The sequence below is a fragment of the Ctenocephalides felis genome, unplaced genomic scaffold (assembly GCF_003426905.1).
Source record: "Ctenocephalides felis isolate EL2017-DRISC unplaced genomic scaffold, ASM342690v1 CF-g0.4_SCAFFOLD_00845, whole genome shotgun sequence".
In the NCBI taxonomy this organism is placed as follows: Eukaryota; Metazoa; Arthropoda; class Insecta; order Siphonaptera; family Pulicidae; genus Ctenocephalides; species Ctenocephalides felis.
Window position 1 is genome coordinate 55,326,441 of NW_020536999.1, and position 54,031 is coordinate 55,380,471.

At 29.4% G+C, this 54,031-nt stretch overlaps 6 protein-coding genes and 1 long non-coding RNA gene across 7 annotated transcripts; 5 read left to right on the top strand and 2 right to left on the bottom strand.

Annotated features, from left to right (window-relative positions):
- The first annotated feature begins 15,786 nt into the window (after positions 1-15,786).
- On the top strand, positions 15,787-22,398 carry LOC113385991 (trichohyalin-like). The gene is made up of 6 exons (XM_026623810.1): positions 15,787-15,930; positions 18,479-18,679; positions 19,149-19,427; positions 19,618-19,815; positions 21,135-21,626; positions 21,944-22,398. The coding sequence occupies exons 1-6, from the start codon at positions 15,787-15,789 to the stop codon at positions 22,106-22,108; spliced, it is 1,479 nt and encodes a 492-aa protein (XP_026479595.1). The 3' UTR covers positions 22,109-22,398.
- Positions 22,126-24,695, bottom strand: LOC113375566 (NEDD4-binding protein 1-like). Its single transcript, XM_026615502.1, has 6 exons — positions 24,235-24,695; positions 23,507-24,051; positions 23,036-23,146; positions 22,856-22,975; positions 22,400-22,507; positions 22,126-22,340 (listed from the first exon to the last, which is right to left on the bottom strand). Exons 1-6 carry the CDS (start codon positions 24,448-24,450, stop codon positions 22,244-22,246), a joined length of 1,197 nt encoding a protein of 398 aa, XP_026471287.1. The 5' UTR covers positions 24,451-24,695; the 3' UTR covers positions 22,126-22,243.
- A 1,595-nt stretch (positions 24,696-26,290) lies between these two features.
- On the top strand, positions 26,291-29,767 carry LOC113375557 (DNA polymerase delta small subunit-like). Its single transcript, XM_026615493.1, has 7 exons — positions 26,291-26,506; positions 26,571-26,843; positions 26,998-27,234; positions 27,324-27,442; positions 27,515-27,674; positions 29,192-29,428; positions 29,646-29,767. Exons 1-7 carry the CDS (start codon positions 26,338-26,340, stop codon positions 29,765-29,767), a joined length of 1,317 nt encoding a protein of 438 aa, XP_026471278.1. The 5' UTR covers positions 26,291-26,337.
- A 3,933-nt stretch (positions 29,768-33,700) lies between these two features.
- LOC113375549 (zinc finger protein 2 homolog) lies at positions 33,701-36,568 on the bottom strand. Its single transcript, XM_026615485.1, has 2 exons — positions 35,593-36,568; positions 33,701-34,601 (listed from the first exon to the last, which is right to left on the bottom strand). Exons 1-2 carry the CDS (start codon positions 36,539-36,541, stop codon positions 33,745-33,747), a joined length of 1,806 nt encoding a protein of 601 aa, XP_026471270.1. The 5' UTR covers positions 36,542-36,568; the 3' UTR covers positions 33,701-33,744.
- Positions 36,569-38,282: 1,714 nt separating this feature from the next.
- On the top strand, positions 38,283-46,037 carry LOC113386000 (spatacsin-like). Its single transcript, XM_026623818.1, has 12 exons — positions 38,283-38,636; positions 38,700-39,114; positions 39,625-40,376; positions 41,094-41,195; positions 41,434-41,589; positions 41,972-42,151; positions 42,232-43,417; positions 43,870-44,180; positions 44,311-45,210; positions 45,288-45,454; positions 45,617-45,778; positions 45,842-46,037. The coding sequence occupies exons 1-12, from the start codon at positions 38,436-38,438 to the stop codon at positions 46,035-46,037; spliced, it is 4,728 nt and encodes a 1,575-aa protein (XP_026479603.1). The 5' UTR covers positions 38,283-38,435.
- LOC113363172 lies at positions 41,033-42,138 on the top strand. Its single transcript, XR_003365866.1, has 3 exons — positions 41,033-41,195; positions 41,434-41,589; positions 41,972-42,138. It is a non-coding gene; the product is annotated as an uncharacterized LOC113363172 (long non-coding RNA).
- Positions 46,038-48,652: 2,615 nt separating the features above from the next.
- LOC113374205 (V-type proton ATPase subunit D 1) lies at positions 48,653-50,746 on the top strand. Its single transcript, XM_026614391.1, has 5 exons — positions 48,653-48,793; positions 49,001-49,118; positions 49,202-49,365; positions 49,506-49,705; positions 50,185-50,746. Exons 1-5 carry the CDS (start codon positions 48,753-48,755, stop codon positions 50,400-50,402), a joined length of 741 nt encoding a protein of 246 aa, XP_026470176.1. The 5' UTR covers positions 48,653-48,752; the 3' UTR covers positions 50,403-50,746.
- The last annotated feature ends 3,285 nt before the right edge of the window (positions 50,747-54,031 follow it).

Here is a 54,031-nt window from a genome sequence, read left to right on the forward strand (position 1 = left end):
ATGGGGCGCATTGCCATACAGAATCGGCCCCACCCTGGTATTTAAATAATTTATACGCCATTTTATAGGTCTATTTGATAAAAACCGTTATACCAATTTTCAACTTTGTACCTCATTTTATGGCCGAGATATCATTGAAAATATGCCAAAGTGGCTCCTTCTTTCAAACTCACTTTTTGGCGTAACCATAAAAGATATCAAAAACATTTTACGTGATTCTACTCACATTGACTCAGACCACATTACGTAGAACAATCGATTCCAAAAATCGTTTACTATTAGCTGAAAAAGAAAAAATAATTTTTCAATTGATTATTTCGGGTAGTGCATTTATTTGGACCACTTTCTAATTAGCGTTATTCGAAAGCCTATTGTTTTTTCTTTGAGTACTGCTAATATTGTTCAGATCAATTTAGTGGAACACATTGGAAAATTGAAAAGAACAGAGCAAGTACACCCGCGCGTAACGCTAATAGTACCCTGCAATTGCATAGAGTTCGTTCGGACGCAAAACAGTGCGCGATGCGCCGAAACGATTCGTAAGAAATTCTGAATGCGAAAATATTTATTTTATAGTTATATATGTATAAATTCACGGAGTTTGAAATTTTAGACATTATTAGTTTTACTATATTAATTAAATCACTAAAACTAGTGGTGTATCGTGCCTTAAGGCAAATTACTGGAACTTTCGAATAACGCTAATTAGAAAGTGGTCCAAATAAATGCACTACCCGAAATAATCAATTGAAAAATTATTTTGTCTTTTTCAGCTAATAGTAAACGATTTTTTGGAATCGATTGTTCTACGTAATGTGGTCTGAGTCAATGTGAGTAGAATCACGTAAAAATGTTTTTGATATCTTTTATGGTTACGCCAAAAAGTGAGTTTGAAAGAAGGGGCCACTTTGGCATATTTTCAATGATATCTCGGCCATAAGATGAGGTACAAAGTTGAAAATTGGTATAACGGTTTTTATCAAATAGACCTATAAAATGGCGTATAAATTATTTAAATACCAGGGTCGGGCCGATTCTGTATGGCAATGCGCCCATACCCTTTTTTCGAAAGGCTCGCGGGCTGTTGTCGTTATAACTAAAGGTTGCCTTGTTTTCTTACATACTTTATTTTTTTGATAATCAGGACATTTGCTTACATATGATTTAATTTGTTTTCGCATTTTTGGCCATTTGTATATGCTACGTATTCTGCTGAACGTTTTTTATGGCCCAGATGACCTCCCGTATATTGTGATCTATGAAATTGGTTTAAAATCTTACTTATCTCATCCGGTGTTAGGTTTTCAATAATTTTGTCATAATAAATTTTTAATTTTATTTCGGTGTCTCTGAAAATGTATCGTAATAAAATTCTAAAATTTTCTATTGGTATGTGGCAAAAACTTTGAAATTGTGCGGGAGCTGGAATAGCAATGGATTTAATATTTTCTTGAATTAAATGAGCTTTTAGATTTAAGAGGCAATGGAAAAATCTTCAAGTGTTGGCTGGGAATTCATGTTATTTACAATTGAGTAAAAAATTTGTTTTTGAGAGTAGTTTAAGTTGAAAAAAATCGTGTGTTCCGTAATTAGCCAAATTGTTATTAATGTTACTATGTTGGAAAAAATCGAAATATTTAGTTAATTCATCATCGGGAGTTTGGTTTTTTATCACGAATATCAATGCGGATTCTTCATGTTTTAGGGATGTGAGAAAAACTTCATTCGATTCCTCGATATTGTTATAATTATAACCGAGGTTTTAATAGTATTTAAAAAATTTTCAAAATTAATTTCGGAATTAAAATTGCATCTGCATAGAAGAGAAAACTTTGGTTTAGGATCGATAGGAATAGGTGAAGTATTTTCATTAGATGCTATTCTTGAATATCAAAAAATGAGTGAGATAAACTATCGGTATTTGTATGTAAACATTTTGAGATAGAACCGCGCCTAATGCAAAACCGCTTGCGTCCGTGCTTAATGAAAATTCTCGATCGAAGTCGGGATACTGGAGTAAAGGTGGATATATTAGTTTTTGTTTAAGTTCATTAAATGCAAGTTCACACTCTTGGGTCCAATTAAATTTGGCGTTTTTTAATAATTCGGTTAGAGGTAATGCAATTCGGAAGTAATTTTGTATAAAATTTGCGGTAGTAAGCGGACAATCCTAAAATATTTTTTATTTCTTTTTGATTGGAAGGAGTGGGAAAGTTTTTACTGAGGAAATTTTATCAGGATCAGGAGACACACCGTGTGCACCGATAATATGGCCTAAATACGTAATTTCGTGTTTCGAAAAATGACACTTATCGGGTTGCAACTTTAGATTGTATTGTCGTAATTTTTCTAGCACTTCTAGTAACTTGGTATTATGTTCTTCAAGTGTTTTCCCGTAAACTATTATGTCGTCCATATAAACTAGAGTTCTAATTCTAGTGCAGTAAACGGAGCGTTTTAGGTCTGAATTTTTTTACTGTGCTCCGAATTGAATGAAATTTTGGAATTAGGTTCATCTTACCCTCAAGTTCAAAAGTGAAAACAATTCGGGTTGCGCCATCACCCATTTTTTCAAAATAACGTCGGAAATCGATAGAAGAACTAATTATAAGAAAAAAATGTCTTTTATAGTTTTTCAAAAAAACTAATACTTTTCAAGTTACTGGCCACTTAAGATTCATATATTTTGGCGTTTTTCTTCGTTTTTTTTGCAAATATCTCCTAGAATATACATTTTAACGGAAATCGTGTTAATGAACAAAATAATGTTAATAAAAATCTTAATATATTGGTATTACATAAAGTGTTCTAGGAAAATATTAAGCAAGATTTGAAAAAGCAAAGTCGTTTTTTATTTCGTTCAAGATTTAATTGTTGTATTTAAAGACATCTAGTGTCGAGGTTTTACATTTTATGCATTTCGGTGAAATTGGGTTTTATAGTGCTCAACATAAGCTTTAAAATGAGTGCTGTTACAAGTTTCTTGCGTGTAAAATGAGTGAGCTATCATGCAAATAAGAAGCATATACGAAGTTTTTTTCTTTTAAATCATATGGTTTAATGAGCGCCATTTCCACCAGAATTAAAGTAATTCACATTCCATCTAGAATTCACTTCATTATGGACATCTTGATGGATTCTAGCAGATTCACTACTTTAGTACAAACTATTTTCAGAAAACTCACGATTTTATAAAAACTTTTTTTTTCAATTTTTTTAAAAATCGAAATTATTTTCAATATATCTCAAAAAGAATAAAAGATACGTATAAAAGCATATAGATAAAAGTCAAAGGAATCTTTCTGGCTTATCTTTGTTTTTTAACTTCCCGTAGGGCAAGTTATAGTAATCGCAAAAAAATCGAAAATGAAAATTTTTATATATCTTTACGTTTCAGAGGTTTCTGAACATTTTGGCATACCTTAAAAAAAATGGATGTATGTGTGTTGTGTGTGGTGTGTGTGTATGTGTGTGTGTGTGTGTGTGTATGTATGTATGTATGTGTGTGTATGTATGTGCGGATACAAATTTTCGTCGACGATTTCGGGAACACGGATCAACCGATTGAATAATTCAAAAAACATTCGATCCGTATTGATAAGGAGACGTGCTGATTAGTTTTTGGCAAAGGCCGGTCAAGCCGTTCCGAAGATACGGGGCAAAAAGTTCCGAAAACGGTAACTCAGTTTTTAAGAGAACGGAGCGTTCGATTTTAATAATTCAAAAAACATTTTATTTGTATTGACAAGATGAAGAATCGATACAACTTTCATGAAGGTAGGTCCAGCGGTTTCGGAGATATAGAGGAAAAAGTAAAAAAATGAGCCATTTGGCGGTCAAAATGATCATTAGACATATGCACATCAAATTATCAGACATTTATAGAGATTTTAACAATAAGTATACATTTTGTTAACATTCCTATCGGTTCCGTACCAATGCTTATGCGTTAGACGCGACGCGGCGCTTACGCGCTTTATATTTTGTCCCTATGTAGTTAAAGCAGTACGATTGCTTTGAAAAAAAAGTTCAGATCATCACACAATATGTCAAAATAAAGAAAAAAAAATTTTTTTCAAAAAAAAAAAATTTTTTTAAAAAAAAAATTTAAAAAAAATTTTTTTTTTTCAAAAAAAAACTAATTTTTTGTCCAATTTATAGTTTCTCAAAAATCTTATTTTTTCAAAGTAATTTTTTTTCAAAAATGTTAATCGTTTAAAAAAAAATAATAATTTTTGGTACGGAAGTTCCAGCAATTTGCCTTAAGGCACGATGCCCTAATTGCCTTAAGACAGAATTCCACTTACAGCTAGTTATTATTTTTTCTTCACACAAAAATTGACAGAGTTATGAATGTTTAAAAGACTGCGCGGTCGCGCAAATTGGAAAAAAAAGTTTTTATAAAATCGTGAGTTCTCTGAAAATAGTTTGTACTAAAGTAGTGAATCTGCTAGAATCCATCAAGATGTCCATAATGAAGTGAATTCTAGATGGAATGTGAATTACTTTAATTCTGGTGGAAATGGCGCTCATTAAACCATATGATTTAAAAGAAAAAAACTTCGTATATGCTTCTTATTTGCATGATAGCTCGCTCATTTTACACGCAAAAAACTTGTAACAGCACTCATTTTAAAGCTTATGTTGAGCACTATAAAACCCAATTTCACCGAAATGCATAAAATGTAAAACCTCGACACTACATGGCTTTAAATACAACTATTAAATCTTGAACGAAATAAAAACCGACTTTGCTCTTTCAAATCTTGCTTAATATTTTTCCTAGAACACTTTATGTAATACCGATTTATTAAGATTTTTATTGACATTATTTTATTCATTACATGATTTCCGTTAAAATGTATATATTTAGGAGATATTTGCAAAAAAAAAAGAAAAACGCCAAAAATATATGAATCTTAAGTGGCCAGTAACTTGAAAGTATTAGTTTTTTTTGAAAAACTATAGAAGACATTTTTTCTTATAATTAGTTCTTCTATCGATTTCCGACATTATTTTGAAAAAATGTAATTACACAATTGAGAGGGGGTGTCATCCCCCCGGGGGGTGATGGCGCAACCCGAATTGTTTTCACTTTTGAACTTGAGGGTAAGATGAACATAATTCCAAAATTCCATTCAATTCGGAGCACAGTAAAAAAATTCAGAGGTTATACCCTTTTTTCCTCTCCGTTTACTGCACTATTCCGAAAGCGTCCGATTTTGTAATTGCGTTTAATTTTCTGAAATCGACGCATATCCTCCATTTTTTATTTCCGTCAGTATCAGGTTTTTGGGGACAATAATTAAAGGAAACTTCCAGGGACTTTGCGAATTTTGAATAATATCGTCTGCTAACATCTGTGAAACTTGTCGGTGAATTTGTTTTATGAGCGTGCGGTAACCTGTAGGATTTTATGTATATGGGTTTTTCGTCATTTTCGACGGGGTTGAGTAATCGTATTTGTATATGTCAGCTTGTCGTTTTCTAAATAAAACAGATCATGAAATTTTGTACAAATATTTAAAATTGAATCTTTTTCGAAATTTGTCATGTGATTAGTTTTTATGCATTGTAAAACTTTTTGTACTCTTTGATTCTTGTCATTGTCATCAATTGTATCGTTGTAATTTACGTTATTGAACAAACATTGAAAATCGATTGATTCTTGGTTAGATTTGATAGATTTATTTATTAAGATTTTAGAGTCATCGATTATATCAAAGTTGCTAATAACTCGAAGTTTACGTCTTTTGAATTAAGGAATTGACGATCTGACGTAGGATTAATAACATTTATAAAAAAACAATTTTCAGTACATACTGCTTTTTCAGTACATACATACAGTTAGCTAATATCAATCCGTTTTCATATTGTTTTGAAAAACATACTGCTTCGTCGTTTAACGCAGTTTCGATTTTTAATGTTGTTTCGGATCGAGGAGGATTATTAATGTTTTTCGAAAATTAACTAAAGGGGTTGTAAACTCTTGGTTATTGATTTCTAGTGAAAATAATTAAATTTTGCTTTAAATTTCAATAAAAAATCTTTACGATGATTCCTGACTATTTAATTGGAAGATTTGATACAACTTGAAACGGAAATTCTGTATTTGTTCGGAAAATTTAAAGTTACTATAAGAAACGCCATGGGTTGTTAATGAATTTGATGTTATTCCAATTAGTTCAATTTTTTTATCTGTGTATACAAGAGTTTCTTTATCAATGTTATGAACTTTAATTAATGATATGTCACTACCACTGTCTATTAAAAAAAATTATGAAAAGTATTTGGTAGCTGTGTAGTTTCTAAAATGATTGATTCATAACTGTTCGGAAAATTAAATTTATATTGTTACAATTGCTATTTACATGAACGCCTGTCCCGGAAACGGACTCTGGCGAGTTTTTGAACTTGAAGAAGGTGTATTCGATTGGATTTCATTATTTTCAGCTATCGGATTAGAATTATTAATAGATAAACAACTTTCCTGTTTATTTGCGGTACCATAGAGATTTGAGTTTGTTGGAAATGTTTTTTCCGATTGGGGTGTCTACATTGATCAATCGTATGACCGAACTTTTTACAATAATTGCAAATTATCTGTAAATTTTTATGTTCGGCTTTGAAAAAACAATTACCACTGCTATGGCCTATTTTATTGCAAAAGTCGCATGTTAAAATTGAGGATGAATCGGTATCTTCGGCAATGGCAAAGTCTGTGGCGTCATTTAAATTATCGAATCTACAACATTTTACTAAATTTTTCAACGGCATTTTCAGTCCATTGAGAAAAGTTCTGAGAGCCATTTCATTATAAACATTTTGTAAATTATCCGCGACTCGTGTGTATCACAATCTTTATCATAAATTCTGTACAATAGTTTATTAAATCTTTCACTGAAAGATTTTACCGATTCATTAGGTTTTTGTTTATAATTTAGCAACTCTGCAAGAAGGATTGATACAGGAGTTTTTTCCGTATATTCTTTATATAAAAATGATTTTAATGAGTCCCAGCAAGAAATTTTGTTACGTATTATTTTTATTAGTACATGAGGTGGGAAATTACGTTTTATGGTTAAAAATAGTTTTTGTGATTCACTGGCCTTTAAGTTTTCATTCAGTGAATCACATACATCAATAAAAATACGTACATCAGTTTCGTTTTCAATAAAATTCGGTAATATAGCTAAGGCTAAATTTAAATATAATAAGTTTTCATTCAAAATTGTAGATTGGTTCTCCATCTTGAATTTGTAATAATATATGAATTTTCTTACTTGAATTCCGTTTGATTATGATAGAGGGTTTTGTTCACCTTGATCGTCGCTCCAGGGTTGTAGATTTAAGTCCTGATTTGGTCTCACGTTTTAACTTCAAAATCTTCCACTTGTTATTATTCTTTTTATTAAATCTTCCAGTTATTATTTTTTATTAGAATTATTTTGATGATTTTTATATAGATTTTGATCGATTTATTTGATAAACACTTTATTTTTGTATCACTTGATAATTTTAAGAGTTTGGTTATTTTTCACACACTTTTTGTTTTAATTTTTTTAATTTATTTTATTAGTTTGTACTCTTATCTCGGAGTTGGATTCGATTAAGCTGCCACCAAATGAAGAGACGTTAGTAATGAATTTACTAATTAATGATTAAATGTAACCAATTTTTAATAACTTCTGAGTAGATTGGAGTTTTATTTGGAATACTTAACGACGAGAATTGGAACATTTGTAGCTCTTCTGGAAGTGTGTGAAATCAAAGAATTTATTTAGATACAAAAATTTATTTAGCGCTTTAATATAATATTTTAGTTGTTAATTGTTAACTAACTTATAATTTTACATTTTTAAAGTATTTCCAATATTTCCAGTTTTATGATAGCTCGCCGAGGGTACATGAGCTATCATAAACTTTTATTAAGGGTTGTCTTGCAGATGTACAAAATATTCGCAACATTTACCGTTACTTGGGATTATACATCGTTCGAATGAATTTACTTATGACTAATATTTATAATTATAAAGAACACAATTCTCAACAATATATATATATATATATATATATATATATATATATATTTAAAGTATTGTTGACTTTGATTAAAACATCTAAGACACATAAAGAAAGCAAGAGCAGCTTGCTATATATGCATTATATATATAAATTTGCATATTTCAATAGGTGCTAATTTTATATTTTGTAATAAGCCTATTATACATATTTTTATACATATACCTACGCGTAGAATATCATATATAAAAATTTTGTTTGATATTTCATTTGTGAGCTTGAGTTTCCTGTGGAATGCATACACATTGTTTTGTCTTGATGTTTGGTCAGTTAACATATTAGTCCAGTCATTTGGTCGTTTTGCCGGTACAGTACTCCGGGAATTTTGAAAATTCGTAATCTTATAGATTTTGAGGTGCTCTTTACGAAAATCAACTTTGCCACCTAAAATTTGAACGGCAAGTTGCCGCCATATTGGAAAAATGGCGTCAAAAAACAGCTTTTTTAAAATACCTCCTTTCTGGCTTATTCTACAATAAAAGTATCTATGTACGAATTAAACTAGATAAAATTCCCTACAATTCTTTCAAACACCGTTTTTTTAGTAAAATTGATAGTTTGCGAGTACGGCCGCCTCAAAGTCTTTGCTTCTCTCGCCGTAGTATCAAATCTCTCCATATATGACAGCACTTTGAACTTGATCATATTCTTTCTAATAAATGAATATTTTCATTGGTAAATTAAGCGAATAAGATTTAGCAATGAAATAATTCAAATATTTTACTGTTTTTTTTGCTGATTTTTTAACACTTCAAGCTACTTACTTATAGCTACTTTGCCATTGAAGTGTAAAAAAATCAGCAAAAAAACAGAAAAATATTTGAATTTTTAGATCTTATTTGCTTAATTTAACATTGAAAATATTTATTTATTAGAAATAATATGGTCAAGTTCAAAGTGCTGTCATATATGGAGAAATTTGATACTACGGCGAGAGCAGCTTAGACTTTGAGGCGGCCGTACTCTCAAACTATCAATTTTACAAAAAAACGGTTTTCTAAAGAATTGTAGGAAATTTTATCAAGTTTAATTCGTACATAAATACTTTTATCGTAGAATGAGCCAGAAAAGAGATATTTTAAAAAAGCTGTTTTTTGACGCCATTTTTACAATATGGCGGCAACTTGCCGTTTAAATTTTAGGTGGCAAAGTTGATTTTCGTAAAGAGCACCTCGAAATCCATAAGATTACCAATTTTCAGAATTCCCGGAGTTACTGTACCGGCAACAGCCTTTTTGTGCACCAAATGACTGGACTATATCTGATTTCGTTAATATTATGCAGTGCGGATTTGGGCTTCCAATTCCGTATTAAAATCTGAATACCGGTATTCGATATTTGAAATTTGTAATACCGGGATCCCGGTATTGTCAATGAAAAAAATATTTTTCTAGTTTATTTTATTTATTTTAAACCTTTCGACTCGGATGCCGCACGATTATCATAAAAAAAATAATGCGCGTACATTATTAGTCGATATGAATTAGTACTTGGTATAATGTATTTAGGCTATAATCAAATCCTAATTACATATGAACAATCTCTAGAAATCTGCAACGTACGCAATAGAAGGAGGTCATCCAACTCCGAGACCAATATTATCATTGATTTATCAAAATATTTATCATTCCATGATTTGACTTAGTGAATTGTCGTTATAATAAAATAATAAATAAATACAAATGATTGAAAGGAAGACATACAATATAGAGAATTATATCGTGGCCATTGTATATTATGTTTAAAAATTGATAACAAATTATTTATGAGGACAATGCACGTGGACGAATAATAATTTTTATAATATTAATATTCATAATATAATTATCATTATAGGTAGCGATCGTATATAATATATAAACAATCGCTTTATCTTGCCAACATCGCCGCTTGTAGATATGTCATAATCGGCTGAGCCGACATACACAGTGCAAAACTTGTGTATGGGTATTGCGTAAGTTCATTTTTTTACAAAATACTGGTAATCCTGAAACACCGGTATTTTTGTATCAATACTGGTATTGAATACCGGACAAAAATCGTCCGGGATCCCGGTTTTTGGGATCACGGAATTCCGGTATTGTTAGCCCTACTGCGGATGTAGAATTGTCGACGTTTTGTCAACTTCCAATTATTGTTTTCTTCTAATAATTGCAATTTGGTATGTGAAATATTTAGTGTAAATATTAGTTGTTGTACCAACAATGAACGGAAATAGCATTTGCATTGTTTTGAATATAGATACTTCTGTTATTTATTTCAAAAACATCAGAAATATGTGTTAGTTCTAAAATCTGTTCTGATATACATTCCTGAACCCCCCAGCGCTCTTCTAAGGCAACCCACGAAACCCAATGCCCCAATTATAATCTGGGGTGAAAATCTAATATCACTATACTGATTGATATCAGGCTTTGAGAGCTGAATCGAACCACTGATTTCTGATCAATGTTCTTACCACGGTTTGATATAATGTTTTGAACACATTAATTTATAACAATTAAAAATAACAATTTGATTGGATTTTTAGGTGGTTGTAATTTGAAGTTTCGATATCTATTTTAAGATATCGAATTGAAAGAACTGAAGAAGTTATTCCTTCTGATTTTTGAATTCTCTGAACAATCGACAGTAAATATTTATGAAGTCGAAATAGTTAATAATCAATTGAATTGCTCAAACAATTTACATAAATATACGTCGAGCAATTATTAGTAATAGCCAAAAGTGCGTACTTGCTTTGTTTGAAGCGGATCGGCGGATTTATTGATTTCATATAGAAAACTTCAAAAATGATTTTCTTAAAAACATTTTCTTCTAGTAGAAGTTCCTTATTCGCGGGGTTATACTCCATATATCGAATATTTATGTGGCATATTATATAAGAAAAATAAATAAATAAAAGTCATTTTTTATATTATTTATTTTTTTGAACATTTTGATTAACTTTAAGGTAAAACAATGGTTTGAATAACTTTGTAATATTCTCTTCAAATCAAACTTAATACTCAGCAGCCGTAACAGTGATCTGTCTTTTACAAATAAGACTTCGTTCCATATATGGATCATCACATAGGAATCGCGCAGAAATTTGTCATTTTTTTAAATCTTCAGTAAGATTTTTCAAATTAAATGTCACGTTTCTATTGTTTGTTGAAGCAGTTAATGATCTACTTCAATTGACTGGGAACGTGGGTTTTATGTCGGTTTGAGTCAAATTTTACTAAAATTATTTTTTTATTGGGTAATAAATAAGGTTTATTATCATTGTGTTTATGCATTATCAAAATCATCGATAGCGGTGAATTCATTTGGCATTGGAAATGATGGCATATACAAAGAATATTGGGTTCGATATTTGTTGGAATTCGCAAATAACAAAATTTTTAGTCGCGAATATATAGGAATTGAGTCGCTTTTTTTTGTCCGTGAATTGCCAAATCGAACACGAAGGAAACGCAATTAAGGGGGTGTTCTAGTGTAGAAATTCAAAAAAATCGATTTTTTATGTCATATTTTTAAAGTTTAACTATCTAAGAATATGGGTACGGGAAGGTTTTTGAAAATTTGAATTATTTTCGGAAATATAGGCATTTTACTGACTCGGTCTTCATACTGGTTTGGCTTCACGCAAAACTTTAAATGCGTTTTTCTCAGAACTTACTTTTTCAGTACTCTTGTCACGATTTCTAGAGTTCTACTCGACTAATTTATTTGAAATTTTCAGAGAGTCTTGTTTATAGATCTATCTATAATCTGAACTAGAATCATCCCTAAATTCTTATTTTTACTATTTTTAAAAAATTCGAGAAACTCAAAAAAACAGTAAAAAAAAATTTTTTTTTTTCAAATAGTCGCCAATTTGTGAAAAATTTTTTACTCATCGCTAGTTGGCCGATTGCAACATCATTATAGATTAATAATCTTTTTATTTTTTGCATTTCCGATGGCTAGGAGGGCTGAAATCATGTCAAGACTGAGGTGCCAATTTTTTGAGACCACCGATTTCATCAGCTGCCAGTTTTTACAATTTTCAACTTTTTTATTTTTTAATTTTTGTTTTGTATTTTAATAATATTAATAAACAAGTCGTAAAAAATGGATAGTAAAAACATTCATTGCTTTCTTTTACGACACTTTAAAAATGACCTAAAATTCATCGCTCTACACTAGAATACAGGGGCGTAACGTGCCTTGGTGGGACCCCATATCAAAATTGGTTTGGGGGCGCCCCTAAAGATTTTTCATAATTTAAAGAAACATAAAAAGATTAATAAATTCATTTAATAAAATTAAAAGAACATTTATTTATCAAATTTTCAAATATACATCGAATATTATTCTTAATATTTTACAAGTAACTAAAATTAAATATTCACTCTCCTTGCCTTTTTATCCGCAAACTGATTTATTAAGTCATTTATAGCTGATGATGTTTTTAGTTTTATAATGTTTCTGCCTCTATGGACAATAGAGACAGGTCTGATAGACGTTTCTGTTTTATTGATGTTCTGAGGTAATTTTTGATTAATTTTAATTTTGAAAAACTCCTTTCAGCAGTTGCGGTTGTAACTGGAAGGGTCAAGAGTAAAATGCAAGCTGTTATTACATCCGGAAAACTGGATGCAATATACTATTAATCTACATTTAGTTAAATCGATTCCATATTGATTAAATATATTCAAAATTTCAATTTTAAGTCCTTCGGCTCTGCTGTCAGATACTGCTACAAATCCCAAAAATGATTCACAGATTTTTAATTCTTTAGGCACATTATTACCATCTGCTATCGAGATGTATCGGAAAACCAGAGAAAGTTGGTCAATCTTTGACAAATCTTGCGTTGTATCTAAAATTATTATGGAAACGGGGCCTTTTTAATTTCTGAAATAATATTGTTCCTAACTGCGGTTCCTAACAAACTTATAATTTCATTTTGGATCAAAGGGCTTAAATAATTTATTGCTCCCGTTGGTTTTAAAAGAAGTTCTTTCAAAACAGCATCATAATTCGATAGCAAACGCAAAATTGACATAAAACTTCCAGAATCGGAGTCATGGCCTTTTAAAGGTAAATTGCAAGATGCTAATGTTATTATAACATTACTTATACGATGCAATACATCTTACCAAAATGTAATTTTGCAATTAATTTCACTTGACAATTGAGTATCGATAGTATTTCCTTGCAGCCAATTATTATGAGAAAGGGGCACATTAATATGCTGCTGTGACTTTTCATGTTCAAGTAAAGTTTGTGTAAAATTGCTTCTAATAGAAACACCGTTAACCCATGCAGAGGAGTATGATTTACTACGACAATCCGCTAATAACCAACAAAAGTGACAGTATGGTTTGTTTAAAATATTAGAATAACATAACCATGGTTTTGAAATCTTTATGCCTGCTTTATTAGTATATAAATAATGATAAACAGAAAAAGAACGGTTACAAAATAATTCACAATCAACTGAAATATGTGAATAACCCCCGCTGTCTTTCAATATATAAAACCTTCGACTAACTCTGGCAATTATCATATGATTGTATTTTTTCTAACGTCTTTATTTCTGTACCAAATGTTGTACTTCTTGTCCATTTTGGGTCAGTTGTAAAAAATATTACTTATTAAAAGAAATCCCTGCTGTTCGTTCGTCGCTTGTCAACATATCATTGTATTTTGGGTACGCATAACTGAACATTGTTTATTGAGGGTTTTTCATTGATTATTGAGGGTTAAACGGGGAAACCCCGTAGGCAAAACATGCCGATAATCGATGTAGGTTGTCCCGACAATAAAAATAAATAGATTTTTTGACTTTGTCGTTTGTGAAATAAATAAAAAGTTTTTCTCAATTCCTGTTAACGCTCGTTGGGGGCCCCCTGGGGCCCCGTATCTTTGATACGGCTGATACGGCGGTAGTTACGCCCCTGCTAGAATACCCCCTTAAGGAACGTCTACTGTATATAATATTTTAATTAATCAATTAATTTATATTTATTATCCTATTCTTATACTCTCCAAATCTATGGAAATAATTTATAATTTATTCTGTATTCTATACCGCGGTACGAATTAAGCGATTTGAACTAATTCGAGGTTTTTTATAGTTACCATACAACGCGATTGCCTTCCGTAAAATTGCACTGATTAGCCAGTGTATTAGTAAGTTAAATTTAGTTTTTTATATGTCAACTAAGATTGGATTTTAAAGAAACTTTATTAAAGTTTTTTCAGTAGTTGAGTTTGGTTAAAACATTTTAAATATACAAAGAAAGAGAAGCTTACAATACACAAATCCAATATATTATACGAGCTACTAATTGCTACTAATTTTATACTTCGTAATAAGCCTACTATATTTTTATGCATCTACTCGTAGAATATACATGCAAAATTTGTTTAATATTTCATTTATGAGCTTAAGTTTCCTGTGGACACATTGTTTTGTCTCGAGAATTTGTCAGGTAACATATCTGATATCGTCAAAACTATTCAGTTGGGATGTTAATGCTGTAAGAAAGTGTCAAATTTCGATTATTGTTTGCTTCTAATAATTGCAATTTGATATGTAAACTGTAGTTTACAATGAACATTTACAATCAATATATTGAGTGAAAATATTCATTGTTTGCACTAACAATGACCGGAAAAAATATTAGCGAATTGTTTCCAATGTAGCTGCTTTTTATTCTAACAGCTGTCAGAACTAGGTGTTCTATAATCTGTTTTGATGTACATTTCAACCCAGAGTTTCTAGAAGGCAACTCAGTGGTTGACCAATTTCTTTTCGATGAGATTATATTAGATTATTTTCAATATAGACTGCAAATAACCCTGAAAAGCTGATTTCACTTGATATCATATTTGAGATTTGTAATGGGTCTAATGTCTTATCATTAAATATATCTAAGATTGATATAATAATGTTTTGAACATTTAAAAATAACAATTGATACCATTTATTTGGTTTGACTATCACCGTTTTCAACATCTATTGTAAGATATTGAATTGAAGGACACTGAAAAAGTTGTTTCCTGATTTTTGGATTTTCTGAACGAATTGTGTGATCGAATCTTGGGCAGAATTTGACCGATATTAAGAATTCAACTAAGTAAATTACTAATTGAATTTTACAATTTATAAAATTGAATGCAAGCGAAAAATATGATATGAACATCAACATCTAATTATTGTTATTAAATACTGAAAAAAGACAAACTTCTATTAGATCTCTTCAAACTTTAATCTAACATAATTAGCATCTAATCTTCTAATCTTAAATAATATCCATTATTTAAGACAAGGAAATGTAAAGTTAGTTATTATGCTCAAACAATACACAAAATATCCATCCATCGTGCAAATTATCAGCAACAGTAACAGCCAAAAGCGCGCAATTAATACTTACTTTATTATTATTCTATTATTAAAAAACCTTTGAAGCGGGTTGGCGGTTCTTCTTATGTACATCATTAATTTATGCATAACCAATTAATATTACGAGCTATTAATTAGCCGGACTCAATAAAATTTGTCGTACGATCACACCAAGCATTTCTTGAACATTTGATGTGGTTGGAGAAAGTAACTTGATAGCTGAAAATTTATAATAAGTACCAAGACTCAAGAGTATTCTAAGTAATAATATACACAAAGACGTAATATAATTGAAACATCTTATAATTTATTTACTACTTTCAATGTGTTTTTTTATTCCATTCCAGTATCGGAGATCTCAATCAGAAGGTGTTTCATGTATCAGTAGCTTAGGAGCTGAATACGAGCAAAGGAAACGAGAACTCTTACTAGCACGCAACAGGGACTACAAGGAATATTTGGCGAAGGTATAGTTATAATAAATTAGGTGTAAGTGGCATTTTGCTTTAAGGCAACTTGTATGAACTTCCCGATAAGTGTTTTAATAGCCTAAATCGTTAGAAATTCAGATATAATTATTTAGATGTTTTTAACTTTTTTGAAAATAAACATATTGCTTTTATTAAAAACTAGTGAATGCAATTTTCAATAATTATATTAATTATAGTGCACAAACGCATACTTGCAAGTTCTAAAACGCGGGCCCATTGTTACTAATTTTAATTGATTTATATAATTCAACCAATTTTCGTAGGCCTCTACTATTTTAGGATGTTTATAAAATGCATGAACTCTGACACCATATTAAATATCATTGAAAACGTAAAAATAGTATAGTTTTATAGTTTTATATAGCCATATTAAATTATGTATTAAAAGTAATAATATAATTATAATAAATATAAGCCATCAGCACTATTTCCCGTTGATATCTTTCAAACGATTTTTCAATTTTCAAAATCGGTTTAGGATTTTTTGCGAAAACGTGTACAAAAATTTTTGCACCTTTCTGCTGATAACAAAGAAACGGCTTGGTCGATCATCTCGCATCGAGTTACATAGAAATTGTTTTTAATGTTTGAAGTCGGTTTATCCGTTTTTCTTCTTTAATTACACACACATACTATTTTAAAGTTGGTCTCAAACGATTTAGAATGACTTGATTTTCTGGCGAAAACAAACCTTTTCTTCAGGAAGTTTACGATTTATTATCTTCCCGTAGGGTAAGTTATTGTAATGGGCCGAAAATCGGAATTGGAAATTTTTACATTTCTCGACGTTTTGAAGGTTTCTGAACATTTTGGCATACCTCAGACAAAATGGATGTGTGTGTGTGTGTGTGTATGTATGTATGGATACAAAGTCACCTTTTCGGGAGCACGGATCAACCGATTTGAATGGTTCAAAAAACATTCGATTCCTATCGATAGGAAAAAGAGCTGATTAGTTTTTGGCAAAGGCAGGTCCAGCCGTTTCGAGAATACGGAGCAAAGAGTGCAGAAAATAGAAATCGACTTTTTGAGAGAACGGAGTATCCGATTTGAATGATCTTTCTATTCAATTAGTAATGATTGGGAGAAGTGTTTATTAGTTTTTGGCAAAGGCAGGCCTAGCCATTTCAAAGATACGAAGTTAAATATGTAAAAAATGGCAGTTAAGTTAAGTTTTAAGAGAACTAAGCGTCTGATTTGAATGATTCAAAGAACTTTATGCTAGTCTTAACAAAATAATTGATTTTGGAAAAAAAATTTTTGTTTCATTTTTTTTTTTTTTAATTTCTTGTATATCGAAAATAATTCAGAGTTTATTTTTAATTCTGACTATAGTTCTAATATACTTTAAACAAATAATTTCAAGTTTGCAATTCAGTTCATATAATTCTTATAAATATTAGATAATGTTACAATATTTATAATAATCTATTTGAAAACATTCAGTAATCCTCGAACATTTCGTTACGGTACGGGAAGTTCCAGCAATTTGCCTTAAGGCACGATGCCACCCACACCACTAGTTTGAAATTTAATTAATGATATGAATAACATAATAAAATCCATTAATTTTTTTGATAACGTTTTTATTCCTGATAAATGATTCACTATGCACTATGCCAGGGGTCGGCAACCAGATTGCCGTTAAGGGCGCAAAACTAAATCTGAAAATTATCGAGGGCGCATCGGTATGAAAAAAAAAGATTTTTCATAACTTTATTCTCTTAGTATAATATATTATATACATTACGAACATTCAGTACATTGATAAACGAAGAGTATGATTTAATAATACCTAATTATAATACATATAATTTATAATACATATAATTTAGTGTGAAATTTGTGTGTCCGTATTTTCAGCTATTTTTTTATAATCGGGAATATAATTAAAGTTCCCTGTCCGCAAACAGCTAACTAAATATGTGGCATTTAACTTTGTTCGGTATTTTAATTTCAAATATTTCATATTTAAAAACAAAGACTCGCAATTGTATGTTGTTGCACAATATGAGTAAATTTTTAGCGCACATTTCCTTAAAATAGGATACTTATTTTCATTGACTTCCAAAACATTTATCATTACTATGTGCTTTTAAAATAATACCTTTTTGCAAGTTTATTATTTCTAACTCCACGTCTTCGATATTACTAATCTCGAAATACACTGAAACACTTTGCAGAAGATCATCTTCGGCAACATTGAATGGGTTTATAAAAAATCCTAGAACAGGTTCTAGTGCTGCAAAATCTTGAACAAAACTTCTGCCAATTTGTCTATAACTTCTAAATATGATATAGTAGTAAAATTTTCTATATTTATTTTTAGACTTTCAACAATATGCCTTATATTTGGAAAATATGAAATTGATTTATGCTAAGGTTATCATACATTTACATTAACCGAGGGCGCATTGAAAGTTGACCGAGGGCGCCATGGCGCCCGCGGGCGCCGCGTTGCCGACCTCTGCACTATGCTATAAAATAATAATAATAATTTGCTTTAAATTTCTTATATTTGTAGCAAAAATCTTTGGAGCAAAAATCTAAAATAAAACGGAAATATGACAGTGATTACGCCGACTCTGATGCATATAGTACATCAGGCTTTACCAATGCGACAGCTACTCAGACTCAGACCAGGAATAGATTTGAAACGCAGGAAACGAGTACCCGTCAGAAGAAATGCACAATCGCTGTACAAACAGAGCCATTACGCTCGTTAGTATGTAATGTGATATTTCTATACACTATATATTTTCTTAAATTTAAAAATATATATTTTATTATATGTCAAACATTTTACATTTAACAATTATTTTAAACATAATTTTATGCGGAAAAAAATTCTTACTTAGATGAAAAATATTTTATAACAGGGTGGATCTTTATATGACAATTCCATTTTATTTTTTTTTCTATTTCATATTTCAGTTTTAATTGTACATATTTTAAAAAAACCACAAACGCATTTTGTATTTTGGAGCAACAATTTTTGTCTGCATTTGTCTATTTTCTTATGCAATACTTATTTTATAACTTATATTCGTTTTTGCAATAAATAGAATGGTGCACTCCTAAAACGTAGTTTTATAACTCCATTATTATTCGAACTCTTAGTGAAAAAATTGTATTTTCACTTATTTGTTTGATGAATTTTTATTTAACTAATAAATTTAATTTCACTATTTCAGACTTTCAACGAAAGATCTCGCAACAGGCCAGCTTATCGTAATAGGAGCCTAGATTTAATATCTTTTGGTGGAGGCGATTCTCATGATAGGGAAAATGATGTAGATGGTTCCGAGCATGTGATGTCAGTTTTGAGGCCAATTCATGATGAACGATCGTTGATCCGGCATCCAAAAGCTTTATCCAAGAGAAAAATGATCGAACAACTACGTTCTTCTTACTATCCTAGCTTTGGAGACTCTTTTGAAACGCCAGAAGAAAGAAAAATTCGTTTAGCTAAGGTAACCAATACAAATCCTAAATCGGTAACGCGTGGCGTTATGCAATCAGAAAAATTACTGAAACTTTTTAAATCAAAGTTTTGAATCCAAGAATTTACTTTAAACAAAATATAAGTTTAGGTTATATATAATATAATTATAAGTTCTATGACAAAGTACTGGAATCTAATACTATTTTTAATAATGTAAGGAAGAAGCTAGAAAACGTGAAATTTACCAGATGGAATTGAGTGAACAAATAAGAGAAAAACGCCTGGAAATGGAAGCCAAGCAGCGCAAAGAAATGGAGGAAGAAGAAGCGTTGGCTAGAAGGCTTGAAGCACAAATTCAGAACATGCAGATGGAGCGTGATCTGGAACTTTTGTCACAAGAAAACAGAAAGGAAAAGGTATGAAAATATACATATATGTGAGTTAATGTATAAAAGTCAACAATAGTTATAGTAAAAGAATGACAACATTTTAACTTTCCAAAGGGAAAGTTTGTTTTCGGGAGAAAATCCGATTTGTTAATTTTATATATTCCCGGCGATTTAAGTCATTCTGAATCCAACGAGACCAAATTTGGAAAATGTGTATGTGAGAGAGAGCCGATTTTTACGGCTGAACCGGTTTAAAAAAATTAAAAGCCATTCGATGAAACTTGATAAGCACTCGTGTTGCTTAATATTTAACTTCGCGTAGAGTAAGTTATAGTAATCGCAAAAAAATCGAAAATGAGAATTTTTGCATATCTTTACGTTTCAAAGGTTTCTGAACATTTTTGCATACCTTATATTAGAAAAACATTGATGTATGTGTGTGTATATGTGTGTGCGGATACAAATTTTCGTCGGAACTACTTCGGGGAACACTGATCAACCGATTTGAATAATTCAAAAAACATTCGATTCGTTTTGAGTGATTCGAAAAACATTTTATTTGTATTTACGAAATGAAGAAGATTTTCAATTTTTGTGTAGGCAGGTCTAGGGGTTCTAAAATAATCATTATAGACATATGCACATCAAATTATCAGATATTCTATAGATATTTCAATAATAAGAACAAATTTTATTACAATTTTTTTGGGTTCCGTACCAAGATTTTTAATTTTTAAAGTTCACTTATACGGTTCAAATAAATTTCAAAATCTTCAGCATTTTTTTTTTTAATTTTCAAAAATATACATTTTAAAACTGTATATATTTCATATGCTTTATTCTACTTGTAAGAAATATATCAGATTCGGCATTTCTTCTTAATGTAAACTAAGATATATGTTGAAAATATTACAACAATTGTTAATAACCGTTTTTTTTGCTCGAATATTTAATTGTGGTACGGAAGGTTTCAGCAATATCACTAGTTTATTATTTATACGATCGGCCAAGCCGATTTTTCGTAATTGTTGCAAAAAAAAATTCAACGTTTTTAATGGAACTTGGAATGGCGATAGACTATAGACTACCTAGTCTTAATGAACATACTAAAATATTATAGTCCATACATACAGTTTTTTTATAAAAATTGATTATTACTTAGATTATGCGGCCGTATACTTTTAGAAAATACGGCATATATTTAGTTCGTTATTCAATAAGTTGTAATTGTGCAAAATTTAATAATTTACAATATACAACTATATTTATATATTAAAAATTAAAAATATAATCTTTTGCATGCTTGATAAAATATTTTTTAAAGTGTAATTTTTTTTTTTTTATAGATGAGAAAGAATTCTATAAGGTTCAACGAAAGAAAGAAACAGCTCCAACTAGAAGTTGAACAAGAAAAAGAAAGATTACGTCAAGCGCGAAAATCATGTCCCCATAACACACAACAACCGACAACATCTTTTGTTCCAACGAGGTCTAAATCCCCTCCTATACCGGCTTTGAAGAACAAACTCTTACCGTTTTCTACAAATATTGATTCTGATTCTGTCTTTGCAAATTCACTAACGAAAGATACAGAATCTCTAGCAGAACAAATTCATAAACTCAGTATCCCAAAGTCAAAAGAAATTACATATAAACATTTTGAAACTAACAGTACAATTAGTGAAGATTATGCGAGCAAAGTTGCTTCATGGGATATTTCAAATGGTTATCGAGATGACAGGAATGACAATAATAAGAGATCAGTTTCTGAAGACAGTGGTAGCCGCAGTAATTCAGACAGTGAATTTACAGGAAACAAGAAGCAGAGCTATTCTGAGGTAAATTATCTTTCATACAAATATATCATCTTTCCTCTTGACATATTTGGAAAATGCATCTACTTGCTATCTTACTAACTCAATATAATTAAAAACAAATATCATACTCAAAATAACATGTATTATATCAAGAATTTTTTAACATAAAATTATATAAAATATTTCAATTCATAATTATTTTTATATATAATATTTTTGATAACTATGCATACACATGTACAAAATAACTTTATTCAGTACAAAGGCATTTCATACACAAATCACAGCACTGACTTTAATTTAATACATAATAATGCAGCAATATTATTATTTTCCAGAGTTCTGTTAATGAAGACGATACTCACGATGATGAAAATTGTTTAACTAAAATACTTTCTGATGAAAAACTAGCTACAAATAGTATTTTAACACAGCTTGGCGCAATTAGGCGCCAGTTGCAAATGACTCAAATAGAATTGGATGAACGGCAATCGAAGTCATAAGTAAATTTGTCATTTTGAACGCTTTTATTACATATATATAAATATTTTCAGATCTATATAAGATTTTAAAAATCTTCAATTGACTAAAAAATTTAGTATCAAAAATGTATACGCAAAATCATGTTAAACAAAATATTAAAATCGTAAGAACGCCTCTAAACGTGGACCATGCCTTCCTAAAGGATCCATTGGAAACATTAAAAAATTTTGTACCCATGTAAACATCAACAGTCTGTGAAGAAAATAGGTTTGCATAAAATGTGAATAAACAGAAAACAATATTATTTTTACCTTTCTTCAATTGTTTTTGTCCAAGCAGGATTCTCATATAATAAGTCTCGATAATTATCATTTGAAACTATAACACCTTCAAATTCAGCGGCTGTTTGTATGATGTACCTATTTTCATAGTTTTATTCAAATTAGAACAAGTTTTAATTAAGTAAATAAAAACATTTCATAACTTTAATTTTAACATGTCGATTATGTTCAAATGGTACTCTATAACAAAAATTTTTAAGTTTAATAAAATAAAGAATTTTTTATTTCTGTCTTATCAATGATCAAGCAATGAATTCTTCTTCGAATGGAATATTCTTATAGATCAATTCTTTCAGAAAGTATAAAGGACTGTAATTTGAAGTGTATAAAGCCGTATTGTTTTACTTAATAAGCATTCTCTAATTGTATAACTTTATAATTAATTTATTTCTTAAATGATACTATTTTAATTAATAATAAACAAACCTGTCATCATAACTAGCTACAGTTTTTCCCCTAATTTTTCTGGAAGGAGTGCAAATAACTTTGCCTTGATTTTCCAATTCTTGCAATCTTTTGGGATTCGATGAAAAATTTGATGCAAGCCTACATAATGAAATATAGTTCAATCTCAAAGTTGATATTGTTAAGCATACAATGAATTACCTGAAATGGGGTATGAAAACTTTCACCATGTGTCCCCGCTTTTCAAAATAATCTATACATATCTCTATTCCTTCTACAGAAAAATCTCTGGTTCCTATTGCTATTCCATGTCTAAAAAAGAATTATTTTCACAAAAAGACCTTGAAATTCTAATTTTCATTAAATATATATATATATATATATATATATATATATATATATATAGTTTTTCAACATTTTGGCAGGTCATTGATTCAGTGTGAAATTTTATACAACGTGCATTATGCCCTATAATAGCAAAATACTCAATTAAGCAAACATATATCGTTAAAAGGGGGAGATATATTAATTTTCATTTTCTAATTACAGAGTAAAAAGTTGTAATGACACTCAATGCTACTTATACTTTTAGAAGTATATGCACAAAAAATGTCTCACACTGAGTCAAATGGCCAGCCAATAATATTCACAAAAGCAGAAAACAGTACATACTGCATAGCTACATTGCTTCCATCTACAATTATTGGCCTCAAACCAGTCTTATGTTTGAATACAACAGGATTATAAACATTATACCCTATATTGCTGCTAGAATCTCCTAAAGAAGGGATACTTTCTACAGAATTAATATTTGGTCTTTGAACTTGCGTACTTTCAATACTGCAAGTATTTTGTGTCTGAGGTTGAACAGATTTCTTCCTCAGACTTTCTTGAAATATTTTATTTTTTGCTCTTCTTGGCAAACTCTTTCTTGTTTTTATAATATTGGGTTTTATTTTATCACATGGTGAGTCTTGAATTACTATTACATCTTCAAGTTTGGGTTTTTTATTATGTGTGCCTGATTCTGCATCAGAATTATCACATAAATCAATAAATGAGGGAATTCGCTTCTTTCTCTTTTTTGAATCAGTATTTGGCAATACGATATTGTCTATTGAATCATCAATAACTATGAGACTATCTTTTCTATTGGCATTGTTTTTATTGGGTGTAGAACCAAATATGTTGGGATGTTTTGGAGCCCCATTGGCTGTCTGCAAAATAATTTTTGTATCATAATATACTCAACAACAAGTTTAAAATAAATTAACTCACAGAGATAAAGAACAAGTTTTAAAAAATATATTACACTATTTTGTAATTTTTTTGGTCACCATTGGATTGAATATGCTTATACAAAATTAAGAACATAGTTTTATTATACAATATATGCTTGCCTGTTTTGGTAATATAGTTGATAAATTGCAATTTTCTAAACTTTTGGTCACTTGACATTGTTTATTAGTAGCCTTGGTATTTTCTACAATTACTATATCACTTGAATCAGAAAGGATTTCGTCCTCTGAATCTACAACCTCAAGCAAAACATCATCACTATCATTAATCTTATGTGGCACTACGTTTTCTTTTTTAGATTTCTGGTTATTTTCCATTTTTGTTACACTTTTAACGGACCATGCCTTTGGTTTATTTCATAAACTTTTGTATTATATTATAAAAGTTTATGGCTTATTTACCTATTATCTTTGTATTTCAACAATACAATTATTAATTTAGACACAAAATTATTTCAAATACAATGCAATTAAAATAAAAACAAAATTCTATGCAAATATAATTTGAAAACCATTTGCTAAGCAAACAATTGCTACACTAAATGTCATTCTATTGTCTAACACAGTCCAATAGAGAGCGGGAGTGTGGTGAGTGTCAGAACGAGACAAAAACGGACAAAAGTTTTGTTGGTTTGGTATTGCGTGTCTAGGCTTCCATCTCATGACATAAATCATGGCGCGATTGTCAACATTCAAAACCTCTTGTCCTGGATTTTGTGTAATGTTAATAATGTTAATAAATTATTATATTGTTTAGGGTTAATAACTTACTTTGAATTATTAACTTCCCGAAGGAGGAGTTTATGTTTTCATCAAAAAATCCGATTTGTTAATTTTATGTTTTCTCGACGTTTCAAGCGATTCTGAATCGAATGAGACCAAATTTGGAAAAAGTATGTGCCCAAAAATGGCTGGACCGATTTCAAAAATTTAAAAACCATTTCGATGTATCTCGATGAGGACTAGCGTTTATCAATTTTGCGCGACGATCAGCCAAGCCATTTCTTTGTAAATAGAAGAAAAGTGAAAAAAATTTCGTCCACGTTTTAGCCCGCAGTTCTGAATCGATCTTGAAAATTCAAAAACCGTTCGAAAGATATTAGTTGGGAATGATATTGATTAGTTTTAGGTGAAAATCTACCGAGCCGATTTCTTGAAATTCGTTGTTGAGAAAAAAATTTGACCCGATTTTTATGAAACTTTTTTTAATGATATATATCATGGTCGTATAGAACTTACTGAAATATTACGGCCTTACGACTAGTAGTTTAATTTTAAACGTTCATCTAAGTTTAAGAAAATGAATAGTTTTTTTTGGACGATTTTACTTGGTATAACGATAGAGTACTTGGTTTTAATGAACATATCAAGCTATTGAAGTCCTATGGAAACTGGTTCAATTATAATAGTTGTTGATTTCTGAAAATTTACTTTTAGAAAATACTCCGTGTCAAAGTGTTCGTTCGTTTTCAATTATGTGTAATAAATCCACTCGGAATACTTTTAATCACTCATAAATTAATTTATTATTTACATATTATTACACATATCGGGAAGTTCATGTATCTGGCCTCAAGACAAAATACCAAACCAACTAGTTTAAAAATAGTTAGTGCTCGTGAGTGGCGTTTAAACGTACTTTTCAAAGTAAAACTTTAAAACGGTGATTCTGAGCAAAAACAGTATAGTAATCTCTACCAATCTTTACCAATCTCTACCCTGATTTTAGGTTTAAATTGATCTGGAGAATTATAGCAAATAACTTCTTTACATGCGTGAAAAATATTATATAAAATATTGTAATTGAAACCATAGATAAATAAGAATAATGATTGTAACCTTGTCAATTAACTATTGACTGTATCATTAGTTTTTAATGTTAATTTTCATCTTAAAATTGGTGAAAAACATCAGATTTTTTGTTTTATTCATATTTTGTTCGTTTATTCATATCCAACATTGTTCCAATTAGAATCCGATCAACGGAATAATCTCGTGTGCGTGAACCCTTAAATTCAGCGAACAATTAAATTTTCTGTGAAGTGGCTACGCTGTTGCTTCATAACCTCTTAAATCCGTTGCTCATATTTAATCAGTAGATAATTATAATTTGCTTGATTACTAAATTAATATTTTTAGAATTGCCAAATTAAGTACCAGCCAAGTTAGATTAAGCACAAATATTTTTTTTATAAATGTTCAAACATGGTTCCAGATAATTCAATGGTTAAACGCTTAATTATTAATTATGAAGACAAATCAAGAAGGTTCAATCAAGCTAAGAAAGATTATTCCCGACAATTTTGTCATTTATATACCGCTCGTCTCAAGTTAATGCAGGAAAATGTTTTGAAAGAAGTTTATAAAAGATTTGGTGAGAGTTAGCAGTATTTATTTCTATAGTTCAATTCTATTCTAATTTTTTTTAAATAAATAAGGTAACAAGTATCCTGTCAAGAAGCTGAGTGAAATACATGATGTAGGAGAAAATAAATGTATTTTAGTTGGAACACTATTTAAGCACCAGGAGTTGAAACCAAGTATCTTAAAAGAAGTTTCGGAAGAAAACAAACTAATTCCTTTGCCAACCAGATTTAATTTTGTTGATGATGACGATATATTGATCTTAGAAGATGAGTTAAATAGAATTAGATTAATTGGTGATATAGATATACATCAAATTGCAACAGGTGTCGTTTGTGCAGTCTTAGGTAAATTTAGTCAAATCCAAAATGAAATTTTCAGTATTCTACATTTTAATAATACTTAAATTTTAAAACTATACTAGTATTAAATACTAAAAAAAAATAGTTATATAGATATGACATTTTTAGACTTAATTATGAAATCTGTTGTTCGTTTCAGGTTGTGAATGTGCCGATGGAAAGTTTTTAATAGATACCATTATATTTTCTCATTGTGAAAGCATTCGATCAATGATCTTGCCAAAAAAAAATACAAATCCTCAGATTTTATTGCTATCTGGAATATCTTTAAGTTCTTTAACAGATAACACATTGTCTCTTCATATATTTAATGATTGGTTGTCTGGGCTTATTGGTAATGGTGAAGGATCATCTCTGGTTAGAATTATAATTGCTGGTAAGATTTTTCAGATTTCTTAAGTATGCAATATTTTGCTTTATATACTTTAATATTATTTGGTTATCAAGTTATTTTTTTTAATTCAGGTAATTCAATCAAAGGCCAGAATGAGGTAAAACAGAAAAATGCTGAATATAAGCAAAAAAATATTGAAAATATTGGCAATGATATTAAAATTATACAAAATCTTGATGATTTTTTGATGGTATGTGTATCTCAATTTTTGAATAGTAATGTTGCAAATGCTTTGCATTAGATTAATTTGTTTTCGATTTAGGGCATTTGTTCTACTGTATCAGTTGATATTATGCCTGGGGAATTTGATCCTAGTAATCATATGCTTCCTCAGCAACCACTGCATCATTGTTTATTTCCAAAAGCTCATGTGACAGGCTCACTCAGTGCTGTGACGAATCCTTACCACTGCAATATTGATGGTGAGTATATAAAAGCAGATTATAAAAATGCATTGTGACCATTTATACTTGTTTATATATGATTGTGACGTGCATTGGAACCCAAACCTACGAGTTTAATTCATTTTGTAACCACACTCATAACTTGAAGGGATTGCATTAAATCGTTGTGGTTTCTATTTTTTTTTAATAATACAAATAAACCAATTAATTTAAATATTGTTTTTTCCTATCCATTTGTTCGGATGTATTTTTTTTTTATTATATTGGCCATGAAGTTGACATCTTCATGGTATTGAGATTTTACACGTAATGGTTGCTACCCCTGGTAGAGGGAGTAGTGGAGATTTTAATAGGACTGATTGTACACTTCTAGAAGTAAAGTCCGATTAACAACATGTTTAATAAGTAATAAATAAATATATCTTCTTTCATTATAACTTAGTAACAAATCAGTGATTGTTATAAGAACTGCAACAAACACATACAAATACAAACCGAATCAGTGTTTACAGCTACAAGGGTTAAATTATAACTCAGCAGCCTGAATTAACAAAGGAGAGTTTACTAAATTTCATAAATACGTAACGTAAATACACCATTCATGATATTGCTGAAATTCGTTCAACATGTTTCATTGAACAACACCCGTGCTCAAATTGTTGCAACTTTTATAGTGCTTATAGATTATGATAAGGCCCTTAGCTAAAGTTATACATTTTATCAACTACTTCTATTTAAACACAGTACATATCTATGATGTGCTATGCTCTAACTTCCTCATATATTTCAATAATTTCATGCCTTAATTCAAGAAACATGGCACTTTATTTTGGACTTGTGGTTATTAAGCTAAATATTTTCTGAATGTAGAAAAAGCAAAAGCCGCGATTTCAACGTATATGCTATTAATGTACTATCACTATCAATATATAGTTAAAATTTCAAATGTTAAAATAATTCTCAATATATTTGCATGGATGAATCGGTACTACACAATTAATATTAATATTCATATAAAATCAAAATGACTAACTATAAAACAATTTACTATCATAAAACAACTAATTAAAGTGGTACCAAGACTAATGAGTGACTCGATATACGAGCATTTCGAGATATTTTCGTTCGCTTCGAAATACGAGCAAAATTCGAGGTACGAGCTTTGTGCGTGTAAGAGTTGTAAATACACGCAGAAAGCTCCTATCTCGAATTTTGCTCGTATTTCGAAGCGAACGAGTAGCTCTTTTGGCGGCTCGTATCTCGAAATGCTCGTATGTCGAGTCACTCATTAGTCTTGGTACCACTTTGATTAATAAGAAGCAGAAGCATAGTGTCTTTGTGAGGTTCCATATAAAAGGGATGAGTGCCTTTAGGGTCTCTTTGGAACAGTGAAGATTTCTCTCAAATAAAAAAAAATTCATAAAATGAAAAGAAATATTTATCATAATTAACTTTTTAATATAACATCAAGTTTTTGATAATGAAATTTTTTCATAAACAAAATTTATTAATTATGTATACTTTTATAACTGTAGGCTGCAATATTTTGGGTTCATCTGGACAACCAATTCAAAGCCTACTAGCTTATACCAAGATTGAATCTGCGATTGAAGCACTTAAAAATACTGTAAAATGGCGTCATATGGCACCTACGGCGCCTGATACTTTGCCTTGTTATCCATTCATAGAGAAAGATCCATTTATTATCGAAGAATTGCCTTCTATATATTTCGCAGGCAATTGCTCAGAGTTTGCTACTGATCTGTATGAAGGTAAGTAAAATATAAACTATAATATCTTCCTTGTTAAATAGAAAATAAACTGCAGTCTGAGTCGGCCTTGAAATTTTGTAGTTGCATAGGAATAATTTGTATATACATGAACGTTTTGTTTTGATGTTACTATCAATTTAATCATAATCTTAATTTACATAGTTTAGTGAATTATATTAATTCTAAATGTAGTATAATAATACAGAATAATTTTCAGATGTATCTGGTGAAAATGTCAGACTTGTATGTGTTCCTGAATTTTACAAGACTCAAACTGCAGCTTTGATCGACTTAGTATCTTTAGATTGTTATCCTATATCATTCGCTGTAGACTCATAAATATACTATAATATTAGATCACAAATATCTACTGCGTCTGCATACAGTAGATTCGTTTCATAATACTGAATCTTTCAAATAAATTTGTTGAAAATAAATTATTTTTGTTTATATATGAGTACATATATATTAGTGATGTTCCGACTCGGAAAATTCCTGATTCGAATGATTCAAATCTTTCATTTTCATGATTTCAAATCTTTGTATTAGTGAAAAATCTCAAGCAACAAATGTCTGTACTTGTTAACAGATTTCGCACCAGTTTAGGAAAGTCGGAGGTGATAAAATCTCCAATACAACCCTGCTCCGATTCACTCCGAGGGAGGAGTCATATTGGAGTGAGTTACCCACCTCTCTCTCTCTCTCTCTCTCTCTATATATATATATATATATATATATATATATATATATATATACATACATACATATACTAGCAAACCCGACGAACTCCGTTTCGCCACAAGATGGTTTCGTGAGAAAGATGAAGAAATTTTTTGTTTGTTTTATATTCGAAAAGGAAAAATGTGATTTTATTATACAACAGTAATGAATTTATTTCAATTACAAAAATGAAGTGTTTTTTAGTTGAACTTCTCTAAGTAAATGAAAGTGAATCCGCAAATTATCCGTTTTATTGAAGTGCTCTTTGGTAAACCACATTTTTTGTTTTTTGGTCTGACGTTAACACAAACAAAGCGGATGGATTTCCAACTCGTAAACAGGCAACGTATAACTGCCCATGTAAAAAACAATGATTTTCTAAATAATCTATTTGAAATTTATCCCGCAAACACTAAGCGATTGGCCTTGCGACTTGTTATTGCAAACGCAAGGCAAACTGGAAATTGCAATCGTTTGAAGTCAAACGGAAGACCAGTCGGAATCATTAGTATGTCACCAAATCGCCAGCAATTTTTTGTTGAATGGTGCAATTCAGTGCGTGTACATCATTATTCTTTGCGGCAAGAATTGCTCGTTGACAACCAAGCATAATTCTGATAACTCTCACTAATGTAATTACTCGAATTTTTAATTACGGTGCGTGAAGTTCCAGTAGCTTGCATTAAGGCACGATGCCATGCACAACTAATTTTCTTAGCTATAAACCTTGCGGGGCCCGAGACCTTTGCAACGAATGCAAAATTGTCGAAATCGGTTTGTGCGTTCTGGAGTTTTATCGTCAGGAAGGAAAACCCGACTTATTTTTATATATATATGTAGATAATCTATTTGAAATTATTTTAAACAATTGTTGATTATTTTCATTACTCGAATTTTTAATTACGGTGCGTGAAGTTCCAGCAATTTGCATTAGGGCACGATGCCATGCACCACTAATTTTTTTAACTATAAACCTTGCGGAGCCCGAGACCTTTCCAATGAATGCCAAATTGTCGAAATCGGTTTGTGCGTTCTGGAGTTATTTCGTCAAGAAGGAAAACCCGACTTATTTTTATATATATAGAAGATAGATATTTTATTGTAAATATATATACATATATACATATATTTAAGAGATATTTTATTGATATGATAAGGGTTTCTTTTCTAAACAATTAATCCAATAAATAAAAAACTATAAGTTTTTTTTGTAGATATATTTTTTTGTAGACGTTTCGGAACTAGGTACGTTCCATCATCAGGTTCTTCTGTCAAGAACAATAATAACATAATGAATATAAAATAACAAAATTGATGATGATTACAGAATATTGAAAAAAATTATAAATGAATGGTTTATGTACTTTTTCTTAAAAAATGAAGCATTAAAAAAGAAAAATATGTAAAATGTTATTACATTTTTTAAATATTTTCCTTTTTTCACTACTCTCCAGGAGTGGATGTTTATAAAAACTGTGGCAATATTTACCATGTGAATGCTACAAAAGAAAGGTTTTGAATTTGTTGTCGGTAATTTTATACAGTGCTTTGATGTGAGCAGTGAAGTTTCAAGTGATAAACATATGGATACCAATAACATCTAAAAACAAGTATTGAGTGAGCTGGTCATTTGAGCTTTAGGAAACAAACAATGATGTAGTGGTGCTGAGTAAGCATATGATGCAGTAGTTGCTGGGAAAGCATATGAATACAAGGATCAAATTTCCCAGACATAATAATAATGAGCAAAATAAAAGATAAAGAATGCATAATTTAGCAACTTGGGTGGGCTCATTAATTAAGTTATCAATGGGGAATGCTCTCTCTTGTTGGAATGTGGTGATATTAAAAATCGATGAAGAGATTTCCTACTGATTATATATAACAGTTTTGATTTAACAAGTAAAAGAGCGCATCAAAAATCGTGCTTTACACGTGGGGACCGCATCAAAAATGATCTTCCAGATAACCCATATCGTGTGCCTACCGGAGGGCAAGTGGTCCATTAATGTAATTGTGTTGTGTGCCACCGGTGGCCATGCAGTCTTCAAAGTGTTAAAAACAATAATTGTCCTATGCAGCATGCACCCTATTTATTCGATGAATGATTTTTTAACTTCCCGAAGGAGAAGTTTATGTTTTCATCAAAAAATCCGATTCGCTAATTTTATGTATTCTCGACGTTTCAGGCCATTCTGAATCGAATGAGACCAAATTTGGAAAATGTGTGTGTGTGTGTGTGTGCGTGCGCACCAACAGATTTTTTGCCGTAAATCGCCGTTTTCTCAAAAACGGCTGGACCGATTTCAAAAATTTAAAAGCCATTCGAAGTATCTCGATGAGGACTATTGTTTGTCAGTTTTGTGCGACGTTCGGCCAAGCCGTTTTTTCGTAAATAGCAGAGAAGTGAAAAGTTTTTCGTCCACGTTTTAGCCCGCAGTTCTGAATCGATTTTGAAAATTCAAAAATCGTTCGAAAAATATTGGGAATCGACCTGATTAGTTTTTGGCAGATATCGGCGGGGCCGTTTTCTTGTAATAAAGTTTTTTAAAAAAAATTTCGACGATTTTTATGATTATTTTTTTGACGGTAGATACCATAGTCTTCTATATCATACTAAAATATTACGGCCCTACGACAACTGGTTCAAAATTAACTTTAAAAATTCGTCAAAGTTTGCAAAAATTGGTATCGTTTTTTTGGCATTTGCCAAAATTAGACCTTTGATCGCCGTTTTCTCAAAAACGCCTGAGCCGATTTTAAAAATTTAAAAGCAATTTGATGTATTTCGGTGAGGACTATCGTTTGTCAGTTTTGTGCGACGATCTGCCAAGCCGTTTCTTTATAATTTGAAAAAAAGTGTTAAACTTTTCGTCCACATTTAAGCTCATCCTACCGAACCGATTTTAAAAAATCAAAAACTGTTCGAAATATATTAGTTGGGAATGGTACTGATTAATTTTAGGTGAAAATCTACCGAGCCGTTTTCTTGTAATTAATTGTTGAAAAAAAAATTTAAGCCGATTTTCATGGAACTTTTTTTGGCGATATACATCATGGTCTTATAGAACTTACTTTACTGTAATATTACGGCCTTACGACAAGTAGTTTAATTTTAAAAATTCGTCAAACTTTGCTAAAATTATTATCGTTTTTTTTTAAAGTAGGATTGATGAAGTATATTATTTACACATTTTTTTTTTTGATTAAGTCGATTATTTACACATATCGGGAAGTTCATGTAACTTGCCTTAAGGCTAAATACCAAACCAACTAGTTTAATCTAGGTTTATCTAAACGCAAAAAAACTAAATAATGTCTTGAGAATATTTTAATATTTTATTATTGATATCCTATAAATCACGTTCCAGTTCTTCAAAACTAATTTCATGAAAATGATTTCAACATTCAAACATTTAAAAATAAAATAAAATATAATGTGCCCAAAAGTGCATCCAGAGAACTCAATAAATTCATATATGCATATATTACAGATTAAACTTTATAAAATTAAATACGTATATGAAAATATGAAATGAGTGAGAAATAATTTAGTATGAGTAAAACCTTGAGATTCACATTCTTTTTCGTATGATTTATTTTCCTTTCTGATCATGTTCTTGTATATGCTTATTTAGGGTTTTAGCACTATTAAAACATTTTCCACAGAAATTGCACTTCTGAACTACTTGCTCTTCCATATGAATCTTTTTATGAACAGTCAAGTTGCTAGACTGGGTAAAGGCCTTATCACATACATCACATTTATAAGGATGTTCCCCAGTATGAACTCTCTTGTGAACTTTTAAGTTACTTGATTGATTGAAAGTCTTATCACAAATATCACATTTATAAGGATGTTCTCCGGAATGAACTCGTAAATGAGCCCAAAGAGCACTATTGTGAACAAAACTCCTGCCACAAATATTGCAATGAAATGGTCGTTCACCTGTATGAGATCTCATATGATCAGATAATGTTCTTGCGAGTATAAATGATTTACAGCAAATCTTACACTTAAAAGGGCTATCACCTGTATGAGTTCTCATATGCATGCTCAAGGTGTTAAAATACTTATATTTTTTACCACACACGGTACAACTTACTGGTTGATTATCAGTATGAGTTTTTAAATGAATTTTTAAAGCGCTTTTTTCTGAGAAAGTTCTATTACATGTTTCACATTTATGTGGCCGCATTCCCGAATGAGCTCTCATATGCTTTATGAAACTATCTGGTTGTCTGAAGGTTTTACCGCACTGAGTGCAAAGGTGAGGACGTTCTCCAGTATGAATCCTTTTATGCATTGATAATGTATCAGGTGAAGCAAATGATTTGCTGCATATCTCACACTTAAATGGACGTTCACCAGTATGAGTTCTTAAATGATTTTTAAGGTGTGTTGCTCGGCCAAAGCTTCTATCGCATATATTGCATTTATGAAGTTTTATACCTGTAAATATAATTTTAAAATATATATATATATTTATACAATTAATACAATTTATATATATATATATATATATATATATATATATATATGAGTAAGTTCTTGTGGGGCGATACATCAAAGAATAAAAAGCAAAGATTTATAAATTAATCTTTATTTCCAAACGTTTCGACATTCAATTTAATGTCATCATTATTAATTAATTAATTATTTAGATTAATTTATAAATCTTTGCTTTTTTATTCTTTGATGTATCACCCCACAAGAACTTACTCATATATCTCAACATCAAATATACTGATACCATGGATTATTAAACTAATTGTAAGTACTATTAACTCTTTTTATTTATAATTATAACTTTTTTATTAATAACTAAATGATGGCTATAGCCAAACATATGGATGTAAAATAAATTTTTGAAAGAAATTCAGGTTTTTTATTGATGTTATGCCTGATTACTAGACTTTGTTAATATATATATATATATATATATATATATATATATATATATATTAATTTGGAAATATGAACAAACAACACTCTTCTTGCACTAATTTATTAAATAATAATTTTCACAAACGTTTCGAGACTAGGTTTGTCTCATCATCAGTGTGTTATAATTAAAAAAATTTTAAAATATGGAAATCTAAATTAGCATTTTGTGTTTTTCATTACAAGTCGTTCACTGCACGCTGCTCTTTTAATACCAACGGTCTTCGGTATTCGTATTCTCTCCCACTTGAAAAACACAAAATGCTAATTTAGATTTCCATATTTTAAAATTTTTTTAATTATAACACACATGTATACACACACAACATGTATATATATATATATATATATATATATATATATATATATATATATATGTATATGGTGAAATATATAGTTGTCAATAATTGTATATAATAGCTAGTTGAAAATAGTTCAACCTGAGTTCTGTAATGATGCTTATTATATTCAACAGTTTTTTAGTTGTTTTTTAAATTACCTGTGTGGACACGCATGTGTGCTGAGAGATTACTTTGGTCACTAAAAGATTTTGCACACAATTTACATGTAAAAGGTTTTTCTCCTGTATGCGTTCTCAAATGAACTGTTAGGGCACCTGCCTCTTTGAATGATTTTTTGCATATTTCACAAAAAATATTTCGTTTTTTCTTTACTTTCTTTGACAACTTATTCTGGTTTTCTGTAATAGGTGATAGTGAATTTTCAACTGAAGGTAAATCAACATTCTGTAATTTTTGGTTGTCAAGTTCATAATTTTGAGGAATGATATTTTCTTCAATTTTCTCTAATGAAGCAATATAATTGTCTTTACATTCAGTGTCTACATTGCTTACAATTTTATCAATATTTATTTCTGATGTATTTATACATGGAGACTTGTTACTGATGGAGACTGATATACTATCTGGATATGTGTTGTTTAAATTTATATTTGCAACACATTTGTTTGAAGTCAATAATAAACTGTCATTCAATTCAGATATTTGTGCTTCTTCAATATCTACTCCCAAATTATTTTCTCTTTCACTAATATCATTTGCATTCACATTATCATCATACAAAAATTGTGAAGTAGCATCATTCGCTGATTGTGTTTCAAAATTTGGAATATGAAATATCACATGTCGAATAAGATGTAAAGATTCAGAAAATACATCGCCACATAAAGGGCATTGAAATAAACTCTTCTTAACATGTGTTTTAAAATGTGATGATAAAGCAGAAAAATTAAAAAATGTTGTAAAACATATTTTACATTGTTGCGTTGTCTCAATATGAGATTGCATATGAATCAATAAATCCTGAGTTTTCTTTGCACAAGTTTCACACTTTTGAGGAATGCAATTCTGAGGTTTTTCAAAACGTCCTTTAGAATCTAGCATTTTCATATTTTGAAAATCGTCAAACATCATTATTTCACAAGTCATATTGGTCGGACATAAAGTTATATTCAATGGTTAAATTTTGTAGAACTTCCACCAAACTTACATTGAATTATTGTTTAGTATAATTATTTATTATTTTTATAAAAAGTTGCATCAGTAATAATAAAGACAATTTTTTAATTATATTTGTCTGAAGGAAATCTACATTTTTGGCCTTCACATTAATTCAGATATTATATTATATTAGAACATTCAAGCCCTAGACAATATATTGATTATATATTTCAAGATTTCGATGTATGATTTAAGTCAATTGTTATAAAGTTATTTGTTTACTTTTACTTTTTAACAAATCTTAATTTTGGAATGTGACAGGTAGATTTTGAAGATGATGAATGTAGAGTGTAGATGTCACTGCTAAATAATTAACGCCCACAATTGATAAACTATTTGGTATTTTGCCTTGAGGCAATTTACATGAGCTTCACGATATGTGTAAATAATCGACTTAATCAATAAAAAATAGATCAATTTATGAGTGATTAAAAGCAACGAACATGTTAACTCTGAGTATTTTTTAAAAGCAAATTTTCAAAAATCAATCAGTTTCCGTACGACTTTAATGGTTTAGTTTGTTTATTAAGACCAAGTCAGACCAAGTACTCTATCGTTATACAAACTAAATTGTCTAATTTTCGTTTTAACAAACGTCAAAAAAACTACTCATTTCCAGTATCATTCCCAAATAGTATCTTTAGAACAGTTTTGATGAGCTTAAATGTGGACGAGAAGTTTAACACTTTTTTCCAAATTATAAAGAAACGTCTCGGCCGATCGTTGCACAAAACTGAGAAACGATAATCCTCATTAAGATACATCAAATGGCTTTTAAATTTCTGAAATCGGTTCAGACGTTTTTGAGCAAACGTCGATGAAAGGTCTCAAAATGCCAAAGAAACGATACTAATTTTTGCAAACTTTGACGAATTTTTAAAGTTAAACGAGTTGTCGTAGGGCCATAATATTTAAGTATGATCTAGAAGACTATGGTATCTACCGTCAAATAAAAATCATAAAAATCGTCGACTAATTTTTTTTAACACTTTATTACAAGAAAACGGCCCAGCCGATCTCTACCAAAAACTAATCAGCGTGATTCTCAATTTTTGAATTTTCAAAATCGATTCAGAATTGCGGGCAAAAACGTGGACGAAAATTTTTCCACTTTTCTGCGATTTACAAAGAAACCGCCTGGCCGATCGTCGCACAAAACTGACAGACAATAGTTCTCATCGAGTCATCGAGATACATCGAATGGCTTTTAAATTTTTAAAATCGGTTCAGCCGTTTTTTGAGAAAACGTCGATTTACGGCAAAAAATTTGTTCACATACACGCACACATAATTGATTTTTATTATTATATTGTTTTATTTATTATTATATTGTCTAGGCACGAATCGTATTTTTTGATGAAAACAAACTTCTCCATCGGGAAATTAATAATAGCACAAAAAATTTAATTATCCGCATTAACATTGTTAAAATATTATTTTAAATCGATGAGTTGTGATTCCACAACTCAATAATATGAGAATCTTCCGCAAAATTCATATTATGCCAAAATCCAAAATCTGAACAGGCGGGCCAGGCATGTTATTATATTGTCTAGGGGCCAGGCGGTTTGTTGCGTTGCTATTAAACCACCCGAAGCTGCCCGAAGCTGCCCGAAGCATACCAAATGCCAAGTGACAGCCGAGAGACAATTTAATAATAACAGTGACAGTTCGTGGACTTGTTTGTTACCTTACAGAATCAAAAGCAATACATTTGTGATATGCTAGCCAAATATTAGAATTAAGATAAATAAATTGTGATAATGTGCTTATGTGATATGCATACATTCCATAGAATTTTGTGACAATAGTTTTTGTGAAAATGAATTCAATTCCACTTCCTAGAGGATTAGTGCTGAGTACCAATGATGTTCAGACTTGGAAAGGATGGTGCTTATTGAATGATAGAGAAATCGTTAGGATATCAGCAGAATTAGGGACACAAATAAATTTGGCACAAATATTTATTGCAGCTCGAAGAAGTTGGGATTTGGATGAAGTTGAGAAGTGGTATAAGGCTGAGGTAAACGCAATAGAATGCAACTATTATAATAATTCTTTCTTATTTGTTTTGTTTGATCCAAAGGTCACTGCTTGGGTGATTCAACTTTTATCTGCAGGAGAAATAACAATCACTGTACAAATACTTGAGAATACTAAAATTGATGTTATCACACAGTTATTGGTGATAGCCATTGAGGTAAAAGACAGAAAAACAATTAAAACAGTTTCAGACTATCTAAGCGTTTGTGTGAAATCAGAAATAGATGAAATTCAAGACAACATAAATAATTTTCTACATCATTTTTATTTATTGAATTCTCTGGAAAGTTATTTGTTAAATAATCAACAACTGGAAATAATAATTTTGGAGAATGATTTATTAAAGACTGAACTAATTACATTAGAAGAAACAAAAAATTACACAGTTCAAGATATACAAAAACAAAGTAAAATATGGAAATCAAAAATTGCAGCTAGATTATATTACAATTGTCTTGGTAAGTTCTGAAAATCGCTTTATACTCATAATTATTTTTAAATATATATATATATATATATATATATATATATAAATATAAAATGTATTTATATCCTCGATATAGAACCTCTATTAACCGGACTAATTGTCATCCAGATAATCGAAAATCTGGATAATCCAATGTATGAAGAATATTGATGTGTATTTATCAAAAATAGCAAATGCATACATAGATATCAACGAAAATCAATGTTTCATAACAAATTAACAATTCCTTTCCTGTATGTACAATTGTACATATATATTTTCTTAGTTTATATTACATAAATATACTAAATTGCAGCATAAATCGTGCAAAAATTCAAATTGTAGGTATGTACATACATATAGCTCTGTCGCAGTTGGTTCGGATAATCATATAACCGAGGTCCGGTTAATCGAGGTTCTACTATATATATATATATATATATATATATATATATATATACATTTTTATATTTTAAAATATTTTTATATTTTGATCTTACAGATTTCAGGTTAACTGTTTTTCTTGATGCAGAAACATCGTGGGAAGATTTACTACAAAGCAATAATATTAAATATCTAAAATCTTGGTTATTCACATTTTTTACAAAATGTAAATATCCATATACTGAAGCAACAGATGTAGTTGATTTCCATGAATTATTTCAGTCTTGGGAAATCACTGATAATATGATCTCTAGGATTGCATGCTTCCCTTGCATGGACTTCACAAAGGAGGAACTTTATGATTATATGACGACATTTGGATACTTTATTGAAGTAGAAAGAAAAAATATAGTTCTTCTTTTACGTAGATTATCTAGAAATAGAGGCTCTAGTACAATCAGTGATATTTTTAAACAAAAATCTTCAAATATATCTTCAGATCACTTTTTCAAGCTGTTAGTTGATTATTGTGAATCTAAAGAGTTGAAAACTGTGATAACAAAATGTATGAGTTCTCGTTTATTTTATAATGATTTCATACATAATATCTCCACAATTGATAAGGAGCACTGGATTAATGTATCAATCACATTTTTGGATCTTATTCAAAGTCCAAATGATGAATCCATAATACTAAAGTGTATTAACTATGCATCTAATTATTTAGCTGGCAATAATATAAATCAATATCTAATTGAAAACCCTTATGTCTACATAGCCACAATTTTATTTGACAAAACCAAGAATTTGTCTACTACATTTTCTCAAAAAATTTTAGATACTTCTAGTGAAAATGTTGAAAAACAAGTGGTGGAAAAACTTCCTCATTTAAAACATTTTTTAGCATTACATCATGAAAATAAAAAAGTTTTTCATAGTGATATATTATTAAATGACATACTTCAAGAACACTGTGATATTCAATTAATCAAAATTGAAGAAAGTGATGTAAATTTTGATAACATCCACTTAACAAAAAAATTTGGCCATAAAGCAAAATTAACTTATGATTATTATATAAAAAGTTGTGCTCCTTGTTTTGCGATATCTTTATATGCTAATGGATTATTAGACGAGAAAAACATGTGCTTTTCATCTGATGGTGCTTCTAATGTTACCTATAAATTAATCATGAAAAATTGGAATGACATTGAAGTTTTTTGTTCAGGCATTTCATTTATGATTATTTTAGGTATGGATTGCTGCAATCTTCGAAACTATATTAATGCAGCACATTTCATCCGAAATGAAAGTCTGAAATTAACATATCATGAAGGAAAAGTATTTGATATAAATCATATAACAAAATTATTAGAGAACATTACTTCGGATGCAAATCTTGTAGAATTTCTTTCACTCATAGAAAGAACAAATATGAATTGCGCAAATCAATCATTTATAAACATTATCTCTCAATGGAAAACTACATATAATATTTGTGTATTACATAATATTAGAATGACTAATTCTTTTCTCATATTTTCTGCAAAAATTGATAAATGGATCTGGTTTTTATTATTTGCTCAGATTTATCTCTTTGTGCAAGAGCAAGTTTCTGAAGCAACTAAATATTTTAATAATTATGCATTACAAACTCATTTGGCTGCTGCTCTGGAAAATAAATTAGAAGTAAGTTGATTTTAAAATTGATGGGCGCTTTACACGGTTTGATTATTTGTATAAATTCAAAAAAATTGTAAGTGGGTGTAGGATATTCATGCAAACTTGCATTCAAACAACTTTGTATTATGCGGAGCGCCTATAACATTATCATAGCATTATTTATTTGTATATATATATATATATATATATATATATATATATATAGTATGTATATAGTATGTATGTATTATTTAATTATCAGCAGAAATCAAATGTTCATGAGGATTCAAAGAAACCTACTAATTTTTGGAACCTTATTCAAAATGCTTATAATTATGACAATTCCGGCGAAGTTTTACTAAATATTTGTACAAGTCACAAAGGAAATCCAATATTAGCTGTTATTGCTGCTTGTTACAGGGTAAATATTGCTTTACACACACACACACACACATATATATATATATATATATATATATATATATATATATATACAATATGAAAAGTTCCAGCAATTTGCCTTAAGGCACGATGTCATACACTACTAGTTTTAAATTGGTTTAGTAGTATTTGTCACCCAATTCAGTGATTTTGAATGCCGATTAAACATAAAACTATAATTATATTTATATGATTATATTTTGGGACACTACTTTATCGAGCAATTTAAAATATTTATTTATTTATTATTAATTTGGTATTAAGATCGATTTAATAACTAAATCTAAATTAATAATTTATTTATATATCATTAACTTCAATTAACAAATATTTAACACTATAGCAATGTGTTTAATTTTTAGCCTGAACATTTAATACTTTGTTGGTATACCTGGTTGTGTAGTGCTACAGGTTATATAAATTTAGATAATGGTGAGACGTTGCTAAACATTTCACCTGAAGATATTTCCTCATTGATAAATTTCTGTGTGATAGAAGGATTTGTAACACAGTTAAATGAAAGTTTACTAATATTTGTGCCTGTGAGTATGTTGCATATATTGCATTTATATATTTATTTCCCAGACACTCTAATTCTTATTATCTTGATTAATATTTTCAGAGCAGTTGTTTTGCTTTCTTCACTAATATTTTAGTGCGAGTGATTGTAAACAATGAGATTGGATGCGATATTACCAATTTATTAGTGGCTTTCAAAAATATCACTATGCATTTACATATTATACCTCATTTGACTATAAATAGTATATTTGAGGATAGAAGATGGCTTATAAACAAAGCTATTGACCTTTGTTGCATAGCTTTAAGTTATAATTTTATGTCATTTTATCATTGTAAAGCCTTTCTAAAATGCCTCTCTGAGTCAAAATTAACAAAGAATATTGACACGGATGTAAATTTTGATGATTTGTTAAATATATTACAATGTTTGTATCACACAAATGTTAATTTAAACATTTCATCTATATTGTTATCAAATAATGAAGAAATAATACAGAATGAATACAGCAGATGCTTAAAACAGTTAATTAATGGCCATTATTTTGAAAATGCATTTAAGTTTGCTGAAATCACAAACATTAATACAGATGATATTATTATTGCTCATATGAAGTATAGATGCAATAATCTTCTTACGGATGTCTCTAATTATATGAATTACTGGTTGGATTGTAATAAAATATTCAATGACTCGAAATTGGTCAATAAAAATGCTACAAGTTTATTTTTAGAGTTTGCTGAGAATTCAAATAATCCCAAACTAAGATATATTTTATATCATTTAGCATTGATTTCGGAAAACTCTGTAGAAAGTAATTCAAAAAATATGGATGAGATTGAGAAGAAGATGTGGATTAATTATATTGATATTGAAAATCCAGATGATGTTATGTTATACTCATCTAAACTATCAGATTTTAACAATACACCAGTAATATTACATAATTCAATTGATGAATTAAAGATAAAAGCATGTATCAATAATTTGACAATATCTGATTATCCATTAAGCACAGAACAATCTAATAACTTATTCAAATTAATATCCATGTTGCTCGATTTAGGAGATTTTATTACAGCCTTGAGAATTCAAATGATGTTTATGTTTTCACACTCTGAATTGCAATTGTTGATCACAATAATGGCTTTAGCTGAAAGTTCATTAAGTCCATACCAAATGACACCGGCACAACGAATGACTTTGTTACAAAGTAAATGTGTACGAACAGCAAGTGGGCAATTTGGGAAACGTACTTTGAAATCTAAAATTTCTTCAAGCAACTCTGGTATGTACATTGCATTACATGCTTTTTCTTGCATTGATTTTTAAGTTATTTATTGTAGATATTACTCTGGATTAAAATGTTTACCATTTTTCAAATTTTTATTTAATGAATTGTTTTAACTGGAGCATTTTTATATCAGCATGGGACACTAAATCACTAAACACATAATATATGAAATTCCAGTATATGAGCTTTTATGTTTTCTAATGTAAATAAGAAATTTGTTTTGTAAGTATTTGCACATAAAATTTTTTATGTCTTTTCAAACTATAAAAACTAATTATGTTCTGAATATATTTATAGTTATCCATTGTATTGTCTATGTTACCATTATACATGCTTAATTGTAGAGAATTCAATAAATATTTTACTTGCGATTGTTACTACATCAAAGCATTTAAGTAAGAATGCTATTATTGCTTCTAATTTGATTCTTGTTTTAATTTTTTTAGTATGTGGTAGTCCCAACAGTAGCTTTGCAAGTTCAATGTTTTCTGACTATATTGAAATACCATCCCGGGAAAAGCAAGATACATTATGTACCATTGAAGCTTTGGCAGCTCGTTTGAAAGCTGGGCGTTTCTCTGGACAAAGAATTGTAATGTGTTATAGAGCAGCAATGCATATGGATGTAAACTATTTAGATATATTAAGGGAGAATGATGTTTTGAACTTATTAAAACAAGCTATTAATGGCAATTGTTTGAATAAACTGGTTGTTATAAGTGATATTATAGGCGCTAGTGGATTTACATCATTACAGGTATAGCAAAGTATCCATATTTTAACAACTTATTTTTTTTTATTTTATGAACTTAACACAATTATTTTATATGAGAGATTTACTTATTTAACAGTCAGTTGATATATATTTAAAAAAATGATTTTTATAGATAGCTGAATTTTTGGCATATGAAATATTCAAAGCAATCTTACAAAGTATAAATGTTAAAACCAAAAGAGATGTATCAAACTTTAATGTAGCAACACTGTGGGGCTATAACTTAAGTGTTGATTTTCATCTTTTCTTGGAACTTTGTCCCAATCCAAGTGATATTGGAAATGAGTTGCTAAAATATCAATCCTCGATACAACAGATAATTAATAGTTCGGCTGCAAATAGAAAAGATAAAGGAAATATAACTGAAACACAAGCAAAAGTTGCCAAAGCATTAGAAAACACTAAAAAGCTTACAATTATAGATATAAATACAGTATGTGTGGACATTTTGATATATGCGCATGATAGTTTCACAAAGGATTGTAATATTGAAGGAATTTCATTAATCTTAGGTAGAGCACATATGCTATGTTCACAATTGCTCCAAACTAAAAGTTGGGGATTAATGGTTAAACTATTAACTGGAATTTCAAGATATACAGAAATGACTTATATATTTGATATTATAAAATCCAACCATCAATTTGAATTTCTTTTGAGTCAATTCAACTACATCTTGAAACAGCATGATTCTAAAAAAAATGATTTAAAAATGGCTCTTTTAGAGTTTTTAAAAACATATTGGCCCCAAGATTCCGAACTTAAAAGATTAGTTGCATTGCATTTCCAAATGCATAGTGAAGTAGCTGAGCTTCTGAATATTGAGGCTACTGAAATTATAAGAAGAATGATTAATATTTCCATGCTGGATATGACAAGCAATGATTTGAATTTTAAAGATTTTCCAGTTAAGTGTCCACCCTTTGTATTATTAGAGAATACAGCTGAAATTCGAGATTGCTTAATTCGGGCTATGAACACATATAGTCATAGCTCCGAATATTATGTACAGGTGAATTAACTCCGCATACTCATAAATGTGAATTTTGATATCTATAGTGTACTCTTGTTAATAATATTTTTTTCCAGCAAAATAAACTTTCACTAGCAATGAAGTCAGCGGCCAAAGCAGAACTTGTAGCATGTCAAATTGATTTACTGAATAAGACACCTGCTGCTAGTAAGGGGCCAAGTGTTATATGCATTTTACAATTAAAACCAGAACAAATTCCTTATGTTGTTAATAAAGTATTGAGGTAATGTAAATGTAGGCAACATTATGCTACGTTTTCATTTTCAATTCTCCCTTTAGTGGTAAATTTTGATAAATATATGTTTACATTTATTTAAATAGCATTATGTTTCTCCAAGTTTTTATTTTTTTCAATTATAAACTTATGGGAATTAATTAATTACAGTTTTCATCAAGCAATTATACTTCAACGAGCCTATGACTACACTGTTAATTGGGTTTCTGCACTATATGAACATTGTATAATAAATGGTGATATGCAATATTTAAATTCCTACAATAAATATTTCAAAATAACGGAAAATATAGCTTCAGAATTAGCAATGAGGTGAGTTTATTATTTTTTTTTTAATAGTTTGTATTTCATTTTTATATTATATTTTTTTTATAGATTTCAGAAGGAAACTAGAATAACTAAACAAATGATTCAGTCACTCAGATGTGTGGTTGGATGTCTAAATTCGATTGCTGATCGTTATCGTTTGGCATCATTATTGGGACAAAGAGATATTGTCGAAAATATTCTCTCTTCTGAAAGTGTTTGTTATCTTAAAGATACTGTTTTTATTGGAAAGAAGTGTCAATAGTTAAGCTGATTAATTTATTTTATGCAAATGAAATTAATATATGAATCAAGATATTTATTTTATATAACATTAACTCAAAAATATAATGAAATATATTATTTTTATTATTTAATTATTTATTTTATTATTTAATAAATAATTGAATGAAAATATAGTTTTAGTTGAATATATTCAATATATTGGATGTTTCACATATATGGTTAATAATTATTCATAGTTATAATTTCACTATTATTCAACTAATTGTAATATGTTTGATGGCGTATTTACAGTTCATATATAATTCACTAAGTTATATTTTTATTCATCTGTAATAAAAAAAAATCAATGATGATGGGACAAACCAATGTCTCAAAATGCAGCCTTTATATCAATCAATATATAAATATCAATATAATATCAAACATATAATCAATGTATACATAATGATTGTTTTTTTTTTATTAACTTCTTGAAGGAAAAGTTTTTGTTTGTAGAGAAAATAAATGTATATGGGTATGTGAGACGATTTTTGACCTCAAATCGACGTTTTCTCAAAAACGTTCACATCGATTTTAAAAATTAAAAAGCCATCTGATGTAACTCGATAACAATTCTTATTTATCTATGGATAAGGATTCACGTTTTTTAGTTTTTGCGCGACCATCGGCAAATCAAAAGTGCACCTCGTTTTAACCAGAAATCCAGCGAATTAAAATGCATCCGGTCTGAGAGTCGTTTTTTACGTTTTAAGTGCATATGAAAATATTATATTTTAGGTTTTGCATTCTGCTGTGGAAAATGCTCTTTATCCTAGGTAATATAATAATTTCTATTTATGATCTAGACAATATATAATATTGTAATATTAATTATATTGTCTAGGATGTGCAAAAATTAAGGCTTTGTATGTGCACAACATATTATGTATATATCAGGGGTGTCAAACTCAACTCTGCAGCGAGCCATATATTAAATCTTGAATTCATAGATAAAAGAAGAGTATGCTTGAATTCATACGCGGGCCGGATTGAAAATAAACTAGCGTAAGTGGTATTTTGCCTTAAGCAAGATTGTATAAACTTTTCGATGCACATCATAATGAACGTAATCAATAATAATTGAGATTTAGGTATTTAAATAAAACTTTCAATTATTTTTTATTTCGAATATAAAGTTTCTTTCGCCAAAATGCGATTTCTAATTGATATATTTCAAACAGATCTTTAATATATGTAATTGTGTTAATTATAATATGTGCTTGTATGTCTTAAAAGCACAGCCCAATATATACAATTCCGACGAATTTTTATAATTAAACAAATTTCCGTAGGCTCTATCACCGTCTTCAAACTCGTTCTAAAACAAAACGGCTCAATTTGACTTTTACTTATTTATAAACAATCTCTCTTCAGTATGAACCACTACGAAAAAAAAACGATAGTAAAAATATCGTTTGCCTTCTTTACAGCTTTTCAAATAATACATGAAACTCATATCTCAAAACTAAAAGACATCCTTAAGTATGAATGGTTGTTCAACAAATTTTGAACGTTGAATTTTTATAATTGAACCATTCGTCGTAGGGCCCTAATATTTTAGTATGTTCTTTAAAACCATGATCACTATCACGGCACTATCACTATCCTCACCAAGTCGGTGTTTTATTACGAAGAAACTGCCCGGCCCATCTTGATCAGAGGATGATCAGAGGCTAATTAGCAAGGTTTCCAACCAATATCTTTCAAACTTTATTTTAATTTTCAAAGTTGGTTCAATATTTTTGGCCAAAAAATTTGTTTTCTTAGTGGTTATTATAAACCCGCAGTTTGGGCGATTGTTGAAAAACACACGAGTTTTTAACGAGTTACATTGATTGGTTTGAAAATTTTTGAAATCAATGCAGCTGTTTTTGAGGAAGATAGCATAGCCGTCGCACATAGTATGCACATAGTATTGTTGGTCTCAAACGCTTCAGAGTGACTTAATACGCGTAGAAAGCATAAAATTAGGAGAAAAGATATTTTAGCAAAAAAAAACTTTTTATTCCGGGAAATAACAATAAACTGAATTATTCACCTATTAACTTAAATCTGTATATAATGCACGGTTGTTTAACAATTATAACAAAGTTATGTAAATTGGAATCTAGAAAAATACTAGTTATTGAAATGGATCCTTGAAATTGAAAAGGAATCATCAAGAATTTCAGTCTAAAAGTTTTGAGAAATCAATTCATTCTTTTTTGAAGTTTTCTAAGTTCACTTTACTACAGTAAAAATATTCTTTGCCGTTTTTGTGGCCTTTCAAAAATCACATGATACTTATACTAGACTACAATATCCCCTTAAACAACTAAATTCGTATATCTAATTTAATATGAATATTTTACTGTACATAAATGTGTTTTGTGTGAACATAGTTGAGAGAATAAGTATTGAAATCAAGTTTAAAATGTCTAAAAAACATGATTCTGTTTTCTGTGACACAATGCGAACGCGGCCGTATCGATTTAGGCCAGAGGCCGGATACGACCCGCGGGCCGTATATTTGACATGTCTGGTACATATTGTGGTACTATGATACTGTTGGCAGCATGAAATAAACTATGACGAATCGTTAGTTTGGTATTACTGCGTCACTGCCCCGTACATAATCACAAGATACAGTGTTAAATGTCAGCTGACTTAAAAATTATTTTGTGAACAATTTGCGTGAAACAATAATTTTGCAAATATGTCAGGAAAGGACAGGCTCCCAATTTTTCCCTCTAGAGGGTAAGTTTCTTAAAACTAGAGTTTCTCCGTATCAATAATATGTCGAATAGATAAAAAAAGTTAAATGTATTTAAGACATAATGATGTCCATTCTACACACTTGGATAATTAGATTTAAATTTATATTTATAACCAGATAAATAAATAGTTTTAACTTTTTTATGCAATAATTCTATATGGATTTAAAAAGTACGATTATTACTGTAGAGCACAAATGTTGATGAAGTCTCGGCTTGCTGGAGCTCAAAAAGGTCATGGATTACTTAAAAAGAAAGCAGATGCTTTACAAATGCGATTCAGGATGATTTTAAATAAAATTATTGAGGTGGGTTAAATATTGCTTTGATTAATTAATAGTCTAATGCTTATTATGATTTTTATTTAAATAACTTGTGTCAATATGTTTAGACAAAAACTTTAATGGGTGAAGTGATGAAAGAGGCTGCATTCTCCCTTGCTGAGGCTAAGTTTGCCACTGGAGATTTCAATCAAGTTGTGCTTCAGAATGTAACAAAGGCGCAAATAAAAATTCGCACTAAGAAAGACAATGTAGCTGGTGTGACTTTGCCTGTGTAAGTAATAGTTTTCAATGATCAAAATTGTATAAGTAAAATCTTGTTGAAGCTTTAGCAAAAAAATCCAAATTTACGATTGTTTAGATAGCTCTAAAACCTATTTTAGAACTAACTTGTTGTTTTGAATTGGCATACAGATTTGAATCTTATCAAGATGGATCCGATACATATGAGCTGGCTGGTTTGGCAAGGGGAGGACAACAACTTACAAAACTTAAGAAGAATTATCAAAGTGCAGTCAAGTTACTTGTAGAACTTGCATCTTTACAAACATCCTTTGTTACTTTGGACGAAGTGATCAAGATCACAAATAGAAGAGTAAACGCAATTGAACATGGTATAAACTTATTAAATATATATATAAATGATTAAATTTTTGGAAGGCATAACATCAAGTAAAAAAATATATATATCAGTGGATTTACAATTTGGAAGTAATGAAAATAAAATAAAACTAAATGAACATTGATCAACATCTTGAATTTCAAGTTAACTTCCTCTGTAGATCTTTAAGTTAACTAAATCAATCAAAATATTACAAAGACAGTTTTTACATGATCTTATTAAAATAAAACTAGCACATAATAATAAAAAATTATAACTAATTATTAATTGCAACATTGCACTATTTGGCAGTATCAAAGGAACAATAAAAATGTAATCTCCACTTTAATTTTTTTTAATTGATGTTACGCCCTCTAAGAATTTAATCATATATTTCAACATCAAATTTAACTATTTTTAACATTTCATATACATAAAAATAAATATACATAAAATGACATTGTTAAAACTGTTAAAACATTATATTTAAAGTGATCATTCCTCGAATTGAGCGCACTCTGGCATACATTATATCTGAATTGGATGAACTCGAAAGAGAAGAATTTTATCGTCTTAAGAAAATTCAAGATAAGAAACGGATTGCTAGATCAAAAGCCGAAAAGGCTAAAGCAGATCTGCTCGAACAAGGAACGGATGTCAGAGATGTTGCAAATATATTAGATGAAGGTGATGATGATTTACTTTTCTAAAAATTTTGCATAACTCAAGATCGTTAACAAAGTTTGAAGGAGTATTGTATATCAATTTTTTGATAATGTACTCTTTACAATGTTAAAAATGTATAAGCTATTGATTAAAATGTACATGAACGTATATTATATTGAGTGGCAATAATTTAATTCATGCAAATCATAATGATAAATTTGTAATTGTTTAATTTCAAGAAATTGTAATATTGTAATTCATGTAAATAATTGATTGCATTCCAAAATGTTTTTATTTTTGTTTTTATTTTAATAGTTTTATTTAAAATGTTGTTGTTGTATTATATATTCAGTATTTTAAAAAATAATAAATTTACTCCCGTTGCTAATTTGTATTTTTAATTTTATATTAAAATGATTTAATATCCTGAGATATTTTTATATTATTCACCATATATTTGCAATAGTATGTTAAAATTATTTATAATATTGGAAGATGAAAGATTTACAATATTACGTTAAAAATTATTATAATATGTAATACCCCTGGTTAGAGTGAGAAGTGATGACATTTTTAAGCAATATAATATCAATGAATATATATATATATATATATATATATATATATATATATATATATATATATATTTATGTTGAAGGCATATTATTGTTTTGCCTAGGGTTCAAAGTATTATTTCATTATACACTTTTATTATCTATGAATATATTATGTTCCAATACTGTCTATTCAATAATATGCCAATGCAATACTATACAGCAAAACCTCGATTAACCTAGGTGGACTAATTGTTGTCGATAGGCATCCGGATAATGAAAAATCCAGATAATCCAAAGTATGAAGAATATTGATGTGTATTTATCAAAAATAACAAATACATACATAGATATCAATGAATGTTTAATAAGAAATTAACATCTTCTTATGTATGATCATTGTACATATATATTTTCTTAGATTATATTACATACATATACTAAACTGCAGCATAAATCGTGAAAAATTCGAATTGTAGGTATGTACATACATATAACCCTGTAGAGGCTAGTAGTCCGGATAATCGCAAATCCGTAAACTGAGGTCCGGATAATTGGGGCATAGATAAAAGAAGAGCATATATATGTCCAGATAGTAACAATCCAGAAAGAAAACTAAACTGTATATATATATATATATATATATATATATATATATATTACAAATGTATTCTGAGTGGATAATAGATATTAATTTGGAAATATGAACAACAACACTCTTTTTGCACTAATTTATTAAATAATAATTTTCACAAACGTTTCGAGACTAGGTTTGTCTCATCATCAGTGTTATAATTAAAAATTTTTAAAATATGGAAATCTAATTAGCATGTTGTGTTTTTCATTACAAGTCGTTCACTGCACGCTGCATACCACTGTCTTCGGTATTCGTATTCTCTCCTACTTGAAAACCACTTGAAATTGTAAAGTCACTCAATCAGATAGGAAAAAAAAGATTAGGGTCCAGTTGAAAATAGATGTCGTTAGGAGAAAATCATAGAATATTTTTTCTCCTAACGACATCTATTTTTCAACTGGACCCTAATCCTTTTTTTTCCTATCTGATTGAGTGACTTTACAATTTCAAGTGGTTTTCAAGTAGGAGAGAATACGAATACCGAAGACAGTGGTATGCAGCGTGCAGTGAACGACTTGTAATGAAAAACACAACATGCTAATTTAGATTTCCATATTTTAAAAATTTTTTTAATTATAACACACTGATGATGAGACAAACCTAGTCTCGAAACGTTTGTGAAAATTATTATTTAATAAATTAGTGCAAAAAGAGTGTTGTTTGTTCATATTTCCAAATTAATATATATATATATATATATATATATATATGTATTTGAAAAAAAAAATCCTGAAATAGAGAGGAAACTAAACTTAACTGCTGCATGTTTATACAAAAAGCTATGTTACCGGCCTATATAAATATATGTTCTATGCTCTATGTTTAATTTCGGTTGTAAATATTTTTAAAATAAACTAACTAACCATAAATAAACCAACTCTTCTTTTATCTATGAAACCAACAGTCTGTGTTGTCTGAGACTTGGTTGAACAAGTTTCCTCAATTCTTCAATTTAAATAGATTTAAAATTAAAGGGTTTTCTTTGTGATTTAGGTAAGTGCAAAATAATTATTTTTATTTTGAGGCAAAGTGTTGGGCTAGATAAAAGAAGAGTATCGAGGTTCTACAGTATTAGATTCTTATCCATAGATAAAAGAAGAGTATATAGATCGCTCTCTCGGGCCATATTTCGTTGCACATTCCTGTGTTAGTTGAAGCCCCCCGCTACAGATGGCACTAGTCGCCTGAACGGGTGCGTATAAAAGATACTATAGAAATGAACCAAAATTATATGGACCGTTTTAATTCAAAATTAAAAAAAAAAAAATTGAAAAAACAAAAATTTTTAGAAGCATTTATTTTTCACAAAAACATTCTACATTATATCTACATAGTTCTCTCTATAAACAATGCACACATAGCATAGAAATGTACATAAATATACACATTATCCACAATGTGTATATATATATATATATATATATATATATATATATATATATATATAACATTATATATGATTATAATAGATGTTAGTAAGCTATATAAACTATGTGCGAAAAGCATAAAAATGTACATAAATGTACACGCTATCCACAATGTATATATATATATATATATATATATATATATATATATATGTGGTAATATCATTTTAGCATATCAGCCTTTCAAGCTGAGCACAAAAAGAATAGAAATGTACATGAAAGTATATATTATTTATATATATACATATACATATATAACCACAATTCATACCTGCATGCATAGATAAATCCTGCATGTGTATATATATATATATATATATTATATATATATATATATATATATATCTATATATATATATATATATATATATATATTTACATATATATTTATTTTGATTTACAAAAAGTTACATAATATCGATGTACAGTCTCTATTTGGGAATTTTTTCTGCGCTATTGTTAATGTGCATTCAAATGTTTGTTCAAAATGTCATTATTATCATTGTCTTAAAGAAAAACAACAATCATTGATATTATTATAACAGTACTTAATAGTTTTCTTATAGCATCTACAATAAGACATTTTAAAGTAAAGCTATTGACATCTCTTTCAGAATAGTCAAATGCAATAAGCAGTGCACATTAAGGGTGTTTTATCCCTTTGCACTAGCTAGAATTTTATCATTAATCATGATTATACTTTGCCTGTCATTTGACAGTTCCTGAAAATCTATACAATGTGATTCCCTTTATCATCATTAAACAACACAGATAATAATATTTCTTGTAATATCAAAATGAAATTATTAATACTTAAAAACTTTTCCTGTGACATAGCCAAACCTAAATTAACCTTTGCACTAGCTAGAATTTCACCATTAATTGAGAATTTCCTTCCACTTACGATTATATCATTAGTGTTTTTAGTATGTTCTCCAAACTGACTTAATATATAATTACGAGTCCTACTGTTCAATATAGTGGGAGATCAGCAAAGATTTCAGCACATTTCAGACTTCATTCTTATTGTTTTTCCTGTGTATTCATTCATCTCG

Bases quoted from the DNA above. Each gene is read 5' to 3' on its own strand.
- LOC113385991 (XM_026623810.1), top strand. From the start codon at position 15,787: ATGTGTTTTTTTATTCCATTCCAGTATCGGAGATCTCAATCAGAAGGT. The intron at 19,428-19,617 runs GTAACCAATACA...TAATAATGTAAG, and splicing joins GAAAAATTCGTTTAGCTAAG to GAAGAAGCTAGAAAACGTGA. The intron at 19,816-21,134 runs GTATGAAAATAT...TTTTTTTTATAG, and splicing joins AAGAAAACAGAAAGGAAAAG to ATGAGAAAGAATTCTATAAG.
- LOC113375566 (XM_026615502.1), bottom strand. From the start codon at position 24,450: ATGGAAAATAACCAGAAATCTAAAAAAGAAAACGTAGTGCCACATAAG. The intron at 24,052-24,234 runs GCAAGCATATAT...ATTATTTTGCAG, and splicing joins CAACTATATTACCAAAACAG to ACAGCCAATGGGGCTCCAAA. The intron at 22,341-22,399 runs GTAAAAATAATA...TTTTCTTCACAG, and splicing joins ACAAAAACAATTGAAGAAAG to ACTGTTGATGTTTACATGGG.
- LOC113375557 (XM_026615493.1), top strand. From the start codon at position 26,338: ATGGTTCCAGATAATTCAATGGTTAAACGCTTAATTATTAATTATGAA. The intron at 26,844-26,997 runs GTAAATTTAGTC...TGTTCGTTTCAG, and splicing joins TGTCGTTTGTGCAGTCTTAG to GTTGTGAATGTGCCGATGGA. The intron at 27,235-27,323 runs GTAAGATTTTTC...TTTTTAATTCAG, and splicing joins GGTTAGAATTATAATTGCTG to GTAATTCAATCAAAGGCCAG.
- LOC113375549 (XM_026615485.1), bottom strand. From the start codon at position 36,541: ATGACTTGTGAAATAATGATGTTTGACGATTTTCAAAATATGAAAATG. The intron at 34,602-35,592 runs GTAATTTAAAAA...TTATATTTACAG, and splicing joins ACACATGCGTGTCCACACAG to GTATAAAACTTCATAAATGC.
- LOC113386000 (XM_026623818.1), top strand. From the start codon at position 38,436: ATGAATTCAATTCCACTTCCTAGAGGATTAGTGCTGAGTACCAATGAT. The intron at 43,418-43,869 runs GTATGTACATTG...TAATTTTTTTAG, and splicing joins AATTTCTTCAAGCAACTCTG to TATGTGGTAGTCCCAACAGT. The intron at 45,779-45,841 runs GTGAGTTTATTA...TTTTTTTTATAG, and splicing joins GCTTCAGAATTAGCAATGAG to ATTTCAGAAGGAAACTAGAA.
- LOC113374205 (XM_026614391.1), top strand. From the start codon at position 48,753: ATGTCAGGAAAGGACAGGCTCCCAATTTTTCCCTCTAGAGG. The intron at 48,794-49,000 runs GTAAGTTTCTTA...TTATTACTGTAG, and splicing joins CCAATTTTTCCCTCTAGAGG to AGCACAAATGTTGATGAAGT. The intron at 49,119-49,201 runs GTGGGTTAAATA...CAATATGTTTAG, and splicing joins TTTTAAATAAAATTATTGAG to ACAAAAACTTTAATGGGTGA.